The sequence below is a fragment of the Panthera tigris genome, chromosome F2 (genome assembly GCF_018350195.1).
Source record: "Panthera tigris isolate Pti1 chromosome F2, P.tigris_Pti1_mat1.1, whole genome shotgun sequence".
Taxonomy (NCBI): Eukaryota; Metazoa; Chordata; class Mammalia; order Carnivora; family Felidae; genus Panthera; species Panthera tigris.
The window spans coordinates 60,722,914-60,795,002 of NC_056676.1; the positions used below are offsets into that span (position 1 = coordinate 60,722,914).

Here is a 72,089-nt window from a genome sequence, read left to right on the forward strand (position 1 = left end):
CAACTCACTTCTATATGACACTGGTTATATGGCAGATATCATGCTAAGAACTTTTATAGACATTGTCTCTTTTACTCTTCATAAGCACCCTGTAAAGAGGGACTCCACTAGTGTACCATTCTACAGATGAGAAACTGAAAACCACAGAGGCCAGATAACTTGTTCAAAGTCACACATGTATGGAAGTGGTCAAACAGAAACTGAAACTAAGTCATTCTGATTTGAAAGCCCATGCATTAAACCACTTTACTACATTGCCTTTCCACACAAACAAGAACATGCCAAACAGAATGAAAATCCACATTATTATTTTAAAACAAGCACATTTTCATGTCTATTTTTAAAAGACAGGTACATGCGAACAATGGCAATATGAAGTGTTTCTGAAATATGAGTTCAAATTTTGGGAATGCACATCTCAAGAACTCAGTACTTTATTTATTAAATTTTTTTTCTTTAATGCTTATTTATTTTTGAGACAGAGAAGGGGGGTAGAGGGAGAGAGAGAGAGAGACAGAGAGAGAGACAGAGAATTAGCAGGGGAGAGGCAGAGACAGAGGGAGACACAGAATCCAAAGCAGGCTCCAGGCTCTGAGCTGTCAGCACAGAGCCTGACAGGGGGCTTGAACTCATCAACTGTTTGAGATCATGATGTGAGCCGAGGTCAGACGCTCAATCGACTGAGCCACCCAGGCGCCCTGAGAACTCAGTACTTTAGTGTCTAGGGATGCTCATGGTGGTTTTACATAAATACACCCTTTCTGCAGGTAAAATATCAAATGATGTGTAAGACACATGTGTAGATTATTTTTGCACAGGTATTAGCTACTATTTGTAAAATCCTATTAAGAAATTGTTGCCAACAACAGCTAGCACCGGGGAGCTGAACCAGTTCTTTAGTCATGTCAGTGATGTTCTTGTAGCTGACAGAATATTTATTCCCAGAGGTAACTGCTATAAATTGCATTTTGCCCCTTCAGTTGCTACAAGCTTGAGATGGTGAGTAGGCGGAGAGGACAACCTGTAATTCAGGATGGTTTGGAAGCTAGTTGCCTAGGAAACTGGGAAAAGTAACATCATGCACACCAAGACTGTCAACAGGAGAAAGGATTTTTTTTTTGATCCATGTTGCTTTTCAAATACATATTTTGTGACTTTTGTGAGTCTGATTAGGGCCATTGGTCCTTGGTGGGCAGTGCACGCCAAGTGGGACAAAGGTTAGTCAGAAAGGACGGGAAATTCTTTATAAATATTGTGCTGACAGAATACTGAGGGGGAAGAGATAATGGTGTAGTTCAAATGAGTTTATAAGATGACAAAGTTATCAACAGGTGAATATTTCACACAATGTGACATGCAAGCAATTCTTAGTCATAATTTACATCTAAATTTATAGCAGTGAAAACTTACTTTTTTTTAACATAAAAGTTTTATTTGCTGCAACCCACTCTTTGCTGCTTTTATGCTACTTACACCAGAAATTTTGGTTTACAAGGGAGTAGTTATTTTCAAGGGTAGCACTTGGAAATTCACAAATATTTGATGAAAATAATTTCTTAATATTTTAAAAATATGCATATTTAATTTTTTGTTTTTAAATGTATCACACATGTACACATATACATTTTATAAGTGTGTATATGTGTGCACACTATTTAAGTAAATCATATGAAATTGCTGATTTTAGCCTATATTGGGTCTATAAAAATGACAATTTTATATATTTCAACTTATAAATAAATAGCAGAGATCACAGAAGGTATTTTTTTCTTGTCCTTCTTTTCTTGGGTCCCCATTCCCTCTTTTTTCACCTCCACCTTACCCCTACCCCATATCAGTACTACCCTACCCTTCTCATATATCCTCGCCCTATTCTTGCCTCACATGAATAACCTAGTATACATCTCTGGGCTCACAGAATCATGACCAGGTGCAAATATGCCTGTGCATCTATGTATGTGTTAGTGACAAAAACTTACGGTGTAGAATCTTAGGCTTCCAGATTAATTTTTTCCCATTGATATTTATAGCTAAATATTCTCTTTCCTGTATTTGAATACTGCTTATCTTCTCTTCCTTGCACTTATTCTTAATGAATCTCAGCCTAATTTTAAGTAGTTTCTTCACTTTTGACATTCATTCACTTGAATTCTATTTCTCTCATATGTGGTAGCAACAGCTCACAAATGACTCAAGCTGCAAAATGTGGCAACGTGTCGCACAGATGGATTAGTAATTATTTTCTGGTTTCCGGCTTTGCATCCACAGAATAACCTATTACTTTGTAAAGTAAAGAGTAAGGAAAAATGAAAAAGAAATACTTTGGATTATTCTACTGACCCTAGACCCAGAATTTCTCCTGCAAGGAAAAATGTCTTCCTCCAGCCATTTATCTGGTTTCCATCTGTCAGAACCAAGTTAATGATTGGTTAGGCAATGGAGTCATATGAAAAGACCTTAGAATTTATGTTATGGATGAGACTGTTTGAAATCTTAAAGATGTACAGCTTCACTGAAGATGTGATAGGAGACCTGATGCTCTCACTGTCAGCCAAAGATGACTCTCCCTCCCTGCTACTGCAACTGCCATTGAATTCCATGTTCATCTTCAGAGACAGTATTTATTTTATTAGGCCATTGTGGCAGATTTCTGCTCGGTATGGTGGACAGATTCCCAAGATGCTGGCCAACTGGGCTATTCCATGACTACCCTACTCTGAGTTTTCTTACTAGAAAGTGAGTGTTGACAGAAGGAGAAGGAAATGAAGACTCAGTGGTTGGAGTTTTATGCCCTCTTCTCCAGTCTGCACTCACCCTCACCCCTCACATGCATCTGTTCCGGTCCAGGATGTTCTTTGGCCTCCACACAAATGCTACCACAAAGGGCTATTGCCCTTGGGCTACAGTCACTTCTCTTACTTGGAAAGGAAAGTGCTGTATAATGAAATAAAATGTGAATTCCTAGGAGTTTGGGGGTTGAAGTTCTCTTGGGATTAACTCAGAAGATGCCATTCCTGAGTTGTCATTTGTTTGCCTGATAGAGTTTCCTTGAGTGAGTCTTTTATCCTTAGCAGAGGATACCCTGGCCAGGGAGAATACGGATCATTCCAGTTCTTGTAGGTATGATTGAGGGCTGTTACGTATTTAGAAGCTGAGTCTGCCCTTTACCTGCCTGTCAAAAGGGCTTCAAAGCTGCTGCACCAGGAACTGTTTCAGATTACAGACTTCGGTAACTAATGACCCATGTCCTCCCTTCAGTCGTAAAATCCCAAAATGGTCCTAGGAGAGGAGAAGTAAATCCTGATGGCTGCTGAGAGGTCATCTTAGAACTAAATCTCAGGAGAAATGCTTTTAGGTTGAGAGAGAGAGGGCCCCCTCAAAAAAAGGAAAGGAAAAGAAAGGGGAAACATGAGACTAGTATACAGAAAGGTGTTTGCGGTTCACCCAGGTGTATCCTAAAGACCAAACCCCCACATCAGCAATTAGCAGGAAACCTTTGAGCTCTTCTACCTCTGGGGAAGCACGATGGAATCAGATAGCATGGGAAGCGTGGGCACACACACACACAAACACACACACACACTTCACCTGATTCTACCTGCCTGTCTCCATAGGAAAGGAGTTTCAGGGGGAGAGAGAATGAGAGCAGCTGACAGTCCAAGGAGGCCGTAATTTTAGCAGACCTACCAAGAACATTGATGTAGGAGGCTTGTTATTCTAAATCCCGGAAGCCTTTTTATTTTTTCTTTGGAAAGTACGTGAAGGGTTGTAATGCTGCTTTGCCCCCCAAACTGGACAGCGAGGTAAACAAGAGCAGCCACAACAACAGCAAGGAGCAGAAGCTCTCATCCTGACCACCATGGAGTTTCTTGAAAGAACTTATCTTGTGAATGACAAAGCCACTAAGATGTATGCCTTCACCCTAGACAGGTAACAGACATCTGTTTCTGCTTCACAATTTTCTGTCTTGACTAATCAGTAAACCCTTGGGTCCTACTGCTTCAAAATTGAGAACTTTTGCTGTGCAACTCAGAGGCATTTTGTAAAATTTGGTAAACTTTTGACTGACTTGTATAATTCAAATCCTGAAGAATTCATGATTTAATTCCTTAAATATCCTAAGTGCACAAAGGATACATTTTATTAATATATTTTTCATCTGTAGTTTATCTTCCAGAAAATAGGCATATATACGATCCAATGTGTTTACCTTTCTTTTCTTCAAGTTATTCCATTTTTAAAGTCCTAGGTAAATTTTACTAAATTACATTTAGAAAAAAATTAAGGCTTTTAAACTATGTGACTGAATTGTGATTATACTGATCTTTAAATTAATTGCTATTTTCTTAATCACAAAATAACATAATCAAATATATACAACTATAATAAATATAGCTGAATTTAATGTGATATATAGTTCTGGTTCCATTTAATATCTCCACATTACTACATGCAATATATTCATTCATTTTCCCCTTATTTAACTACTATTGATTAAATACACCTGGATATATAAGAGGAAGAAGATATTCCTACTCTCAGATCTCTGTCCTCTTGAAATTTTGAGTCTAATGTGGAACCTATATAGGGAATAGGCAATTACAAAACATCATGCAAGTGTCATTCTGGTGGTGTTTAATGAGAATATCTCAAAGAAAAGGTATTAGCTAGGCTTTAAGGGTCAGAGAAAGCTTTTCAGAAGTGCTAGAGTAAGAACTGAAAAATAAAAAGGAGTTAGAGAGTAAGGTTAGGAAAACTCCACAGAGAAAATAGGGTTAGAGAGAGGGAGGCAAACCATAAGAAACTTTTAACTATAGAGAACAAACTGAGGGTTACTGGAGGGGAGGTGGGTGGGGGATGGGCTAAATGGGTGATGGGTATTAAGAAAGGCACTTGTGATGAGCACTGGGTGTTATATGTATGTGATGAATCACTAAATTCTACTCCTAAGACCAGTCTTATAGTATTTGCTAACCAGCTAGAATTTAAATAAAAATTTGAAACACACACAAACACAAAAGAGAGAGAGAGAGAGAGAGAAAATAAGGTTAGGGGACATTTTCCAGACTGAGATAATTGCCTGGAAAAAAACAGAGACATATAAGAATAAGAGTTTGGTGTGTTTGAGGAGTTCAACCTGAATGAAGAGCAAAGAGAAACATGCTTAGTACATATGGATGAATGAATGGAAATATGAAATGAATTCATGTTAGGAGCAGAGCTTAAGAGAATACATACCCACTAATAATATGTATAATGTTTTTGTTTGTTTCGTGGAACCAAATTAATATTCTGAAGAGTAATAACATTGTGTTTGAGAGCATCAAATGTTTGAACAACAGTAAAGGGACTTTTTATAGGACATTTATAATTTTGGTTTAAAAATACATGATAGATTCTAGCACATCTATTATCTCACATTATAAAAATTATTTTTCTTAGAAAAATAATATTAGATGTGATTTATTAAGACCATAAATAACCAAACCTCATTTTAGGTCAGGCAGAAATTAAATTTTTTTTAACTTTATTCATTTTTGAGAGACAGAGAGAGACAGAGCATGAGCAGGGAAGGGGAAGAAAGAGAGGGAGACACAGAATCCGAAGCAGGCCCCAGGCTCCAAGCTGTCAGCACAGAGCCCAACGCAGGGCTTGAACTCATGAACTGTGAGATCATGACCTGAGCCAAAGTTGGACGCTCAACTGACTGAGCCACCCAGGCACCCAGGCAGAAATTTTAGACAACCAATTGTTAACACTATGGACACTATTAATAAAGCATCTCTATGTTATTAAAATAACACTATTTCCCTTCTCATTAAAATAGACCATTAACACTCTGTTACACAAATAAAGCCAATCATTTATAGTTACAGGGTCTCTTTCACTTCCTAAATGGGTATGATTTTCAGGATATGGTGATGATAAAAACTGTCAAACTCATTTTAATTTTGTTTTCATATAAAAACAGTTAAACCTGGGAGAGATGATTTATCCTGATTCCTGATTTATCAGTTAGGAACCTGAATGCCAAAGAGAAAAACTGCCTTTCTTAAGGTCAGATATCTAATTATGACAGAGTTGGGGTCTGGATCCATGCCTCCTGTTTGTGAATTCAGTGTCTGCTACCTCCTCCATATCTCCTGCACACACACTTTCATCTTGTGCCCTCCTGAATCCTTAATCTATTTCCTCCTGAGGTCACATAGACTTTGATTTCCTCAACAATCATTTTATTATTCGTAGTTCTGTGGGTCAGGATTTCCTCAAGGCCCCATATGAGGTCAGTGAGGTTTGCTCATGAGGGTGCATTCTGCTGGTGTCTGAACTGTGCCAAAAGATACAAGATGGCTTTGCTCACATGTCTGGGAGCTTTGTGTCAGCTTTTGGTTAGTCTTCATTCTCCTTCCTATGGCCTTAAATATTCCCTCCCTGTAAAGGAGCCTGCTGTGGACTGGATATTTGTATCTCCCCCATCCCTCAAATTCATATGTTGAAGCCTGAACTCCCATGTGACTTTCCTGGAGACAGGACTTTTAAAAGGTGATTAAGGTTAAATGAAGTCATTAGGATAGAGCCCTGATATGGTAGAACTGCTGCCCTCATAAAAGAGGAAGAGACACCAGAGATCTCTCTCTCTCTCTCCACCACGTGAGGATGTAGCAAGGCAGCTATCTATAGAATAGGAAGAGAGCTTTTGCTAGAAACTGAATTTTCCAGCACTTTAATCATGGACTTTCAGACCATGAGAAAATAAATTTCTGTTGTTTAAGCTACCCAGTCTGTGTTATTTTGTTATAGCAGCTTAAGCAGACTAACAAATGGTCCAGCTTTAATTGGATGGGATTGTGGAGAGATTTATGCCTCAGGGCATTGTTGAAAACACTAATCAATAAATGATTACATAGGTCAACTGTTAGATATGATACCCATTTAAGCAGAGTATCCAGAAGCTTAACAATGAGACCATGGAAAGAGACAGTCACAGCAAACATGATTAAAAAAGATCAGCATCCCTGGGCTGGGGTGGGGGTAGGAGGTAATGATGACTGTGTGCATCCCCAAGGCTGCACCCTTTTGCAAATGATAACAGAAGCTGTACATGTAGGGGATGTCAGAGGAAATAGATTCCACTTAAGTAGACAAGTCATTGCTAAACAAATAAAAAAGCAAACAAGTAAACAGCAGCAACAACAGGCCCACAGGAGATCAATATCCAGAATTGCTATAGTGTATTATCTAAAACATCCAATTTTAGGCAAAATATTTTAAGACCTGCAAAGAAACAGTGAAGAATAACCATAAAAGAGCAAGTAATAGAAACTGCCTTTGAAAGGGCCCAGAAATGGAACTTAGAATTCAAAGATTTCAGAGCAGTCATTATAAATATGAGTAAAGAACTAAATGAAATCATGTTTAAAGAATTAAAGAGAGGTATGATGCAATGTTTCATCAAGGAGAGAATGTCAATAAAGAGACAGAAATCATAAAAAAGCAAAAGAACCAAATGGAAATTCTGAAGTTGAAAAGACAGCATTACCAACAATAGCCAAATTATGGAAAGAGACCAAATGTCCATCAACTGGTGAATGGATAAAGAAGATGTGGTGTGTGAGTACAATAGAATACTACTCGGCAATGAGAAAGAATAAAATCTTTCCATATAAAACAACGTGGATGGAACTGGAGGGCATTATGTTAAATAGAATAAGTCAGTCAGAGACAGACAGATATCATATATTTTCACTCATTGAGAAACCTAACAGAAGACCATAGGGGAAGGGAAGGTGAAAAACTAATTTCAAACAGAGGGAGGCAAACCATAAGAGACTCTTAAATACAGAGAACAAACTGAAGATTGATGGAGGGGTGGGAGAGAGGGGAAAATGGGTGATGGGCATTGAGGGGGGCACTTGTTGGGATGTGCACTGGGTGTTGTACGTAGGCGATGAATCATGGGAATCTACTCCTGAAGCCAAGAGCACACTATATACACTGTTAGCTAACTTGACAATAAATTACATATTAAAAAAAAGAAAAGGACAGTAAGTAGAATAAAAAAATTGTTAAAGGGGCTCAGCAGTAGATATGAGCTGGCAGAAGAATGAGTGAGCTTGAGGATAGATCAATAGATATGCAATATAAAGAACACAGAGAAAAAATAAGGAAGGAAATGTAACAGAACCTCAGGGAAACGTGGAAATCATTAAGTGCCCTAACATAAGCATAATGGGAGTACCAGAAGGAGAGGGAAAAAAAAGGAGGAGAAAAATATTTGAAGAAATAGTGGCTGGAATTTCCCAAAATTTGGTGACAATATTAATCCACACATCCACAATGGTCAACAGATTCTAAGAAGAATTAAGGAAAAATGGATCTACTCTGATATATCACAGTGAAAATGCTGAAAGGAAAACACAAAGAGAAAATCTTGAAAGCAGCAAGAGAGAAGAAAAAGATTCATCATGTTCAAGAGCATCTCAGTAAGATTCACAGCTGACTTCTAGCAGAAACAAAGGAGCTGGAAGGTGGTAGAATGTCATATTTAAAGGGCTAAAAGAAAGGGCTAAAAGAAAATGACAAAAAGGGCTGTCAACCAATCATCTTATATCCAGCAAAACTATCTTCTAAAATGAAGGTGAAATGAAGACATTCCCAGGTGAACAAAAACAGATGTTTTTTTGCTTGTAGACTTACATTTCAATAAATAGTAAAGAAAATTTTTCAAGCTGAAAATAAGACACCAGACATTAACTTGAATCAACACATAAAAACCAAATAGCATCAGTAAATGTAATTATAAAAGATAGTGTATTTACTTTTCTTTCTTCTCTTAACTGATAACAAATTGCATATATAAAATGTATATAATATTAGATGAAATGGAAAATTTATACAAAGATACAAACTACCAAACTAACTCAAGAGAAAATAGAAACTCTGTGTGGATCTATAATAAATAAAAATAATGAATTAGTAATAAGGAGATTTCATGCAAAGAAAATCCCAAACCCAGCTGTCTTCACTGGTGGTTTTTACCAACATAAAAAGTAGAATTAATACCAATTCTTCACAAATTCTTCCAACAAATAAAAAAGAATGAGCATTTTCCAATTCATTTTATATTTCAATATTTCACCAATAGCAAAACACAAAACTATCACAAGAAAATAAAACTACAGGTCAATATACCTTATAAATATAGATTCAAAAATCCCTGCTCTTACTACTAACAAACTGAACACAGCAAGATATAAAAAAATTATAAACCATGGCAAAGTCAGATTTATCCCAGTAATGAATTCTTGATTTAACATTTGAAATATAATCAAAGTAATATACCATATTAATAGAATAAAGGACAAAAACCACCATATGATTATCTCATTAGATGCAGAAAAAGCATTCAACAAAATTCAACAGCCTTTCATTACAGTGTTCACCAAACAAGGAATAGAAGGTAACTTCTTCAACTTGATAAAAAGCATCTATGGAAAATCTGAAGCTAACATTATACTTAGTGGTAAGGCCTGAAAGCTTTCCCCTAATATCAGGAACAAGACAAGGATGCCCATTATCACCATTTCTACTCAGCAATTTATTGAGTGTTCTAGCCAAGGCAAACAGGCAAGACAGAAATAAAAATGAAAATAAAAGCCATCCAGATTGGAAAGGAAGACATAAAACTTAACACCACGTGCAGATAACATCAACTAGTATATAAAAATCCTAAGGGATCCACTAAAAATCTTTAGAGCTAATGAACAGGTTCAGTAAGGCTTCAGGTAGCAAGATAATATCCAAATAATAAATTGTATTTTTATATGGTAGCAATGACTAATCTGAAAATTCAATTAAGACAACAATTCAGTTTATAATAGCATGAAAAAGAATAAAATACTTAGGAACAAATTTAACAAAGTACAAAACTTGTACACTGAAAATAACAAAACACTGAAATTAAAGAAGATTTAGATCTTTATTTAGATCAATGTAAAGATATCCCATGTTTGTGTATTGAAAGACAATTTTAAGATGGCAATATTCTCCAATGTAATGTAGAGGTTCAGTGCAATCAGTACTAAAATCTCATCTGCCTTTTGAAGAAATTGACAAGATAATCCCACAATTCATATAGAAATAAAAGGGGCCTAGAAAAAGTGAAACACACTTGAAAAAAAAAATTTGAAATCATTTCCTGATTTCAAAAGTTAATATAAAGCTACAACAAATGACAGCTAAATGTAAGAGCTAAAACTATAAAACTCTTAAAAGAAAACACAGGCATAAAACCTTATGACCTTGGGTTAGGCTATGGTTTCTTAATATGGCACCAAAAGCATAAGTGATAAAAAAATAGATAAATTACAGAGCATCAAAATTAAAATCTTTTGTTCTGAAAACAATACAACGAAGAAAATGAAAATACAAGCCACAAATTGAGAGGAAATATTTGCAAATTAAATATATCAGAATATATAAAGGACAATTACAACTCAATAATAAAAAGATAAATTGGCCAATTCAAAAATAGGCTTTGGATAGACACTTCTCCAAGAAAATATACAAATGTGTAATAAACACATGAAAGATGTTTAACATCATTAGCCATCAGGGGAAATGCATGTCAAGACCACAATGAGATAGTACTTCATACCCACTAGGATGGCTATAATCAAAAAACCAAAAACAAATGTTGGTGAGGGTACAGAGAAATGATAGCTCTCAAGTATTGAATGTGGGAATGTATAATAACATAGTGTTTTGAAAAACATTCTGGCAATTTCTACAAAATGTTAAATATAGAGTTTCTTTATGACCCAGGAATTCTACTGCTAGGTATTTTTTCAATAAAAATGAAAACATACTTCCAAAAAAGCTTGTATACAAATTTTCATAGCAGCATAATTCATTATTATGAATAAAGTAAAAACCCCAAATCAAAACCACCTAAATACCCATCAAATGATTAAAGAAAATGTTGTATATCCATGCAATGGAGTGTTATTTGAAAATAAAAAGCAATAAAGTACTGATGTATTGATACTTTCTAAAACATGGATAAACCTTGAAAACATTATGCTAAGTGAAAGAAGTCATTCATAAAAACCACATGCTGTATGATTCCATTTACATGAAATGTCCAGAATGGGAAAATTTATGGAGGCAGAAAGCAAATTAGTGCTTGCCTAGGGTAAGGTTGTATGTAAGGAGATTGGGACATTGGGGAAATATTGCTAACGGGTACAAGGTTTCTTTTTGGGATGATGGAAATGTTCTAACTTATGGTGATGGTCGCACAACTCTGCAAATATGCTAAAACCCATTAAGTTGTATACATAAGTGGGTCATATGTGTGGTATATGAATTATACCTTAATAAACCTGTTTCAAAAAGGAGAGGGTAACTGAATTCCTGTTCTGGGATAAGAAATTACATCTGATGCTGCAAACATTTCTATTCTCCACTCCCTCTAGCTTTCCCCTCAAAACACTTCTTCACATCACTCATATATTTCATAAACATCGAATCAAGTATAATCTCAGCAAATATGTACTGATATTTACTGTGTTCAAGACAAGGTCCCAGGAGCTGAATACTTAGGACTCTTTCTAGTGCAGACAGAGCACAGTGGTTGATAAGGGGAAACGGGCCAGGAACAGCTAAGGGATTTATGACTGTTTTCTCCTTCTTTGACATTTATCCTCTCCTTAGGATTAGAGAATCAAGCCCCGGGGTCAATTAATACAAAACTGATGATTTGTATGATTTATTGTCATTGGAGTAGAATCTAGAATGATAGATGTGGACAAAGGGGCAACAAAAGAAAAGCCTGCTTTTTGTTTATTCAAGCTCTGTTATAAAAATGCTTAGCCTAAAAGTTATTTCACAGTAAAACTTGCTTTATTCTTTCTCAAGAACAATGACAATAATGTAGTTTGTGAAAATGGTAGACTAACTTAAAAATTCACATTTTTTGGTGCATTTACCTTGTTCCAAACACACTTTGAAATATTTATATGAATTAACTAAAATATCACAGCTGCCCTGTGAGAGAGGTGTTATCATTATCACCATTTTGCAGTGAGGAAATTGAGGCACAGAGAGGTTAAGTCATTTTCTTACAGTCATATGATTAGTGAGTGGTAAAGCTGGGAGGTGACTTAGCAATGGGATGTCAGAGCCCAAATTCGCAGCCCCCTCGCTGTGCTGCCAGTCACTCAGCCCATCTCTGCAACTGGTATTCCCTTATCCTAGCTGCTGTAACCAGAAATCCATGAGCCATCCTCCGGTCCCTCCCCTTCCTCATTCCCCCTTAACTGATGCTATTGATTAGTATGCCCTGTGGATCCTACGTCCCAAATAGCACTCAAATATGGCTACTTCTTCCCATTTACTTTGTCACCGCACTGGTCCAAATCATCAGCCTCTCTGCTTCAGCCAAACGTGGTCTCCATGTTTTGCCCCTTTATACTCAAACCTTCCAAGCATCACCCAAAGTGATCATTTTAGAAATGTGAACCACCTAATGTTACTTCCCTGCTCAAAACTTGCCAACTTCCTTCCTGTAGAATTTGAAGAAAAGTAAATCCTTTTTTATTATTTTTTAATGTTTATTTTTCAGAGAGAGAGAGAGGAGAGACAGAGACAGAGCATGAGCGGGGAAGGGGCAGAGAGAGAGGGAGACACAGAAACAAAAGCAGGCTCTTGGCTCTGAGCTGTCAGCACAGAGCCTGACATGGGGCTCGAACCCACTAACCGTGAGATCATGACCTGAGATGAAGTCTGGCGCTTAACTGACTGAGCCACCCAGGTGCCCAAGTGAATCCTTTTTTAATGGCTCAGAGTTGTGCATGAGCTAACATCTGCCTACTTCTCTGACATCATCCAATGTTACTCTTTCTTCACACCACAGTGACCACATATGTAGTTCCCTTTCCGTCAAGCCAAGCTTTTGAACAAGACAATCTCTTTCTTGCCTTTGTGCCCTTGCCCCAGCAACACCCTCCACTTGATGTTTCTCTTGCATGTAGGTCTACTCCCGGTTACCCTTGAACTCACCATGGCAGTATCTCTACAGAAGTGCACCCCCATTACCACTCTGTTTAAAGCAGCCCCACTTTCCCTCACCCAGTCACTGCCCATCATACCACACAGCCTCTGAAACTATCTGCTGGCTTACAGTTTGTGTCCCTCTGCTAGGATACAAGCTTCTTAGGTCAGGAGCTTAGTCTCAAAGACTATGGTGTCATTAGCACCTCTGATAGTGGAGGCATGCTGCAGGCATGCAGCACTTATCTGTTGAATGAATGAATGAATGAATGAATACATGAAGTGTGGGAAATGCATGGTGGGACCCAAGCTTTCATCTCCTGTTCTAACAGTCATAGTGACTGGAGGTTCTTGGGAGAAGTGATGTGAAAGTACAAAATGGGATTGATTTTATACGGTCAACATATGAAATAAGAGGGTGAAAAGTATTACCAGCTCTATTTTTAGAGACATAGAATAAAGGAGTTTAATGTCTATCATCAAGCAAAAATGAAATACAAAAGAAAAAGAGAGGCTTCCCCAAGATTACAAAACAAAGCTCCATTTTCTAATTCATATTTTAAGAAATAAACTCAAATTTGTAGGCTATTACAAGAAAAATTTGGAATATTTCCCTATTTCTCCTGTTTTTCTCCCCCATTTTTTTTCTTTGATACTACAGTAAATTTTTTTGCTCGGGTCTACTATTCCTATCCTTCTGAGCTTCAACCATCTTAGAATTTGTGGGAATCTATGGTAATTTATTCACAATTCGTTTTTTGATGCATCATAGCATTTGCTTTTTAGAGCCTTCTTAAAATTCTTAGGATTCACATCATTTTTTATATCAAGAGCCTATTCTGCATCTATAGGTACCCAGGCCATTTTGCTCTAATGAGGTGATGAGAAATGTATTTTAATTTTGGATTTCAAGTTTGGGGAGGATTATGGACCCTTTTAGGAGCCCAGAGAAGACTGTGGGATCCTGCATCCCCTCCCCCCACCATAAAACACACACAGACACACATATGAACACATTGCATCCAATTTCAATGGACCCTCTGAAGCCCACCTTTGGATCCCCTGCTTAGTACCTCGAAGAGCAATCTCAGCTCAGAGTAAATCCATATTGGTTAATCTCAGAGTCTGGGACAACAAAGCAGGGTTTAAAAGTAAGATTGGCCAGATTCCTTGTACTTTTCTTCTTGTGGCATTGCCCAGAGGCTGCACCCTTAGTGGGATTCCTGCCTTGGTCTGCCTTCTGCACTGCTCCAGAATAAGTTCTTTCTCCTGGTCACCACCTGGTTTTCTCTGACCACAAGATTCATGAAAAGTATAAAATAAAGCAAAGCTTCCTATGGCTTCAGCAAATCATATGGTCATATGAACAGTGCCAGAACAATTGGTGACCTTGTCTTGGTCATGTTGCCTTCTCTGCACAAAGGAAGGGAAACTTCTATCATGCTTCCTTTTTAGTTCTCATGCTCCTCTGAGTTGATGGCCATTGGTGACCCACACTGCTACATGACATGTTTTTTTTATTATTATTATTCTAAGGGTATGTATCACATTACAAAGGCAAAGACTTATAGATATAAATATTCTATGTGCCTATTGCCAAATGGCTCCTATTCTAAAAAAGGAGATTATTTGGAACTGTTCAAAATCCTGAATGCTATTAACATCATCAGAATCCCAGTTCTGCTGTTTGCTGGCTATTTGGCCTCGGGCAATTACTTAACCTCTCTGAACCTTAATTACTTCAGCTAACTACAAATCAAAACCACACTGAGATATCACCTCACACCAGTCAGAGTGGCTAAAATGAACAACTCAGGAAATTTCAGATGCTGGCGAGGATGTGGAGAAATGGGAACCCTCTTGCACTGTTGGTGGGAATGCAAAGTGGTGCAGCCACTCTGGAAAACAGTGTGGAGGTTCCTCAAAAAATTAAAAATAGATCTACCCTATGACCCAGCAATAGCACTGCTAGGAATTTACCCCAGGGATACAGGATGCTGATGCATAGGGGCATGTGTACCACAATGTTTATAGCAGCACTCTCAACAATAGCCAAATTATGAAAAGAGCCCAAATGTCCATCAACTGATAAATGGATAAAGAAGATGTGGTTTATATATACAACGGAATACTACTTGGCAATGAGAAAGACTGAAATCCTGCCATTTGCAGCTATGTGGATGGAACTGGAAGGTGCTGAGTGAAATAAGTCAGTCAGAGAAGGACAGATATCATATGTTTTCACTCATATGTGGATCTTGAAAAACTTAACAGAAGACCATGGGGAAGGGAAAGGGAAAAAAAAAATGATTACAGAGAGGGAGGGAGGAAAACCATAGGAGATTCTCAAATATAGAGAAGAAACTGAGGGTGGATGGGGTGTGGGGGAGAGGGGAAAATGGGTGATGGGCACTCAGGAGGGTGCTTGTTGCCCTGGGTGCAAGCGATGAGCCACGGGAATCTACCCCAAAAAGCAAGAGTCCACTTTACACACTGTATGTTAGCCAGTTTGACAATAAATTGTATATATATAAAAAAAAGAAACTATGGGATTGACTAAATGGTATCTATAATCTTTCCATCTATGAAATGCTAGAATTCTATTCCAGCCTGTAAATAATGCTTTATACTTGAGAAGAGCTGATATATACTGCCTGCTTTAGGAAGTGTAAGTAGGTTCAACTCACAATACAGCTTTGATAGACTGGTAGAGAGTGTGTGCAAAGCTGTGTTAAGAAGGATTCTGGGGGTCAACAGGAACTCAACAGGAGAAAGTGCTGTGATCTATTAACAGTGCTGGTGTGGAGAAGAAAGGAAGAGTTTGGGCATGTGATAGTATTTGAATCTTCAGACTGGCTCATACGCACATACCTAACATTGCTCTTCACCCCTGCTTTTTAAAATTTGTAACACAGGGTCCAAAATCCTTTCAAAGTGGAGTAATTTGTAAGGAAATGCATCAAAATGTATCTGCTTCCTTTCTCCTGTTCCTTTAACATCTCTTAATCACTGCTGGTATAGTTTGGCTGAATAAAAAAGCAAAACCTTTAGTAGTTGAGACTTCAGAAGGAAATTTCTTGCTTGTTCCTTACACTTGATATTTCTTATAGAAGGAGCTGTGAACTGTAACTTCCTATCTAGTTAGCAAATGTCCTTCTATCAGTTCTGAGAATGGGTAGGGCTGTCAGTGAGGTATTTGTTTGCAACCGTGTTCACTTCTTGCTTCTGTCAAACTCATCCATAGTGTGGAACTCCAGCAGAAATCCTTGAATAAAAATCAATGTCCTGGAGAGAAGCCAGAGGAGCTGGACTCAGGAGCCATCTATCACTGCCACAGCAACTCCAAGGCCACAGACAACAGAGCAAGCGAGCAAGTCTATGCCAAGTGGAAACTCTGTGCTGCTTCAGGAATATGCTTCGTTTTCATGATTGCAGAGGCCGTGGGTGAGTATTATTCAAAAAGACTTCTCTGATTAAACTAGCAAACAGACAAAACCCCACATCATTGCAGGAGGGTTACATAAGTTCTTCTTTTAAAGAAAGATTTCATATTTTCTGTAAGTATGGAGTAACAATATGCTCATTGTAGATAAGTTGGAAAATATTAAGAAACAAAATAAAATTCATTACCATCCCACATTCGAATACTAACCTCTAATAACATTGTGGAGTATTTTTTATACAATATATTTTTCTATTCAGAACTCAGTTTTTAAAATATAACTGAGGGCATACTGAATGCTTTTGACCACGCCATCAAATATCCTTCAAAAACATTTTTATGCCTGAACAATATTCTATAATATGCTCCACTGTAATTTACATAACCATGTCTCTACTGTTAGAAATTTAAGGAGTTTTTTTTTTCCCCCTGCTGTGAACAATGCTGCAATGAAAACTCGTGAATAAAACTCCACCTGCCTCTCTGGTTAATCCCTTGAAAGAGATTCCTAAAAGTGGAAAAATTGATTGAAGGATATAAATATTTTTATTACTTCTTGATTCATACTGCCAAACTGCTACCCAGAAAGCTTAAAACAATTCATATGTCTGCCTGCTGTACATGAGCATTACTGTCCAAATCTTTATCAAAACTTATTTTAATCTTTTATTTATTTTTTAAGCTTATTTATTTACTTTGAGAGAGAGAGAGAGAGAGAGAGCACAAGCTGAGGAGGAGTAGAGAGAGGGAGAGAGGGAGAGAAAGAGAGAGAGAGAGAGAGAGAGAGAGAGAGAGAGAATATGAGAGTCCCAAGCAGGCTCCACACTGCCAATGTGAAGCCCAATGTAGGGATCGAACTCACAAACTGTGAGGTCATGACCTGAGCTGAAACCAAGAGTCTGATGCTTCACTGACTGAGCCACCCAGGTGCCCCTTAATCTTTTATTTATTTATTTTTTAAAGTTTATTTATTTTGAGGTGGCGGGGGAGGAGAGAACATGCAGTAGCAGGGTTGGGGCATACAGAAAGGGAGAGAGAACCCCAAGCAGGCTCTGTGCTGTCAGCGTGGAGCCTGACATGGGGCTCAATCCTGTGAACCGTGAGATCATGACCTGAGCCAAAATGGGGTTGGATGCTTAACTGACTGAGCCACCCTGGTTCCCCATATTTTAATCTTTTAAAAATCTTTATTCATGTATAGGTGAATATGCTTTATTTTAATATTCATTTCTTTGTTACTGTTAGAATATTTTTTGCAAGCTTATTAGTAATCTGTATTTCACTTTGTTGATGCATTTCCTGCTTGCCTCTTAATGTCTCCTGATCATTTGTTTTTTAGATAATTTATAATGTTCTGTTCTGATCTCTGAGAGCTCTTTATACTGTTAGGATATTGAAATTTTTATACTTGTTATAAGTACTTTTCTAGTTTTTTGTTTACTTTTTAGTTTTTGGTTTGATGTGGGTAAGTTTTAATGTTTTATATATGTAATTGTATGAAACATTCCATTTTGAGCTGATTTCTTTCATTGCTCTCACTACTTTAGTGCTTTGGTTCCTGCCTACGGAGAAGACAAATACCATGTTGTTGTTCAATTTTTTTGCATGTAATTTCAAATTATTTTGTGAGATTAAATATTCTCTAAGGACTAAAGATTCTTTTTCTGAATAGTTAACAAAGTTTTCAGCATTATTTATAGAATAATTAATCACTCCTTCCATTGATTTTTGATGTTTTTTTCATCACTTATCAATATTTTATAAAGAACAGGGTTTGGTTCTAAGGTGGGCTTCATCAATCTGTATTGCTATTCTCTGTTAGTAGTAACATATTTAAATAATGTACATTTACATGTTATAATATCTGTTCTTTCCTTATTATTCCTTGTTTAATAGAAAAAAGGAAAAGGCTACTTATTTCTGTTTATTATTCTAATTGAACACAAGAACCATTGTATTCTGTTCCCTCCAAAATCAAATTATGATTTTACTGGTATGTAAGTTGATTTGGAAACAAAGATCTTTTAAAAATACTCAGTTTTCTCTTCTAGGAACATGGAGTTTCTCCATTTATCCAAATACTCTATGTCTCTCATCAATATCTTGCAATTTTAGTTTGCTTATTTGTTTGTTATAGTACAGGGACAGCCTGTTTCTTGCTAAGGTTATTTACATGTGTTTGTTTTATTATATTTCTCTTTTTTCAATAAAAATATGTTTCATATTTTTACCATGTTAAATAATATCTTATGCTAAATCAAATCTTATGTTCAACTAGTTAACTGTTAAGTGAAATGCTTCCTGAGAGGTTAAGTATTTTCACTATGTTAATGAAGTGGGTTTTTTTCCCCTTAGTTTTTAAACGATAAACAAATAATCAAGGATGCTTGTTGACTTTTGTCAAGTACCTTTTCTTTTAAACATATTCTGTTAAAAATTTTTTTGACACATTGCTGGTGTGTGTTATATTCAGAGATTTCCTAATACAGTACAATCTCTGCATTTCTGGCATTACGATGATAATAACTAATATTTATTTAATACTTACTATGTGCCAGAAACTGTGATGAATGCTTTCCATCGTGTTACTTTACTTAATCCTGTTGAAATCCCTGAGAGGTAGGTCTATTATTATTTGTACTATGTAGATGAGGAACCTGAAACACAGAGAGTAAAGGTCTCTACTGGAGTACCACAGCTCGTAAATAAGTGGGCAGGCAGTCTGAATTCTGGGGCTCAAGTTCATAGGCTCTCATTACAGTGCCACTCAAATGGACTGTGGTGGACCATTCTTTCAACGCATTGCTCAATCTGGGCCACTCATATTATCTTTAGGATTTTTTTTATCTTTATTGATAATTGAAATTTAACTATAGTTTTCTGTTATGGGGCTATTTTTCTAAGTTTTTGAATTAGAGTTACACATATGAAAATGAAAAGTTTAGTTTTAATGACACTTTTTATAAGAAAATGGAAACCATTTTTGTAACATTGTAACTATCTCTTCCTTTTTAAGAACTACCTGGTAAGTTGTGTAGCTTTGGAGACTTTCTTGGAAATAATTTTTAACATATGTTTGTTTGCTTCTTCCTCATTTATTGCTGTACTCAAAATTTCTACTTCATGAGTAAGTTTGGGTCATTTGTGTTTTCCAAAGTCAGCCATCTCAATGAAATTTTCCATCTTATTATCATACAATGGAACATGACAATTTAATACTAAAACTCTCTAACTTATTCTACTTTCTCATTTTAATATTGTTTAAATATTTTCTTTTCCTTGATTTAACTTGGTAGATGTCTAATTTATTGATATATCTATTTATCGAATATATTATTATCTAATTTTTTTATTTTTAATTCATAATTTTGCCTTTAAAAATATTTGTTACTTCCTCCATCTTTCTTCAATGTTGTACTCTTATTGCATGTTTTAATATCTTGAGTTATATCCTTCTCTGATTATTTTTATCCCATATTTTTATTAATAATAAAATTATGTTTAGCTATGCACTTAGTCTAAAAGTTTTGACTTTATTATTTATTTGGCTTAATATTTATTTATTTTAAATTATTTGAATTTATATATTATTTTTGAGTTTATTTTATTTTATTTTTTAATGTAAAAGGAATACCAGAAACTACCTGGCATATAGTATCATAAGCTATGACTACCCTATTACCACTATTACCGTTATACTGTTACTAATTTTTTGCCTTCATTTTCTATTACACAAGAGGCGGACCAAATTAGTAATTATTTGAGACTGGAAGAAAACAGAACTTGCTAACTTTTGTTTGTTTGTTTGTTTTTCTCATTTTTGTTTGTTTTTTGTCTTTTGCACTATCATAGATAGCAATCAGAATTAACTGGTTTCTTTTTTTCTGCTTTTTGCATTTATATTTTTTAATATTTTTTTATATGAAATTTATTGTCAAATTGGTTTCCATACAACACCCAGTGCTCATCCCAACAGGTGCCCTCCTCAATGCCCATCACCCACCCTCCCCTCCCTCCCACCCCCCATCAACCCTCAGTTTATTTTCAGTCTTTAAGAGTCACTTATGGTTTGCCTCCCTGCCTCTCTAACTTTTTTTTTCCTTGTCCCCTCCCCCATGGTCTTCTGTTAAGTTTCTTAGGAACCACATAAGAGTGAAAATATATGGTATCTGTCTTTCTCTGTATGACTTAATTCACTTAGCACAACACTCTCCAGTTCCATCCACGTTGCTACAAAAGGCCATATTTCATTCTTTCTCATTGTCAAGTAGTATTCCAGTGTATATATAAACCACAACTTCTTTATCCATTCATCAGTTGATGGACATTTAGGCTCTTTCCATAATTTGGCTATTGTTGAAAGTGCTGCTATAAACATTGGGGTACAAGTGCCCCTATGCACCAGCACTCCTGTATCCCTGGGGTAAATTCCTAGCGGTGCTATTCCTGGGTCATAGGGTAGGTCTATTTTTAATTTTTTGAGGAACCTCCACATTGTTTTCCAGAGTGGCTGCACCAGTTTGCATTCCCACCAACAGTGCAAGAGGCTTCCCCTTTCTCCACATCCTCTCCAACACCTATAGTCTCCTGATTTCTTCATTTTAGCCACTCTGGCGTGAGGTGATATCTGAGTGTGGTGTTGATTTGTATTTCTCTGATTAGGAGTGATGTTGAGCATCTTTTCATGTGCCTGTTGGTCATCTGGATGTCTTCTTTAGAGAAGTGTCTATTCATGCCTTCTGCCCATTTCTTTACTGGATTATTCGTTTTTTGGGTGTGGAGTTTGGTGAGTTGTTTATAGATTTTGGATACTACCCCTTTATCCGATATGTCATTTGCAAATATCTTTTCCCATTCTGTCAGTTGCCTTTTAGTTTTGTTGATTGTTTCCTTTGCAGTGTATAAGCTTTTTATCTTCATGAGGTCCCAATAGTTCATTTTTTGCTTTTATTCCCTTGCCTTTGGAGATGTGTCAAGTAAGAAATTGCTGTGGCTGAGGTCAGAGAGGTTTTTTCCTCCTTTCTCCTCTAAGGTTTTGATGGTTTCCTATCTCACATTCAGGTCCTTCAACCGTTTTGAGTTTATTTTTGTGAATTGTGCAAGAAAGTGGTCTGGTTTCATCCTTCTGCATGTTGCTGTCCAGTTCTCCCAGCACCATTTGTTAAAGAGGCTGTCTTTTTTCCATTGGATGTTCTTTCCTGCTTTGTCAAAGATTAGTTGGCCATACTTTTGTGGGTCTAGTTCTGGGGTTGCTATTCTATTCCATTGGTCTATGTGTCTGTTTTTGTGCCAACACCATGCTATCTTGATGATTACAGCTTTGTAGTAGAGGCTAAAGTCTGGGATTGTGATGCTTCCCACTTTGGTCTTCTTCTTCAATATTACTTTGGCTATTCGAGGTCTTTTGTGGTTCCATACAAATTTTAGGATTGCTTGTTCTAGCTTCGAGAAGAATGCTGGTGCAATTTTGATTGGGATTGCATTGAACGTGTAGATAGCTTTGGGTAGTATGGACATTTGAACCATATGTATTTTTCCAATCCATGAGCATAAAATGTTTTTCCATTTCTTTATATCTTCTTCAATTTCCTTCATAAGCTTTCTATAGTTTTCAGCATACAGATCTTTGACATCTTTGGTTAGGTTTATTCCTAGGTATTTTATGTTTCTTGGTGCAATTGTGAATGGGATCAGTTTCTTTATTTGTCTTTCTGTTGCCTCATTATTAGTGTATAAGAATGCAACTGATTTCTGCACATTGATTTTGTATCCTGCAACTTTGCTGAATTCATGTATCAGTTCTAGCAGACTTTCTGTGGAGTCTATTGGGTTTTCCATGTATAATATTATGTCATCTGCAAAAAGTGAAAGCTTGACTTCATCTTTGCCAATTTGGATGCCTTTGATTTCCTTCTGTTGTCTGACTGCTGATGCTAGAACTTCCAACACTATGCTAAACAACAGCGGTGAGAGTGGACATCCCTGTTGTATTTCTGATCTCAGGGAAAAAGCTCTCAGTGTTTCCCCATTGAGGATGATATTAGCTGTGGACTTTTCATAAATGGCTTTTATGATGTTTAAGTATGTTCCTTCTATCCCAACTTTCTTGAGGGTTCTTATTAAGAAAGGATGCTGAATTTTGTCAAATCCTTTTTCTGCATCGACTGACAGGATCATATGGTTCTTATCTTTTTTATTAATGTGATGTATCACATACATTGATTTGTGAATGTTGAACCAGCCCTGCAGCCCAGGAATGAATCCCACTTGATCATGGTGAATAATTCTTTTCATATGCTGTTGAATTCGATTTGCTAGTATCTTGTTGAGAATTTTTGCATCCATATTCATCAGGGATATTGGCCTGTAGTTCTCTTCTTTTGCTGGGTCTCTGTCTGGTTTAGGAATCAAAGTAATGCTGGCTTCATAGAATGAGTCTGGAAGTTTTCCTTCCCTTTCTATTTTTTGGAACAGCTTGAGAAGGATAGGTATTATCTCTGCTTTAAATGTCTGGTAGAATTCCCCCAGAGAAGTCATCTGGGCCTGGACTCTTATTTGTTGGGAGATTTTTGATAACTGATTCAGTTTCTTCGCTGGTTATGGGTCTGTTCAAATTTTCTATTTCTTCCTGTTTGAGTTTTGGAAGTGTGTGAGTGCTTAGGAATTTGTCCATTTCTTCCAGGTTGTCCAGTTTGTTGGCATATGATTTTTCATAGTATTCCCTGATAATTGCTTGTATTTCTGAGGGATTGGTTGTAATAATTCCCTTTTCATTCAGCACCAGGAGGGAGGCAGGCCCGTCAGAGGGATGGATCCACAGGAGCACAGTGTTGGGCGTTTGCGGGGTGCAAGCAAGTTTGGTGACAGGAACTGGTTCCCTTTGGAATTTTGGCTGGGGGATGGAAGAGGGAGATGGCACTTGCCAGTGCCTTTGTTCCCCCTTGAGCTCAGTTCTGTCTCCCGGGTCTCATCCTCTCACCCTCCCCGCTCTCCGAGAGCAGAGCTTTTGACTTGTAACATTCCAGATGTTAAGTCCTGCTGGCTGTCAGAACATACTCCGTCCAGCCCCTCAGCTTTTGCAAGCCAGACTCGTGTGCTCTGCCTTGCCAGGCGGGCTGCCCCTCCATTGCCCCAGCACCCTCCCACCAGTCCATGTAGCGCGCTCCACCTCTCTGCCCTTCCTACCCTCTTCCGTGGGCCTCTTGTCTACGTTTGGCTCCACAGAGTCCGTTCTGCTAGTCTTCTGGCAGTTTTCTGGGTTATTCAGGCAGATGTGGGTGGAATCTAAGCGATCAGCAGGACGAGGTGAGCCCAGCGTTCTCCTACGTCACCATCATCTCTCTCTCCCCCCAGAATTAGTTGGTTTCTTAAACCTATGGAGTCTAATGGCTTGTGTACTCGTATTCAGACTTTTATTTATTTTTTAAATGTTTATTTATTTTTCAGGGAGAGAGAGAGAGAGAACATGCACAGGTCAGAGAGGAGCAGAAAGACAACAGAACAGAGGATCTATGTGGGCTCTGTGTTGACAAAAGAGAGCCGACATGGGGCTTGGACTCAGGAACCATGAGATCATGACCTGAGCTGAAGTTGGACCAAATGAGCCACCCAGGCACCACTTTTTTTTTCTCTGACTTTTTTGTTTTGTTTTTTTCATTTATTTATTTTGAGAGAGAGAGAGAGAGAGAGCCCATGAGTGGGTAGGGGCAGAGAGAAAGGGAGAGAGAGAATCCCAAGCAGGTTCCATGCTGTCAGCACAGTGCACCACTCAGAGCTTGGACTCATGAACCATGAGACCATGACCTGAGCTGAAATCAAGAGTTGCGTGCTTACCCGACTGAGCCACTAAGGCACCCCTTTTTCAGACTTTTATACTTTTGAAAACTGGAAAAGAACTTCAACTCATCCAGTCCAAGACAAATCCAGGGTTGGCAAATAATTTTCTAGTCAAAGATTATAAAATTAATTGACACCACACAATTTCTAGACCCACAATAAGTCTTTTGAAGGAACCAACTTAATAGCTTGATGAGGTTGCAAAGAATTTACTTTTAGTAGTTCCAATTAGAAAATTCACTTGGAAAAGCCACTGACACACATGCCAGATGTGTATTCTTTTTTAATTATTCAAATTCATAAGATCATGGACAATACTCTGTTGCTCATATAAGAGATGGACAAAATGGAAAATCTAAAAAACAGAATCCATTCAAAATGTGATTGGAGGGGCACCTGGGTGGCTCAGTCTCAGTCGGTTGAATGAGACTCTTGATTTCGGCCTGGGTCATGATCCCAGAGTTGTGGGATTTAGCCCCACGTTGGGCTCTGTGTTGACAGTGCAGAGCCTGCTTGGGATTCTCTCTTTCCCTCTCTCTGTGCCCTCCCCAGATTGCATAGGTGCTCTCTCTCTCTCTCTCTATTTCAAAATAAATAAACTTTTGAAAGTGTGATTTTAAAAGGTGATATTCTGGAAATTCATAGCTTTCCAGATAAAATACTGACACCACCCCATGCAAACACAATTCAGTTAGATAAACTGGCTCATTTTCTCCATTACTTTCTTCCTCTGCTTTCCCCTGAATCCAGGTAGATGGTGAAAACAGATGGCATCTTCTTCCCAGTATGTCTAATCAACAGTCTGAAATGAGATGGTCTCCCATTCATAAAACTTACTTTTCTCCTCATACCTTTCCTATGCCCTGGCATTCTGCTTTAAAATGACATATTTCTAGGAGAGGAGGGAAGAAAAATTATTCACTTGGAGTGAACAAATCAATCTCCCTCTTCCCTTTCATTCTTAATAATTAATTCATCTATGAGTTCTAATCTGGATGTTGTCAGTAAAGGAATTAAATGGATACTCACAGAATCATTTGGAGTTTGAGCTGCATTGATTTTAGGTTGATTTTCCTAAAACATTGCTCTCATCATGTTAATTCTGTCTCCAAAATTCTTTAGTGGCTCCTTCTTGCCTAATTCAGTGCTTCACACCCTTCTCCCTATCCTGGCAAGCACAGGAAATTTTACTGATGACTGGGGTACACCCACAAGGGTGTTGTAGCAGGAAGAGGCTGCTTCAGAGGCTTCCTCTGTGCTAGGTCCCACTTGGCTGCCCCATGTGAAAAGAGATTGGTATGTTCGAAAGCTCTGGCACCCTGGACAAAATGAAAAATTCTTACTTTGACTTTCAAGTCATTCCACCATGTGGCTGCCAAACTGACTATTAATCCTTTACTGCTTCACTACATGACTCTTCTGTTTCAGCTGTTTATTCATTCTATGCAAAATAATCGTGGCACCTTAAAGTCTCTGTAGCTTTTGCTTATGTCTTTTTATCTGAATGGAAAAGGCCTCTCCTCATGCCCCACAATCATCAAAACTCTGCTCATCATTCAAGACCCCAACCAGACCTCACCTCCTCCCTAAAGCCATTCTCAATCAGGTCAGAGAATGCAACTGTTATTCTCAGGTTACTTTTGGGAATCTAGGATGTCCACATTCAGGATATAGGATTTGAGACAGGACTTGAAGTTTGTGTAGGAATTGAGGGGTGGCTAAAAGAGGGAGGTAAAAAGAAGGCCTTGCAGAGAGAGGTCCCTGACTATTGCTGTGGTCCAGGAGGTAGTAAATATCAGCCTTGCCTGGAAAGAGTTTAAGTGGGTAGGTCTCAAAAGGACAGGAAATCTGTATTCTTAGAAAGTAATTCAACTGAGGGGCACCTGGGTGGCTCAGTCAGTTGAGCATCCAAATTTGGCTCAGGTCATGATCTCAGGGTTCTTGGGTTTGAACCCCACATCATGCTTTGTGCTGCCAGAAAGGAGCTTGCTTCAGATTCTCTGTCTGTCTCTCCCTCTCTCTCTCTCTCTCTGCCCCTCCACTGCTCGCTTGCACACACACTCTCTCTCAAAAATTAATAATCATTTAAAACAATTAAAAGAAAAAAAAAGAAAGCAACTCAAGTGATTCTTGATGCCACTGTAGTGGTAAATATTGCCTATTCAGGAAGCTTCTTCCTACTCACTGTGCTAATTCCATTTCTGGTCCTCCTGGACCAAAAACCTCATGCTCACAGGCAAGGCTGGGTATGAGATTCCAAGCTGGATTATTCCGTCTCTGGGTCTTTTTATAGGGAGGATAGATGGGGGACTCTCTCTATCCTCTGCAAATACTATGCTGTAATGCTATAAACCTGGAGCTTCCAGAGGCCAACCTTTCTTGCTAAGGGTAAAGTAGTCTATCTTCAGTAGGACAATAAATAACAATAGTTAGTGACAGAGCAGAGTCCCTCAAACATTATTTGAACCTTAGGATTAGCCTGCACTAGATCCAACCCCACCCTAATTTGTTCTCAGTTATTTGACCCAATAAATTATCATTTGGTTGTTGTTGTTGAAGCTAGTTTGAGTTAGGCATTTATGATTTACCATTAAACCTATCTAAGAATCTATCTAAGTCAGCGATGTAAGATAAAACACAGTGAATGGAGAATAAAACTAGACTGGTAGTTGGGGGTTCAAGAAAGAGGGTGAAGCCTGGCTGGGGAATCCGGATTAATTCTATAGGCCTTGTGGAATAAGCTGGCATTTAGAACAGGGGAGAACCAGGTCATAGGGCTGTGTTTAGAGAGAGAACTGGTCATGGAGCAGATTGGAGGAAGGAATTAAGGAAGGCCATACGCATCAGCGTGTCCACTCCTAATGGGCCTTTGAGCCTGTTGAATTGGGACTCTTTCTGACTACTTGTGAAAATTACTAGTCATGGAAAGGCCCTAACATGCACATGTACGCATGTATCCCTATTTGAAAAGGCAGATGTACAGACACTGAGACCTCACAGAAATCAGCTCAAGTATGGCTATTACTGGCAGCAATTGGGAATGGTCAGAGAGAGATGCCCCGATGCAGGACTGTTTAGAGTGTAAAGAGTGATGGAGAATGCACGACATTGCTAGATTGGAAGAAAGCTGGGGGCTGGCTGGGGAAGACAGTAAGTAGCTCAGCATACAAAAATTCTCTTAGAGAAAGCTATGGCTGGGGGGGTTGATACCCACAAGGTTTACTGATAAGGGCGCTGGCTTCATACTATAGTCATGGTGTCTCAGAGCCTTAGGCTACTTATATTCTTTGAGGTTCTTGGTATTAAAAATTTAAGAAGTGTCAAAACACACCTATGTAAACTGTGGTGTGTTTTAATTACTTATTAAATAATAACTCCATGTGTTTTTGATATGCCACATTATATAGTATAATAATGCTATTCATAAGATAGTTAAAGGATTTTAGAAACATGAATTAATAGCATACAGTAGTTGTCCAGTAATAGGACACAGCCTGATGTTGTCAGAGAGACATTTGCTTCTTTCGATCCTGTCTCTGTCTCCACACAAAATGTTATGTGTACGTAATGCACACCTTCTGGAGCTGAGGTGAATATGAGACCCAGGCCCAGTGGCTCCCCTGATGACCTCCTGTCCTGAAACCCCACAGGCCCTAATAAGAAAGTGTTTCTAGAAGGTAGTCCTTAGTGCCTCTTCTATCTTGTTACCAGTGCATTGCTTTCTACATCTTGCCATATCCATAAATGAGTGCTCCTGTCTTACTTCATGACTTCATGGCATTTTCTTGGCTATCACTGTTGTGTCTTAACCTCCAGTTCCTTCTCCCTCTAGGTCAGCCTCCACACTGCTGGCAAAGATGTCTCTCTTAAATACAAATCTGAGCATGTCACAACCTTATGCCTCAATATCACATTAGATTCCCATATCCCATATCCTTATCCATAGAATAGCATTCAAATTCTTTAGCATGACATAATTTCCTATAAGGGGGTCCCCCAACCCACTTTTCAACTCTCATTTCTGGTTTTTCCTCCAACATTCCACACCTCTTGCTATTCCACAAAAGTGCCATTTTCTTTTTTTCTGTTTTTGCTCCTGTTCTTACCTCTTCCTGAAAAACCCTTCCCTTCTGGCACATTCTTACCCTTCTGTCCTCTGAAAAGCTCCTCAATGCTGCCAAGGAGGGCAGCGTTCTGATCCTCTGGCCCATTGTACATGTCTTCAATACAGAGAATGTTAACAGTGAGACCACTGAAGGGAGGGACTGTGATTTGTTTAACTTGAGCAGCACAGCAAGGGCTCAATAAATACTGGCTGGATGACTGTGTTAATTGTTGGTAATACCCCATGCTTTCAGAAGCAAACACAAGTTCAGTCAGAAACTACCTCTTGCAAACAGTTTTATCCATAAAATTCATCTCAATGGCTCACAGTTTTCTGGACTATTCTTATATATAAGCAAGGATGGTTGCAAAAGAGTTCTCACTTCCCAGACCTCCATCTAGGTATGTTTCTTCCAAAGTAAGCCCTTTTTCTCTCTCAGTTGCCTCCTCATTCAGCTGAGCCTGTTGAAGGACCCCTATAGGACTTCATTTCCTTGACTTAGGCTACAATTTGAGCCCAGCACATGGAATCATCACCACCATTCGTTGTTGAGATTGCGGCCGACTATTTATCTATATGTAGTCATTCTCTGTGTAAGAAATAATGCATTATTAACATGGCTTTATTATCAGACCCGAGTTTGGCAGATAGAACAACATTAGAGGGTAATTGGAAGAAAAGCTGATTTGTTAGCAAAATGTTGCCTTTTGGCTAATGAATCATTGTGATTTTTTGCACTGACAGCTCAGTAACAAGCTTGAAGACTACTTTGCTTCAGACCATTAAACTTTGACAAACCAGTGATTAACTACAGCTAGAGCCAGTGGTCTGTGGGGATTATTGTAATTATGAGCCATATCTATAACTTTTCAAAATCATTAGTTGAGACAAGGTGGGTTTGATGATGGAGGGGCTACTGACGGATAGGCTCCATTGCCTCATCGTACACAGGCAATAAACAGCTGCTGGAAGACAGTCAGTCAGCAACAGCTCTGTTTTGGGGGAAGCTCTAGTGAGAGCAATAAAGACTGCTTTCAGAGAATGAGCCCTGTTTGGGAAGGAAGAGACAAGAATTTCTTCTGACTTGTAGTTGGAGGCTGGAGGTCTTTTCTCTAAGGAGAACTCAAAGGCAGTAGAGAAGGCAAACCAAACAGACAGAAAAGCAAGGTGGGACCACCATGGCTTGGGTTCTCTTCCTATGCTTCATTGGATTGTTGTTACACTCAGGGGCCCCAGTGGAAGGTGCCTGCCCTTTTCTTTACTGCTCCCTACTATTCATAATAGGGATCTTGAAATAAGGTGAATAATATAAATTAGTAGGGCAGAAGGAAGTGGTAAAAGAAACTGTGGTAAAATTGCAAGTCAAATACAAACACAGCTGTGGGCTGTGACTCCTGGGTTACAGGCAAAAGTCCAAGTCCTCAGCCTTACGTGTAAGACTCTTCAAATCCAGCCCTCACGTCTCCAGCCTCATCCTTTTGTATTTTTGAACTCTTATGTCCCAGTCCAACTGTGATGTTCTCTAAATGTGATGTGACCCACACTTTCCAATCTCTGTACCTTTGATCTCCCAGGAATGGCTGCAACCTTGAAATTCATTTCTATTTGTTCAAATCCTATCCACTCTCTGGGTATCTGTTTCTTATAAAATTGGGAAGAAGAGGTGGATTAAATCAACATTAAGACCCTTTCTCTGATCAAGTTTTGTGAGTCTGTGGCATATTTCACCAACTACGGTTAATATGCATGTGAATCTACTTGCATTCTGGGGCCCTTAATCCCATGTAATGTTCTGTATCCCCCAGGTGGGCACATTGCTGGGAGTCTTGCTGTCGTCACAGATGCTGCCCACCTCTTAATTGACCTGACCAGTTTCCTGCTCAGTCTCTTCTCCTTGTGGTTGTCATCAAAGCCCCCTTCAAAGCAGCTGACGTTTGGATGGCACCGGGCAGGTATAGTTCACCCACTGAGCATTAATGTCAAGGTAGTGCTGCAAGGTCAAACCAAGGATAAAGACAGAAGAGACAAAGCAAAGCCTTGTTCAGAAATCCCTTAGAGGCACGTCTGATATTCAGGATAAAAAGGATGTGTGTTCTCAAGGGCACTTTGGCAACAAGCCAGATTAATTGCGCTACCTCTATTTCAGTGGAATAACAGGAACACAGGTATCATTTCCGCAACCGCCCTGGCCCAAGGGTAACAGCCACGATACCATTCATCAAGTTACTCTGCATCTGGGAGGGAGGATGGGATAAAGCATCTACCATTTTGCAAAGTCAGGCACAGAGAGCCCAAGAGAGCTAGAGAGATTGAAGAACTTCTCACAGGTAAGTAGAGAATAGAACGTGAAGGAGAATTTAGGGCAGAGCAAGGGTGGCCGACATGCTGACACGGTGGCCAGCCTTTACTGTTGCCTCTAGATACAGACCACAACTTACACACTGACAATTGTGGGCTGTGGTTTTTCAAGTTTAGAATGGTAGGAAGTTCTCATTTCACGCGAAACAATTTATCATAGCAAGTGTTTTGGATCGCCTTTCCTTTAACATTCGGCGGTGGGGGGAGAGAGAGAGATGAGACAATAAACATCAATAAAAAGAATTTGTGACAATGTGACCTGAAGATGCTTTTCAGTCCCTGAACAGTGCTCCACTTGGGAAACATGTATTTTTGGCTGAGCGCCTGTCATTTGTACGCATTTTTACACGTACTCTCCCCTTTCTGGTACTATTGGTCAAAGCTCTTTGGTAAACATGGGATGTTTTATAAACACAGGCACAACCCAGAATTTAGAATACTGCCTGTACTTTCTCATCTTGGTGATGGAAGCTCATGAGCATTGACGCTGTAGAAAATCAGGGCTGTTCAGTAGCATTCTCTGCTTTAAGACAAATGTTCTATGATACAGAGTATGATGTGGCCATAGAGCACTTTAAATGTGGCCACTGTTACTGAAGAACTGGATTATTTTATTCTATTCTATTTTATTTTATTATATTATATTTTAGAGAGAGCACATACCTGCATGTGAGCAGGGGAGGGGTGGAGGGGGAGAGAGAGAATTTTAAGCAGCCTCCATGTTCAGTGCAGAGACCCCGACGTGGGGCTCAATCTCATGACCACGAGATCGTGACCTGAGCTGACATCAAGAGTCAGACATTTAACTGACTGGGCTACCCAGGCACCTGGAAGAACTGGGTTTTTAATTTTTTAATTTAAATGGATACAGCCACATGTGATGATGGTTACTGTTTTAGGCAGGACTGCTTAGACACACAGGTGAAAATGAACTAGCTTGTCAAATAGGTAATTTCATGGATGACTTTGTTTAGGAAGAAGCTAAGTATAAAAAGTGAATTTATTTAAAAAAAGTGTGAAGTGGCTAATAAGACAGGTGTCATGTGGACAGGTTGCATGTAAATGATTGAAGTCTGGGATACAATAGCCCCACACTGGGAAACAATACTTTACATTGTTCTGCTTTGACAGGGGAAAGATCAAAAGTAGGGAAAGTCCCCGGCAATGGACTCTCAGAATACTTCTGTGCCCTGGAAGGCTTTTAGTACCTGCCTACTAGGTTGAGTTAAAGATCAGGGAGAGGTGTTAAGGAACTCCACAGTGAGCAAATGTGCTTTACTCAGCCTGCAGACTGAACACTATCTTATCTTTAAATATTAATATACATGTCTCTGCTCTGATACTTCTTTTCGATATAGTTGCTCTTAAAATGCAGTTAGAGTGTTGATATACCTCTGAGCTTGCCTCCGTGTTTATAATATGTTGGGTTGGCAAATGAAACTCATTTTCATCATGTACCCTCCGAAGCCCTCCCTTGTTACTATTTTATTCCACACAAGGTACCGCTACTGGCAAATTGTAAATGTTTTATGGTGAAATTAAGAGTTTCTAAATACATTTTACTCTTTGCCTCTCATTATTTCATCTCCTAATAAGTTTCAATCATTTTAGCACCTGTTTAAATTAAAATCCCCGAGGAAAATAGCAATGGCAGATAGCAATTAATATGCTTTAAAAATTTGCTAGAAATTACTTACTAATATGGAGCATAATGAACTCAGATGCTGGTGTTTAATGAATGCAACACTAAAGTGAATCATCTTAGTGCTAAAATCCATCCACACATTTGGAACTTGTTAGTTTAGAGCCTTTTTTCTCAGGGGGACAGGTTGGGGGGAAGCAAGGAACATCAATGTCTTATGACTCTCGGGAGATCAACGTGATCCACAAATTCTTTGTGTATGGGTGTCTGTGTGCTCGAATCCCTAGAGATCCTTGGTGCCCTGCTGTCCATCCTGTGCGTCTGGGTGGTGACGGCTGTGTTGGTGTACCTGGCATGTGAGCGCCTGCTGTACCCTGATTACCAGATCCAGGCGACTGTGATGATCATCATTTCAGGCTGTGCGGTGGCAGCCAATATTATGTAAGTCACCCCGCCCATAAAAGCTTGTTTTTAACCCTGTGTGGACATAGACAGTGGGGTTTTTCTTGATGTTCGTTTTTGCTTGATTTTTCCATTTGTGGAGATGGTGAATTGAATAAACTGCCAATGAGGAAGTGCAAAGGCCGGGATCTGAATCTAGACCCAAGAGGCCCAGGATTGAGCTCCTAGCCAGTCTGCGCTCTCATATGTATTGATGGTTCCATATGGGAAATGACTTACTCCTATTTATTTAAAAAATTTTTAAAAAAATGTTTTATTTATTTTTGAGAGAGAGAGAGAGAGAGAGAGAGAGAGAGAGAGAGAGAGAACATGAGTGGGGGAGGGGCAGAGAGAGAGGGAGACACAGAATCTGAAGCAGGCTCCAGGCTCTGGAGTGTCACCCCAGAGCCCGATCCAGGGCTCAAACCCACAAACCGTGAGAGATCATGACCTGAGCCGAAGTTGGACACTTAACTGAGCCACCCAGGTACCCCATCCGATTTGGTTTTTGTTACATGATCACATTATGGGTTCCCAGAGTGCTGGGTTGGAAGGGATCTTAGATTTTGTTTACTCCAGTCCCCTTTCTACTTTTGAATTCTCTTTTGCAACATCCCCATAAAATAAATAGTCATTAGTGTCATATATTTTAACAGAACTAGTAACAGGGAATTTGTTCCTCTCAAAAGCAGTCTATCTTATCTTTGTATCATTGTAAGACTGCCTGAAAACTCCTTCTTAAGCTCTATTAGCTAGTCGCTGTCTTTAGTTTCCACCTTTTGGTCCATTCTCTTATCCAGGCAGTCTTAATTCATTCTTATGAGACATGTGATGTTACTGGACATGTGATCATTTCTGTATTGGTCTGCTCTTACCCAAGTAAGCTACTTGATTGTTCATGACAAGGGTGTGGGGTGGGTGCTGTTAAGGTCAGGCCTTTGGTCTTTTTTGGTTGATTTACTCCTTCCAATCTGATAGCCTGATTCTGGGCAACCCGAATTAAAACTGCATCATCTACCTACCTACCTACCCTACCTATCAATTATCTGTGGTGAACAGAATAATGGCTCAAAGATTTCTTCAAAGATTTCCATATTCTAATCCTTGAAACTTCTGAGTATGTTAACTTACATGGTAAAGGAACTTTGCAAATGTGATTAAGTTCAGGATGGATCTTGAGATGGGGAGATTATCCTAGGTTATCTAGACAGGCCAAATGTAACCAGAAAGATCCCTGTGAGAGGGACACTTGAGGTCAGAGTAAAGGGAAGATGCTGTATTGCTGGCTTTGAGGACAGAGAAAGGATCCTGGAGCTAAGGAAAGTAAGTGACCTCTAGAAGCTGGAAAAGGTAAGATAATGAATTCTCTCCTAGAATCTCCAGAAGGAATGTAGTCCTGCATACCCATTTTAGAACTATAATACAATATATTTATATTGTTCTAAGCCACAGAAGCTTTGTAATAATTTGTTATAGCAACAAAAAGAGACTCATATACACTATCTGTGTATCATCTATCTATCTTGTGATGCAACATGATACATGCTATGAGATAGGCTTATACCTGAAAGTGAAGAAGAATCACATTTTAAACAGTGTCTTTTGGGGCGCCTGGGTGGCGCAGTCGGTTGAGCGTCCGACTTCAGCCAGGTCACGATCTCGCGGTCCGTGAGTTCGAGCCCCGCGTCAGGCTCTGGGCTGATGGCTCGGAGCCTGGAGCCTGTTTCCGATTCTGTGTCTCCCTCTCTCTCTGCCCCTCCCCCGTTCATGCTCTGTCTCTCTCTCTGTCCCAAAAATAAAAAAAAATAAAAAAAATAAAAAAAATAAAAAAAATAAACAGTGTCTTTTAAGGAAGGCACAATGCAATCTCTGATATTAGAGGAAAATCTGAATGTGTACATCTTGAAAACGCTCCTCAGGTCACTCTAATACCCATACCTTTTGCCTGTGTCAGTTCCTCACCTCTTAGTGTGCAAACTGTTGCTCGAAATATCTAAGCTAACCAATTAGAAGAGTGGTATTTGACGCTATTACTGAGTAGATCCCTATTTCCATCCAGCTAACTTGAAAATGTGTTTCATATTGGCACTGGAGAAAAAGTGTGTAGAGTTCAATGCAAATCTATCAGCACAAGGAGACAAATAAGGCAGAGCACATGTGCTGCTGACTGGGGTCAATAACATTATCTTTGCATAAAGAGAACAATATGTCCCCAAGACAGCAGGGACAATGAAAATATTAATAATTTCCCAAGAGGCATATGTCACATAGGTTGTGTCGATGCTACATGAATATGAAGGATACAGCTAGCTAACTTCCCCATAAATCTAGAACCTTGATAATCGAGTTTGACTTTCTAAATAGATGCCATCCAAATTTTCTTCCTACAGCAACTGCTTTTGAACTTTGATCTTAACATTGCAGGTGCTTTTCCTACTTAGAAAGATAAGGAAATTGAAAAGTGGTGACTTCCCTGTGCAAGTAGGTAGTTATTTATAGAAAAAGATATTGAGTGACTATAATGTTTCTCCTAGAACTGGGATTATAGTTTCAAGTGCTGCTAGATGCTGTGTTGTCTGAATACAGAAATATCAGAACCATAATTTGGGAATAAATCAAATCCTTGCAGACTCCAAATCAGGACAGAAAGTTCTAACAAAAGTTGCAAAGGGATTCTAGGATAAAGATTACTGACAGAGCCTTAAGGCTATTGCATGCTAAGTTTTCTCTGCCTGAAATATTCCCTCCTCTCCAGCCTGTAATTTAAATCTAACATAATCTTTCAAATCCAACTCAATTACTTTGTTTAACTAAATCAGACTTCCCTGTTATATTATCTATAGTACCTGTTCTTACTAGAACATTTTAATAATGAGAATTTTCCACTTATGGGTGTCTTTTTAAAATCTATGCTATCTCCATCATACTTAAAGCCACACCGGGGAAGGTTCACATCTGTTTCATTCACCTTTATACCCCAAGCATTTAACAGTGGCTGGCACACAAGAGTCCTTAAGTTGTTTTTTTTCTAATAAAATGAGTAAAAGAATGAATGACAAGGTGATGAGCACACATGGATAGATCTAGAAAGAGAGTATGTTAACTGCCAGCCATATTAAGCTGTCTGAGGATTCATAAATGGTAATTATTAATTAAGGGTGAATTTCTGTCCAAACACTGACCATCTAAAAACTGTGCATTATGTAACGATCAAATATTGCTGGATAGCAGTCATTCTACTTTGTGGATAATGACCTTGGGTTTCACAGACACTTTACCAGCAAATAGACTGGGATGTGTAGTACTAAATAATATTTTTTTAAAACTTTTGTTCCAAAATAAAATCAGGTGCATAATTTATATGCCTAATACTTATCTCTTTGACTTGGGTAGGAGATGTTAAATTTTGTAATATGTTATCTATAGAGAGAGAATGAGGCCACAGCTCATACTCTTAGGACTGTATACACATATGTGTTTAATATATATTTACACACATATATGTGATACATTAATATATTTTAGTCTCTTGTTAATAGCTAATATACACAAATGCATCATTGGCCATTAAAAATTATTCAAATTTTAAATTCTCATAGAAATAAACAAAATTAAGTAAAATACAATATTTTTAAAAATCCAAACTTGATGAAATTTTCTTATTTTGTTTTACCCCTTTCTGCTGCTTTTTGTATTTGAAACCAGTACATTTAATTAATCTCCCACCAAAGCTCAGCTTTAAGCTTAGCTCAGTGCCTCACATTCAGTAGATGCTCAATAAATATTTCCCCTCCTTATTGTCAAATAGTTTCATCTAGGAAGTGATGCTTTCCGGTTTTAACGTGAACCAGAGTAGCATTAGGTAGATGGAAGAGAAAACAGGTGAACCTTTGTTGTCTGTCCTTGTGTAAAAATTTAAAACTTGTATGATACATTTGTTTTCAAAATTAGTCCAAAATAGTACATTTTACAGCATTAATATTTCAACTATCTTCCATCTTGGATAACACATGCTCTTGTCAACTGCTTCATTATGCCGCATAGGTTTTCAATGGCTAATCTCATGTGTGCCAAGAACATCCCTTTCTCTTTCAGACTAAGTGTGATTCTGCACCAGAGACATGTTGGACACAATCACAAGGAAGTGCAAGCCAATGCCAGTGTCAGAGCAGCCTTTGTGCATGCCCTCGGAGATCTATTTCAGAGCATCAGTGTGTTAACCAGTGCACTTATTATCTACTTTAAGGTGAGTATGTTTGAGTTTACTCACTGTCATAGTAAGTTTATAGATTAGGTACTGCAGAAGCTGACCTGCCAGTATGAACCTAAATGAGGGTGGCCAGCCTCTATTTACCTATACCAACTACTTTGCAAGGTTTAAACAAACAAACAACACATATTCAAAGCCTGAAACCTTAGACTTTCCAGATTCATAAGTACTATGTCTCCAAATGTAGGGCTGCCAGTCTTCCAAGAAAGTAGTTCCTTTTGTCATGGAGTTAAGATGAACAGCAATGGAACCATGAATACCTTAGGATTCTTGGGTTGTAAGCAACAGAAAGGATGTCTAGCTTACTTAAGCAAAAATATATTTATTAGTTGAAATGTATTGGATGTACTCTTGGATAGAAATCAAGGTAGAAATAAGGACAACATTAGGTATCTTAGATTTCAGAAACTATCCAAATTCTGTCCCAGGTACCAGTGCTGAAATGACTGCGAGTCAACCAATTTTTTTCCATTTCTTGGCATTCTGCTGGAGATTCTCTTTCTCTGGGAAAGAGAGCCCACCAGACCTAGCTTAGGTCTTGTACCTGCTGCTTAGCTGGGGAGGAAGAGCACCTGATTGACTGTCCCACCAATATCACCCCCCAGTGGGGGAAAGATAATTCTCCCCCCACCCCCAACAAATCAGGGTGTTAATGGAAAGTTGAGATGGATCTTGGATGAAACTCTGACCCTAAACAAACATTTACTATAGATCTGTGTTTCTTGTACCAAGAACTAACAGAAGTGGGTTGGGGTGTAGGTGGGGGAAATGGAAAAGAAGAGCATTTGCTCTGTTGTTTGCACCTTGATTGTCCAGTTATCAAGGACTCTTTATTATTTTTACTAAAAAATGAAAACACATAAATAAAAATTATAAAGACATATCTGAATTCAATTGAGCAAATATTCACTGAAAGCTTTAAGTTTAAGGCAAAATCATTCACACTTGTCCTGGGTAGTGGAGTTTGAGAGTTTCTCAGAGGTAATGAGGCATGGACTTTTCTGTGGGACAAAACTTCATCAAAGGCAGAAGGACACGTATCTCTTCTGGAGCTAATGGCTCCAGTGGTGAGACAGGGCAAGAATGAGGCCTCAGCTCATACTCTTAGGACTTAATCAAAGATGCCTGTCTCAAACATTTCTCCAAAGAAGACATCCAAATGGTCAACCAACACATGAAAAAATGCTCAACATCATTCATCATCAGGGCAATGCAAATCAAAACCACAATGAGATACCACCTCATACCTGTCAGAATGGCTAACATTAACAACTCAGGCAACAACAGATGTTGCCAAGGATGAGGAGAAAGAGGATCTATTTGAACTGCTGGTGGGAATGCAAACTGGTGCAGCCACTTTAGAAAACAGTATGGAGGTTCCTCAAAAAATTAAAAATAGAACTACCCTACGGTCCAGCAACTGCACTATTAGGTACTTATCCAAGGGATACAGATATGCTGTTTTGAAGGGGCACATGCACCCCAATGTTTATAGCAGCACTATCGACAATAGCCAAAGTATGGAAAGAGCCCAAATGTCCATTGATGGATGAATAGATAAAGAAGATGTGGTATATATATACAATGGAGTATTATGTGGAAATCAAAAAGAATGAAATCTTGCCATTTGCAACTACGTGGATGGAACTAGAGGATATTATGCTAAGCAAAATTAGTCAGAGAAAGACAAACATCATATGACTTCATATGAGGATTTTAAGATACAAAAAATATGAACATAAGGGAAGGGAAGCAAAAATAATATAAAAACAAGGATAGGGACAAAACATAAGAGACTCTTAAATATGGAGAACAACAGAGAGATGCTGGAGGGGTTGTGGGAGGGGGGATGGGCTAAATGGGTATGGGGAATCTACTCCTGAAATCATTGTTGCACTATATGCTAACTACTTGGATGTAAATTAAAAAAAAAAAAAGATGCCTGTCTCGAATATGTGCCATCCTGAGGAGGGAAAGAAAGGAAACAACCCCAGTCTGCCATGACCAAGCTCCAGCTGGGCCTTGGTCATGTGCAACCTCTGGGCAGGTGATACCCTTTCTTCTCATCATAAGGAAGGCTGAAAAGCCATTGACTATTATATAAATGTGTGCATATTTTCATCACATACTCTGTGCTTCTATTAACAGAAAAGTCAAATCAGGCCTTTGGAAAGAACACTCAAGGCCCCTCTCCTTTATGTCTTAAATTTAATTTTTAAATTTCTTCAGCCACTGATAGTTTAAAGCTTAAAAGAAGGATTGAATCTTCAGGAAATCTTGCCTCTGAGTTGGATGTCAAGTTTCAGGGAGGTGAAAGGGTGATAAAGAGAAAAAGAAGCAGGGAGGTTTACTCATTTTATTATAAATCAGAATTTCTGCATGGAAGGCCTGAATTCAGTTAACCTAAGTCCCTATATTTTCTAGCCAGACTATAAAATGGCTGACCCAATCTGCACATTCGTCTTTTCCATCCTGGTTTTGGCCAGCACCATCACTGTTTTAAAGGACTTCTCCATCTTACTCATGGAAGGTAGGAGTGATTTCATTATTATTTCCAGGATTGGTGTTTCTCTTCCCTATAATCACAGAAGGGAATGGCATCAAGGCAAATCCACTGTTAATTTGCATTATAAGGAAAATCTAAATTTATAAGGATTTTTTGTGAAAACAAATATTATGATTTTTCTTCATATGGGAACAAAAAGAATTGCCTTCTCTTTTTTCCTCCAGCAACTATTAAATGATATGGCATACGATAAAAACAATATGTACAAATAATAAGGATAGGCACTGAGGGAGATATTGTGAAAATATAAATTTCTCCCTAGATATATGGAAAAGGCCTAAGAAAAATTGAATAAGCTATCTCTTAGGCAGCATTATAGCTACTATGAAGGGCTTGTCTAAAACCCTTGTTAGACCAGGCCAGCACTCAAACTTCAAGGCATCAGAATCACTTGGGGTCTGTTAAAACACAGATTTCTGGGCCCATCCTGATAGTTCCTGAACTGGTGGGTCTGGGGCAGCAGCTGGGAATTTGCATTTCTTTTTCTTTTTTTTTTTAAATGAAATTTATTGTCAAATTGGTTTCCATACAACACCCACTGCTCATCCCAACAGGTGCCCTCCTCAGTGCCCATCACCCACTTTCCCCTCCCCCCACCCCCCATCAACCCTCAGTTTGTTCTCAGTATTTAAGAGTCTCTTATGGTTTGTCACCTTCCCTCTCTGTAACTTTTTTTTCTCCCCTTCCCCCCGCCCCTGGTCTTCTGTTAAGTTTCTCAGGATCCACATATGAGTGAAAACATGGTATCTGTCTTTCTCTGCCTGGCTTATTTCACTTAGCATAACACTCTTCAGTTCCATCCACGTTGCTACAAATGGCCAGATTTCATTTTTCTTCATTGCCAAGTAGTATTCCATTGTATATATAAACCACATCTTCTTTATCCATTCATCAGTTGATGGACATTCAGTCTCTTCCCATCATTTGGCTATTGTTGAGAGTGCTGCTATAAACATTGGGGTACAAGTGCCCCTATGCATCAGCACTCTGGGAATTTGAATTTCTAACAAGACGCTGATGCTGCTCGTCCAGGGACCACACTTCGAGAACCACTAGAATGACCTTTTCACACTACTGAAGGATTACTACACAAAAGGCACAAGAATGGAACCTAGAAAAGTCCATCAGAATTAGAGGTTTGCATCATATCAAGCAGTTGGATGATCAAGAATATCCAGACATTGGCTTGACCTTTTCTTTTTTGTCCAGCACATTTTGACGTAAGGCAGACAGAGTCTCAGAGTGCACGTGCCTTCACAAAAGCCCACATTTCCTTAGTGTTCACTGCTGAGTACACGTTTAAGAGTTTTGTTCCTTTGGGCACTATAAATGTGGAGGATGATGATGCTGACAACGGTGAATCACAAGATGGAGTCAAGCGTCACTAACAAATGAACGTCCTCTCTCTGAAGGTGACAATATTTGGTTTGTCAAGTCACAGATGCATCCATTTCCTTTCCTGAGGGCCAAGCACTGAGCTGCAGCTGTTGTTCCTATTAAGGAACTTTGCTGACTTACAGGTGGATAAAAGGCAAATGGGTATCCATCGGAGATGAGTATTTTCCATCCGTGTCTCGCAGCATAGCTCTTCTCAGGTGATTATCTCTTCTTATTTGAGGAAAATGTAGCTAACTTAAAACAACCTTTGTAAACATTTATTTTTGAAAGAGAGTGTGAGAGCGAGTGGGGGAGGGGTAGAGAGCGGAAGACAGAGGATCTGAAGCTGGCTCAGACCTCAGGAGCTCTGAGTGCAGTATTCCAACCCACGAATTGTGTGATCATGACCTGCGCCGAAATCAAGAGTCGCTTAACTGACTGAGCCATCCAGGTGCCCCAGGAAAATGTAGCTAATTATTGAAGCTGGCAGGTAACTCCTACCTGGAAGATGCTTTTTTTTTTAATGTTTATTTATTTTTGAGACAGAGACAAAGCATGAACGGGGGAGGGTCAGAGAGAGAGGGAGACACAGAATCTGAAACAGGCTCCAGGCTCTGAGCTGTCAGCACAGAGCCCGGCGTGGGGCTGGAACCCATGAACCGTGAGATCATGACCTGATCTCAGACCTTAACCAACTAAGCCACCCAGGCGTCCCATTTTTTAAACTGGGTTTTCAAATTACATTAGCATACAATAATACTTGTACTTAATAAAGTTTTATAAAAATATAGAAAGGAATAAAATTATAAAAAGTCTTTCCATTTTTTTACCTTTGAATTTTCAGTCCCATTCTTCAGAGGTAATGCCTACTGATAAGTCATCCCAAAATATCTGTGCATTCACACACACACACACACACGCACACACACACACGTCTTTTTTTATACAAACAGAATTTTGCATTGATACATAATTTTGCTCTGCACCTTGCTTTCTTTACTTGGAGGTCTTTCCATATGAGCATATATAGAGATACACCCTATTCCTTTTCATGGTACAAAGTATTACACTGTATGCATGTACTTGCTTATTGATGATATTACAAATTATGGTATAATTACCATGTGCATATATATATATATATATATATATATATATATATATATGTATATGTATATATATAGTGTTTGTATGTCTGTGGCATAACTCCTAGAAGTGGCTTTGCTATTTCAAAAGTTATGTGCATTTAAAAATTTGATAGATGTTGCCATTTCTACCAAAAACGCCGCATCAATTTCTTTCCCACCAATAGGATTTGACATTTCCACACATCCTCACCATCACTGAGTATCATCAAAATGTTGATTCTTTTGTAATATGATAGGTGAAATACTATATCTTATTGATTCCATATGCAATTCTTTCATTATGAGAGATATTGAGTGATTTTGTATATATTTATTAACTTGGGTAATTATTTTTTAAATACTAATTAGCTATTTTCCTGGATGCATTGATATTTTGCAGGCTCTCCCTCAGGAAAAAAAGTTTCTAGTATATGATGAAGCACTGAAGCCAGTGGGAACATATCTTCTTGTTTGTTGATATTATTTTACAGAGTAAAATAAGTAACAGTGGACTTGTGTTCTCCATAAAAGTAAAGAGATAACAGAGGCAAGAGAGAAGGGGGTAGTGGAATAGTGCGATTTCATCTCAAGGGTCCTAGATGAATGACAATAGGTCTTCAAAGGGTCAAATGAAACTCCTCAGAGGTGACACATTAGGCCTATTAGTCAGCTTTGGGTTGGTATACTTAGAGTCTACTATTTGCGTAACATTTCACACTGAGAGCCTGGTCTTTAGAGTCTGACATCTCCCTTATCTATATATCTTAAGCAATGCTTCTTAACCTCTCTGATTCCCAATTTCCTCTCCCCAGTGAAATAGGAATTGTAACATTGATAATTAGCTCTTAAAGTTCTTAGAACTACTAAGTAAGATAATCACTATGAATACAGTACTTAGCACAAACCTTGACATATGGCAGTTTCTCAATAAAGGTGTGTTATTATCATTATAATATAACAATGTTACAATATAACAATGCCACCCACGAATCCATTCTATGGCTACTCTGAGAACTCTTTCAATTTGTTTCTAATGCCTGAGTTCACAGAGTAAAAGAACATGTTGACCAGCTCTTTGTTACCCCAAGAAACAATATGAAGTGGGATTAAACTAAACTCAAACTGTACAGAATTTTAATATTAGCCTCAAGGAGGAAGTCTCCATGAGCAAGGTTCTTAAATCCTGAAAAAAGAGGGTTAAGGATTCCCTATTCCTTTAGTCCTTTAAAGTTATTCTTGGGGCACCTGGGTGGCTCAGTGGGTTAACTGTCCGACTTCAGCTCAGGTCATGCTTTCATGGCTTGTGAGTTCAAGCCCCGCTTCAGGCTCTGTGCTAACAGTTCAGAGCCTGGAGCCTGCTTCGGATTCTGTGTCTCCTCTCTGCCCCTCTCCTGCTTGCACTCTGTCTCTCAAAAATTAATAAACATTAACAAAAATTTAAAGTTATTCTTGACTAGCTGCTCATTATAATCATTTGGGAAGCTTTTTAAAAATACTTGTGCCTAGGCCCCCCATACCCAGAGATTCCAATTTAATCGACTGGGGTAGGGACCGGTTTTGTGTTTTTTAACATGCAGCCAAGCTTGAGAACTACTGCAAGGCACAGCTGCCCAGTGGCTCTTAATGTTAGTGCAATGGTTCTCAACCTTGGTTGTATGTTAGAATCACCGAATGAGCTATAAAAATACTGATGCTTCATCTTATCCCCAGAGGGTCTCATTAATTGGTCTTGGGTGTAATCTGGTGATCAGGATTTCTAAAATCTCCTCTGATGATACTAATGTACATTCAAGTTGGAGAGCCATATCAACTATATCAAAAGTGTGTCGATTTCAGAGCTCATCCATAGAAATTTTCTTTAGGGGGACTGGAATGAATATATATATGTATGTATATATATATGTGTGTGTGTGTGTGTGTGTGTGTGTGTGTATATATATATATATATATATATATATATATATATAACACACCAGGTGTTTGTATTGTGTCTATATGATTGAAGTAGAAGCTAAAAGGTGGTCATCCCTAATAATCTTTTCATCCTCTTTGGGTTAGTTGGCAGGGATTTAGTTATTGCATCAAATAGCCTTATCATTGTCATTCTGGTTGAGTTGATTTAAAAAAAATAGCTTTATCATCGTTATGCTGGTTGAGTTGATTAAAAAAAAAACAACTTATGTTAAACTGATGTGTTTTCCAATCCTAACCACCCATTAACTTGCCCTCTCTCTAGGCAAGGCTAGGACCCTTAACACTTCCATATCCTCTCATCTTCCAAATGACAGTCCTTGTAATGTTTGAAGAAAGTGATCCTTCTTCCCTTAGCCTTCACTTCTTCAAGCTAGAGAAACCCCAGTTCCTTTAGTCCAAAAGAATAGCTGATTGGCTGCCAGGGTCCCTCCCTCCCTGTGTGCCCCATACTATTCCTTTAGAAGCAAGGATGGTGTCAAACTTTGATCTTATATGACCCAGACAGTAAACCCTGACTAATGTACCTAAATAAATAAGAATTCTATAAATAGATGGTATTACAATGTTAGGATCATCTATTAACTCAGTTTAGTTAGTGACCTGTCAGATAACTACTATTATGTAGCATTGCAGTATACAAAGAACAGATATTTTCCCATTTTCTCCTCAAAGAATTTAGTGTACATATTGCTCTTATCACCCCTCTTTTACTACAGATGTGCTGAGGATCAGAGAAGTTCCATGATTTGGGTAAATTCATGGTAGTTGTGGTCAGAGTGCTAACCGGGAATTATTTGATTCCAAATCCCACGTTCCCTCATTTTGCTTTTTAGAGCATATGCAAAGATAACTGGAAAAAGCTCAGTTGGTTTAATAACACACCCTGAAAACCAAGAATGATTACTATTGTTGGTTATTGCATAATAAAGTCTTTCATGTTGAACCCTTTGAAAGAGTCAGGTGAATTTAATTTGTAAACATCTGAAGTAAGAAACCAGAAAAGCGGAAGACAAGTTGATAATCCTGGGGAATATTTTGCAGCCCCACTTAGCCATGTTAATGAGCTGTATTTAGTTAAATAACAAAGAACCTCCCTCCCTTTCCCCTTGTCAGGTGTGCCAAAGAACCTGAACTATGATGATGTGAAAGAGCTCATCTTAGCAGTGGATGGAGTGGTGTCTGTGCACAGCTTGCACATCTGGTCTCTAGCAATGAACCAAGTGATTCTCTCGGCTCATGTTGCTGCAGGTCAGTGAGTTTTGTAAACACCCTGCTAAAATTCAGTCCTTGCCCTGTAAACTCAATAATTTCCCTCCTTTCTGTACAGCTGCCCTTCGTGTCTGTTGCCTGTCAAAACAACCGTGGAGTGTTTCCTATTACCAAAGCCCTTTGAAAAAAGCCCTTGTCAATGTTATCATGGCAACAGTGATACTGAGGACATCCCTTGAGGCAGACTGCAGAGGGTAGTGGGTAGAATGGATGGCTAAAATGCCACCCAAAGTTCAAGGTCTTCAACTCGGAAAATTAGATCTCACCTGTTTGACTTGGTGCCCGATGAATTAAATAATGGGATGAGCTCAACAATAAACTTCATTGAATTATTTCCTGTGTCTGAGATGCTCTGCCTATTACAGAAGATTAAAAAAATGAAGGAGACCTAGGTCCCATACTTAAGATTCTAACAGGTTAAAAGATGTGCTAGTAGGAATTAATGGTGATTCCCTCACTGGATGGTTAGAAATTCTGTAACCATGTGAGATAATTCTTAGGATTTGGGGTTTATTCTAAAAAAGTGCTTTCTCAACTAGAATGTGATTTGTGCACCATGTGTCCTAGAGCTGGGGAGACAGGCAGTGGGGGAGGGGAAGCCTCTCACTGCTTCAGGAGACAGCTCAGGCCAAATGATATGTTAGGCTGCTAAAAAAATAATTCAAGAAGTTACTTAGAGGCAAGATACAGGATCGCTGGCGACAGGCATTTGAGGACAATGCTTTCTCCGATATCCTCGGCTTTGCTGAGAGGCTCAGATGTGGCTACAGGTAATTTATAGCATCTACTACACCAATATTTCACTGCAGATGGAAGAATCTAGTAAACAATCAGGTTACTATGGAGGGAATCTTACAGCTTCCTGATATCTTTTGGGACAAGAGAGAAGATGGCAGTGAGGTTCCTGCTCAAAGAAGAGTCTGTAGGGAGCTCTAAATGCTTCCCTGTTCCTATCACTAGTCTTGGTATAAATGCTGATTAGATACAAGAGCTTCAACGCAAAGATCTCTGGGGACTGGTGGGAAGGGCTGTATAAAAAATCAGAGCTTTGTCTTGGCTTTTTTCAGGCCTTATCTCCCCTTCCATGGTCAGGTTCTAGGAGGGCCAGACCCAACAGAGAACTGTGGGCAGGAAGAGTTTCCATAGTGATGGGTACTTTGCTGCACTAGAATTTCCCCCTGTCTTGTCTGTGTAGATATAGCTGATTATCAGAGCCAGAGTGCTTCCCCTGAGTGCTCCGCCTATGGCCCTCCCCACCAGGTTAAAGACAAAGTGCTTGAGGCTGGAAGTTTAGCCGTCACCCATGTGTGTGCAATCAGTGCCCCTCTCACTGTGGTTCTTTCTCAACAGCAGCCAGCCGGGACAGCCAGGTTGTTCGAAGAGATATTGTAAAAGTCCTCAACAATAGCTTTACTGTGCACTCACTCACCATTCAGATGGAATCTCCAGCTGACCAGGACCCTGACTGTTTTTTCTGTGAAGAACCCCGGGACTAGTGCAGTCACAATGTCAACTTCCAGAGTTCAACGGCCTACTACACACTGTTCTGCAGTTTCTAGAATATAAGAAATAAAGAACCAAAGGAAGAAGTTTGAGAAATTCATGATACAGTACAGTGCACATTTTATTCTTCTTTATTTAGCTCCATCCACCATGAATGAAGATGCATATAGATTCATTAATCAATTGGATTCTCAACTCATCAGTAGCTGTGTTCAATCACAGGAATGTGTGTATGGACTATTCCTGACTGGGGCTGAAGTAACAGCTGTTTGTAACCATAGGCAATAAAAAGTTCATCTCCCTTCAGTGATGTATCCTGAGGATGAGTGGGTAAAATTGAACTTGGGAAAGTCTTATTAGGAATCAGTGCCCAGGAAAAGTCACAAAATTCTCCTCAAATGGGACAAAAAAGCAAACTAGGAAGAGCTTAAGTTAAAAGAGATGCTGGAAGCTTAACACCCCACTAGAACTTGACTCTCTGGCCAGTTTATAATAGGATTTGGAGCAGTTTCTTTTTACTCCCTATCAGCATCACCATTCCCTAAATGGGGTAGAAATGTCCTCTTTCCTTCTCACAAATTATGTTTTAACATGTCTAAAACTATTGAATGGTATTTTGCTTCTCTGTGTAAAAGCTCTGGACAAATGAAAAATTATGAAATTGCTGCTTTTTGAGTGTTTTCACTTGGTGTGACCTAATAACAAAACAAGGAGGCACAGAGCATCAGAGTTCTTATTCCAGATCATATGGAAAATAATTTAGTCAAATAATTAAGAACTCCCAGGTCTTAAATAATATTTATGGAATACCAAGTATTGTCCAGGTATTGTACTAGGCTTTTCAGATGTGTCACCTCATTTCATTTGAGTGACAACTTTGGAAAGTTGCAATTAATACCATCGTTATATAGACAAGGACATAGGCTCACAGAAGTTAAGTAATTTAACCGATATCATTATTCATTCATTCAAAAACAATTTTTCAGAGCACCTGGGTGGCTCAGTCAAACATCTGACTCTTGATCTTGGTTCAGATCATGATCTTACGGTTCATGAGATGGAGCCCTGGGTCGGGCTCTGAGCTGACATACTGGAGCCTGCTTGGGATTCTCTCTCCCTTTCTTTCTGCTCCTCCTTCTCTCTCTCTCAAAAATAAATAAATAAACTTTAAAACAATAGATAATCTTTCAATACAGGTTATGAGCTAAGCATTGGTGAACTATGTCAGTATGGCCTTTGTGTTCATGGAGCTCCTCCCCTTTTGTTGGGAAGACAGGCATTCCACCAATAAACACCAAGAATGTACTACAAATAGTGGCAAATGATGAAAGGAGAGAGGCTGATTTAGGTTGGTGGAGGTCGATGGGGAGCCTCTCTGAAGAAACAGCACCCAAGTTGAGACCTGAACAGTAGGTGGTAGCCAAACGAATTGTAAGAACATTCTAGATGAAGCAAGAGCATGAATGGATACCATGAAGAAAGTACTTGGTGTCTGGGAGGAAATGAAGATGGCCATTGTGGCTGGAGGGCAATAAGTGAGGGGTGAGTTAAAAAAACATTGAGGACATGAAGCAGGAGAGAATGACAAGTCCGGCTGGCAAGGCAAAATTCTCTCATTCTGAGTCATTGATTGTATAATACCATGCTTCTAGCCCTGATTGTAACTCAACATCACTTGTAGAGAGTAAAATAAAATAAAGATGTGCAGGCCCACATCCTGGAAATCCTGAATCAATGGATCTGATTTGGAACTTAAACTTCTGTACTTTTTTTTTTTTTTTTAACATACCCAGAGATGTTTTAAAGAACAGCCAGGGTCTAGAAGAACTTCAATCAAAAGAGGTCACTGAGTATGGGAATTCAGACACATAACCGGGATACCTACAATAATATCTTGAATTGCAAACACATGGATGGGGCACAGAAAAAGTGATGGGCATTGCCGTGTGGGCATGGCTGTTGAGGCTTCATGTCATTGAGGTGACAGTCATGTTGGACTTTGAATAGATCTGGAGTTTCTGTAGACAGATGAAGAAAAGGGCATTCTAGACAAAGGGAAGACTGTATGGAAGGCATACTCAGGGTTACCTGTTAGTTTTTAATTTGAAAAACAATATATGTGGCAAAGGAAACTTTCAACTCTGATTTTAAAACTATATACTTTTTACCACTTTACCATTATTAATATTGTAGAGAACAAGAGTTATGTCTCTGATGATTTTTATGTCACTGTCAGCATCTAGCAGGGTGCTGGAAACCTAACAGGCATTAAATAATTGTCGAGACAATGACTCTGGGGCCGTTCGTGGGTCTTGTCATTATTTTTCATTTACATTTGTATTTTTCTGGAAATTTGAGGGCCAAGAAAACATTGACTTTGACTGAGGAGGTCACATCTGTGCTATCTCTGCAAATCAATCAGCACTGCTGAAATAGCTACTTAGCATTCTGCTGACAGCTCGCCCTGCTCAGTGGAGAAAAATAGACTTGTCCCCCACCTCAGTGAGCACGTTTAGGCAACCAGAATTAGAGCCACTAAGGTTCCTAATGTCTCCTGCCTCAGCTGGCTCTCCAAATTCGAGGGATAGTTCATGCCAAATCATATCTCCTGTCTCAAAGACCATTGAATGGTTTTGCTTTTCCATATTTTGTGTAGGACAGAGCCCTTAAGACTTGGCAAACACACAAATTCTGGTGTAATTGTTCACTCTGCTTTCTTTTCAAAATCTCATTTATCTTTTATGTCAGAAACACACTGAATGCCAGGTAATCATAAGGTAGGGGGATTTGTATGTCAACCAAAGGAATTGCCCCATGGCTCCTAGCCATTTCTTCTGTCTCCCTGAAATTCTACTTCTTTTGTTGGCTAGATTGAAAACTCTGGATGGTAGATGTTTTGGGGATAAAGTGCAAGACAATCTGCAATGGGGATTTTAAGGATTTGCAGATGAAAGGGCAGATGACACCAAGGGACTTTATGCGCCATGTGTCAGTTTTGAAAGTCTGCTTCCCCCTTTGTCTCTTCCCTGCAGTTCAGGATCATGAACTCTAGGCCACTGACATTACTGGAATAGTGTAGTGGAATTCTTTACTTTATGCCATTGCATTCTCTCTGCCTGTCAAAACATCTTTCAAGTCATTCAAAGCAAGACGCTTTATTCTTCAGGCCAACTTCACCGCCATCCTCCACATCTTTAATATGCTTCTCTGTCATCCAACATCCAGTCAAGATTTATCTAGGACTCTATGGTGATGTTAGGGCCCATAAAAGAAATTGATGTGTTCCATATGTTTGGTTACAGATGGGAAATGGGAATGTCGAAGGACATGAAGGAGAGAATGTTTGCACTTTGAACATCGTGTTTGTAGTTAGATTGCCTGAATTTGAATCCTAGCTCTTCCCATTATTAGCTCTGTGGCTTCAAGCTGGTTACTTAAATGCTCTGTCCCTCTGTTTGCTGATCGGTAAAAGCTCACTATTCAGATGTGTGAGAATTTAATAAGTTAGGACACTTAAAGACATTGGACTTGTGCATAGCATGTGGCTAACACTCAGTAAATACTAACTTCTATTTATTCTTATTTACAAAGGGAGTGCATATGAATGTGTGCATGAACACAGATTTATATCATCCTGGCTTTTAAAAGGCTTTGAATCTTCAACACAACTCCCACAAGAGAGTGGCAGAATTATTGGTGAGAATTGAACAGCCCTTTCTCTCATGGAGCAATTGATGCTTGCTGAGATAAAGGTGTCTACTGAGAACATTGCCTAGTGAGGGAGGCATGGAGTCATTAAAATAAGTCCCTTTCTGACACACTCTGAAAACTTCTGCTTTTATCTTTAAAGTAAACGCCTAATTAGTCACTCAAAGTACATTTATTAATAAAATACAGCTGTCCAGTTCAAGAAGGCAGAGTCACAGATCTCCCAGCCCTCTTCCCCTGCTCCTGAGATGTATCCCTTCCTTGGTTTCTTTTTCTCTCCCAGCCACAACTTGGCTCTAGCCATGTGTGTTTCCTCCTTTTGGTTTCTAAACTGTCATTAGCATGTAGGCACCATTTCCTTACCTGTTAAGTTTGGCAGAGCCAACAAAGACCTTTAGCACTCAGGTGTCCCCAAAAAACACCTGGCACGTGCATTTTATAGATTCTTGGAGAACACGGCTCTCTAGCTATAGCTCCACCCCGTGAACTATGAGCCAGAGAATCCTACACAGAGACAAGCCTCATTTTCTGCCATTAGGTTTAAAGTACCTTCAGGAAATGATTTTCTCAGCTCATCTCCCTGAATTCCCTGTTTTGGATCACAGGGCAATCTGTTTAAATGACTAATTAGAGAAATCATTAAAGGCACCAAGCAAATGTCTTTGAATACCCACATCCCAAGTTTTACAAGTCCTGCTTGATGTGACAGTGATAAAACCACTTAACAGTCCAGCACAGGCGGATATTTAAAAAAAAAAAAGAAAAGGTGACCATATGTAGCTCAGTTTCTTAACTTTCAGATTTCACACTTAACGTTTGTCATTCTGTTATTGGGCACCTGTTTGAATTCTATTTTAAAATGTTAATGTATGTTGTTTAAAACAAAATCAGGAAAATGAGAGAGTTTGGTTAAGTCATCATCTTTTTGTCACTAAAATCATGGCATAAAATATTTCTCATAACACCAGTCAAGGCTGTAATGAGAATATATTCTTCCACTCTCAATCTTTTATTGGAGGATAGAACCCATTGAGGAAACAGATTGGTCTAAGGGAGATGGAAGATGATCTAAGAATCGTGGGCACTGTTGAAATCATCTTGGTCATTGGTATGAAACTCCAGTGGGGAAAAAGATGGTGGTCAGAGACAGTAGTAGCCCTTGACAGTTGTAAAAAACAAACATACTTGTGCTTCTTCACCCATAAAGGCCAGGAAGCGATGAGAGATGTTGAGCTGAATTGCACTCCTTTCAGGTATGTCAATCAAGCCCTAGGAGACAATGTTTCAGTATAATTGCCCTATATTTCCTTTCTTCAAAGGGATACCCATTTGCTAAAAACATAATTATCCTATTTGAAGCCATTGAAACCATGTGGTTGTTGTACACAGTCCAATGGTCCCTTCAAGTGTTATTTTCCTAGATCGTAGAGTTTAGAAGGTTTTGGGGGTATTACAGAAGAAGAAAGGGCACCAGCCGTACTGAAGAGATTATAAACCACGGTGAGTTAGCTTGTACAAAAGAATCAGGATCAGATGTGACTTTGGGATCTTGTTCAAAGTTGAACAGCATTCTTCAAATGGGAATCTGTAGGCACTTAAGAAGCTAATGCCCTGTTTCTTTTCCATCCTCTCTTTTATTTTTTCAGAGATGAAGAGTGGATTTTATCTGGCATGTACAGGAAAATGATGAACAGTAATTTCTGTTACTGTCCCATTCTCCACTCCACATTTGTCTTTGACATGAAAGAAGGCTATAGTCAAAAAATATGAGTACCCTATGTTGATATTTCTTTAGAGAAATACTTTCTATGAATAATTAATGGCCTAGACAGATTTTTCTAGTTTCCACTTTCTCATACAGTTCAGCACCTTGTATGAATTTGGATGGGGAAAGGACAGTTTAGATTTCCTCGGCTCCATGAGCTCTGAATTCATAAACAAGAAGCAGATTCTCTTTCTATTCAATCTCTAATCCTTTATAAATATAAAGACATAAAGAAGATTTTTTAAGATCTTAGATTAGGTCATCTTTAATGTTGACTAAAGGGAAAATTCTGAGGGAGGCAGTATGATCAAACGCAGTTGATGAAGACATCTCCTTCTCCTCCTCTTCTCCTCCTCTTCCTCCTTCCCCTCCTTCTGCTCCTTCTTTTCTTTCCCTTCCTCCTTTCTTCTTCCCCTCTGTTTTCTCCTCCTCTATTATAATTATTATTTTCATAGCTTTTAAACACTCTGGAATTTACCATTTATACCCCAATGATGGAGAATGTTTTACTTAAGTACAAACATTTGCACAATAGTAGAGACACTTCAATATACAGAGTTTGAAGAATATGACTAATCTCCTACCCTGAGACTTCATTTTATTAATTTTTAACTCATACAATTTATTTTCCAACTCATTTTACTAGTATTTATTGATCAACTACATGTCAGACACAAGGTCAGAGAGTACAATATTGCTTTAGATATGTTTATGTTACTCTAGAAGACTTCCATTTCTATCACGAGTTAAGAAATGACTGCATTACTAAATGCTGAAGGTCCTAAAAAAATTTATACTCAAATGCTACACATCAACTCTGAGAAGTAAACGCACCTGCATGGCTTCTCCCCTGGAAAATATATTTCATAAAGGTATTTCTCAGGTGCAGTCAAGTCATGAAATTAGTCACATTTCCTGATGAAATCTTACTGATTGTTCCAGAACTTGAAGTATTTCACTTCACTTCTTTCTCCAGTTACTGAGATATCAGTGTGTCTCATTGTATAATAGCAAATATTGGGCAATGACTTGAGGGTTAGATGAGCTTGGAATGTTAGTACTGGAACAGGTAAGATTAAATAGGAAAAAAATTAACAAGAAGGGAAATAATGTGCATGCTGAAGACAATATGGCATTGATGAAAGAAATTGAAGAAGACACACACAAATGGTAAGATACCATCTGTTCAGAGATTGCGATATTGTTAAAATGTTTATGCTACCTAAGGCGATCTACAGATTCAATGCAACCTCTACCAAAATTCTAATGACATTTTTCACAGAAACAGAAAAAACAATACTAAATTCATATGGAACCATAAAAGATCCTAAAAAGCCAAAGCTATCTCGAGCAAGAAGAACAGAGCTATAGGCATCACACTCCCTGATATCAAAATATATCACAAAGCTACAGTAATCAAAACAGTATGGTATTGGCATAACAGCAGACATATAGACCAATGGAAGAGAGATCATAAACATAAAGCCATGCATTTATAACCAAATGATCTTTGACGTGGGTGCCAAGAACACATAATTGGGAAAGGACAGTCTTTTCAACAAATTGTTTTGGGAAAACTGGATATCCACATGCAGAAGAATGAAACTGGACCCCTGTCTCACACAGTGTACAAAAATCAACTCATAATGGATTAAAGACTTAAGGGTAACACTTGGAACACTAAAACTATTTGAAGAAACCTAGGGGAAGAGTTTCTTGACCTTGGCCTGGGCAATGATTTTTTAGATATTACCCCCAAATCACAGGCAACAATAGCAAAATAGACAAGTGGGATTACATCAAACTAAAAAGCTCCTGCACAGCAAAGGAAACAATCAGCATAATGAAGAGACAACACATGGAATAAAAGAAAATATTTGCAAACCATAAATCTGATAAAGGGTTAATATCTAAAATATATATGGAACTCAAACAACTCAATAGCAAAAATCAAATAACATGATTGAAAAATGAGCAAAGGGTCTGAATAGGTATTTCTTAAAAGAAGACATGCAAATAGCCAACAGGTATTTGAAAAGGTGCTCAACTTCACTAATCACCAGGGACATGAAATCAAAACCACATGAGACATCACCTCACACCTTTTTTAATGACTATTCAAAAAGACAAAAGATAACAAATGTTGGTGAGGATGTAGAGGAAAGAGAACCCTTGTACACTGTTGGTGGGCATGAAACTGGTGCAGCCATTATGGAAAGTAGCATGGAAGATCCTCAAAAGTTAAAATAGAATAACCCTATGATCCAGGAACCCCAATCCCACTTCTGGGTATATATCCAAAGGAAATGAAATCAGTATCTTCAAGGGATATATGCACTCCCATGTTCTTTGCATCACTATCAATAGCCAAGATATGGGAACAACCTATGTTGTCTGCTGACAGATAAATGGATAAATAAAATATGGTGTGCACATGTGCACATACTCGCGTGTGCGCGCGCGCACACACACACACACACACACACTGGAATATTATTCAGCCTTAATAAAGGGAAATCCTTCCTTTTGCAACAGCGGGGATGAACCTTGAGGACATTATGCTAATGAAATAAGCCGGACACAGAAGGACAACTACTACATGGTGCCACTTATATGTGAGATCTAAAAAAGTTTAATTCATAAAAGCAGAGAGTAGAATGGTGGTTACCAGGGGCTGAGGAGTGGGGAATGGGGAGATGGTCAAAGGGTACAAAGTTCCCATTAACGCAGGATGAATAAGTTCTGGATCTGATGTACAGCATGGTGACTATGGTTAATAATACTATATTATTTATCTGTAATTTGCTAAGAGAGCAGATCTGAAGTGTTCTCATCACACGTACACACATACATGGTAACTACTAAAGTGATGTAAATGTTAATTGGCTTGATTGTAGTAATGTTTTCACATAGTCAAAAAATCAATGTGCACATCTTAAATATATACAATCGTTATTTGTCAATTATACCTCAATAAAGCTGGAAAAAAAAGAAAAAGAGAATGGGGAAAGCTGACAGGGTGGGGTGGGGTAGGACTGGGAATCTTGAATTATACAATTTATTAAACAAAAAAGTGAATGGAGCCCCTGGGTGGTTCAGTCAGTTAATTGTCTGACTTCAGTTCCAGTCATGATCTTATAGCTTGTGAATTTGAGCCCCACGTCGGGTCCATGCTGGCAGGGCAGAGCCTGGAGCCTGCTTCAGATTCTGTTTCTCCCTCTCTCTCTACCCCTCCCCTGTTCATGCTCTGTCTCTCTCAAAAGTAAACATTAAAAAATTATATAAACAAAAAAGTGAAGATGTCAAATAGGCAGTGCTTATATGAGTCTGCATTTCAGGAAATAAATCTGGGCTACAGTTACAAAAGTAGTGGTTTTCTGGCTCCACATGGTTATACAGGAGGCTATACAGGATGGCCATGAAGGCCATCTTATAATGGTGCCATGTGGAACATTTAGTCTTTGTGGTAAAGGGGGAGAGAGAGGAGAGATATGCTTGTTTTTAACCACATCTTAAACTTGTCACTTGCAGTGCCTTTAAACTGACACATCTCATTTCTGCCTTGAGTCCACTGGCCAGAATTCATCCCAACCCAACTGAAAGGAATCTGGGAAGTATAGGGAAGCACGTGGATTATTTGTACTAATGGTCACTCACTCAGAGAGAGGAGACAATTGCTAGAGTGGTATACGTGGATAAGCAGGAGAGGAAAGATTCTGTGGTGCAAGTGCTGGGACTGGCTCTAGGGGGGCACTGGCTAATTTACCTACAAACCCGAGATTGTACAAGAACAGAGCTCTGCGGGTTGGTGGGCAGATGTGGTGGAGGCAGCCTGGCATGTTCTTCTGGTTGCTTCAGTTTTCTAAGTGAAGGAGGAAGAAAGGTCATTAATAGAGTGTGACAATGGAGGAGGAGGTATTGGGGATTTAAGGCAAGAGAAGGAAGAGTGAAATAGTCACCAAGGACAGGGAACAGTGGAAGGGCAATGATGAGAGAATGACAGTGCTAACCCTTTGTCTCTCAGCTCCCAGCTGTCTACACTTGGCTTCACGATGCTGGGGTAGGGATGGCGTTAACTACACTTCTGCTTTGTGGGCTGCTTCCTGTTCAGAGGCCCTGGAGGGGGACCAGAAGCCTGCAGGGAAGAAAAGGAGACTTTCTTCTTGTTAGCTTCCTGTCTGATTTTCTCCTGATCAGTGTCAACCAGCAATGCTTCTTTAGCCTGGCTGTGGCAGTTCATTCTGGTTGCAGCGGTATTTCCAGTTTACATTTTATCCACCACTCACAGAACCAGCCTCATCACAGAAACTCAGAGCAAAGCAGCAGCTTGCTATATTCCTTCCTCAGGGGTCTAGACCCCAGCTGCACCATGGCCACCCCAGGCTAAGACACCAGCATCAACTGCTCAGTGCCTCCATCTCAAGGCACAGAGTTCTAGTTTCTTGGGGGTTTCCTTCTCTAGGTCTGAGCTCTATTAGTTTCCCAAGTCCTAAAAGTGTCAGCTGCTTATGGGGTTCTGTGTTTTATATTTTAGTGTTCTCTTTTTGCCTTCCAGTTCTTCAATACCTAGTTAATATATTTATATGAACCATAAAATAATAGAGAATAACTAATGTGGTCTCATTGGACCCTGATCGACACAATGGCTGTCTGACCACGAGAAAGCTATTCGACCTACCTAAGCCTTCATTTCATCACTGATAAATGGCTTAATAATACCCACTTTATTTTGTTAGTCATGACAATTAAATGAGTTGTGAGGATTAAAGTACTTAGCACATTGCACTACTTGGAGTAAGTTCTCAATAAGTTTTAGTTTTTTGAACTAAAATATAAAGTTTACTTTTTTGGGGGGGGAACCTACTTAGATGGTTCCTTGTCCGGAAAGCTTTCCCTGACAGTCTACCCAATGCCAATCTCCATCTTCAGTGCTATACTTCCAACTAGATACCTGCTTGTGCTTTTGCCTTTGACTCTCTGTATCGTGTCTGTGGTGTTTATATTTGTCCCCCTCCCTGTTAATCATATTTATGGTGAATAATAACACCTAGCATATGGCCTAACACAGAAAAGTCTTCAGTGAATTACCTTATTCAGAGTAACATACCCTTGTCCAGCAGACTTTAATGGTTATTAATTAAGATGGCAAAACACTTAATTCTTTCATATGTTTTCTTTTAAACACTAAATATGTGCACTTAAATTCTAGCCTTGGATTCATTCACTCCTGGTTCTAATCCAGTACATTTTTCTAGCTGTTTTGACTACATCATGAAGTAAAATTTCTCACAATAAAATGGGGATACCGACACCTATACCACAAGGTTGTTGTGATCATTAGATAACTAATGTGACATCCTCATTGTGGCCTGCACATAGTATGGACTGAGAACATAAAAAATTTCCTCTTTCTGTGAACTAGAAGCCTGCTTTAAAGATAAACTTGTTGGGGCGCCTGGGTGGCTCAGTCAGTTAAATGTCCAACTTCGGCTCAGGTCATGATCTCACAGTTCATGAGTTTGAGCCCCACGTTGGGGTCTGTGCTGACAACTCAGAGCCTGGGGCCTGCTTTGGATTCTGTGTCTGCCTCTCTCTCTGCCTCTCCCCCACTTGTGCTCTGTCTCTCTGTCTCAAAAATAAATAAACATTAAAAAAATTTTTAAATGAACTTGTAAATAAGAACCCTGATGCAGTGTCATAGAAGGTATGGGTTCTTTATTTTAGAAAAATTAATGTGGACACCTGGGTGGCTTAGTGTTGAGCATCTCACTCTTGATTTTGGCTCAGGTCATGATCCCAGAATCTTGGGATCAAGCTCTGAGCTGGGCTCCATGTTAAGCGTGGAAACTGCTTGGGATTCTCTCTCTCTCTCTCTCTCTCTCTCTCTCTCTCTCTCTCTCTCCCCCCCTGCCCCTCTCCCCCACTCGTGCTCTCATAAAATAAAATAAAATAAAATAAAATAAAATAAAATAAAATAAAAAAATGAAAGATTAATGCACTCACTTAAAGTATCATATGATCAAAATATGCCAGAAAAAAATCTCTGGCCCATATCAGGTGACCTTTAAAAATTAGATTAGTTCTGTTGAGTAAACTATTATTTTAAGGAATTGGTAGAAATAAATAGGAAGTGGAAAAATAGAAGGGAAGAAGGAGTTTCCAAACAAAAAGAGTGAGGCAGTTACAGTGCAAACTTGTGGGATCTGACAACATTTGGAAGAATAGATGGAGAGCACGGAAATATGGGGTGAAGGATGGGGTGTGGGGTAAGAGAGAAGGCTAATAGGTTGGGGATAACAAAGGAAAACTGCTTTCTAAGTTACATACAACCTGAGCAGGGGACATTGAAATAATGTGATGCAAGGAAGACGAGATGGCATTTCCCTCCATGATTACTGATGTCAAATAGATATTAGGTATTTGAAACACTAATGCTGATGTAGGGCAGAATTTAAGTCACCCTAAAATTGTCTTTGCTTTTTCATTCATTTGTTTATTTAATGACTGTTTGTTTAGTGGTTGCTGAGTACGCGCTAGGCTGTGTGGTAGGCATGGGATCCGAGAGAACCGTGACACTCACTCTCTAGTGGGGAATATGGACAACAGACCAATCAATGAAGACTTTAATGAGAAATTTTCACATAACAATAAATGGTGTGAAAATAGATAAAGAAAACTTCATTTAAAATGGAGTCAGAAAACCCTGAAGTGGGAGATCTCACACACACGTGGTCCTCACTGCAGCCTGCATCACCAACAGGAAGGAGGAAGATGAAAAATATTTCAACAAGGGAGGGCACTTCTCACATAGGAATTCATCTCCTGCCTTTACAAAAAGGCAGGAAGATCCCTCCCTGCCCCAGCAACAACACACTACTGACCACCTGCAGCCAATGAGCAGCTGCACAACCTCAAACTATTGTTCTCCAATCAACTTTTGTTCAGAATAACCCTCCCCAAGTTTCTCCTAAAACCTAATAAAAGGTGACCTTCCCCTTTCTCTTCAGACTCGCCTATGTTTCACCATAGTTTGCTTTCCCTGAATTACAATTCCTCTGTTATTCTCAAATAAACTCTTTTTTTTTTTTTTTACTTAAATAAGATTGATCTTCACTCTGTGTAAAGTTAGCAGTGGTAAGAAGAAAACCAAATCAGATGATACAGTAATGAGTGAGATGGCATAGAGGGAAGCAGTTATCTATACAGCATGGTTACATAGGTCCTTTACGTTAGATGACATATGGGATGAGCCTGAATGTCCAGAAGGAGCCAGTCTTCCAAAGGAGCAGAGGAAAAGGGAGGCCAGCTTGAGCAAAGGCCTGAGGTAGTAAGAGCTTGACAGGCTTGAGGAAAAGAAGGGCAGTCACTGTGCCTGAGCCTTGTGAGCAAGGCTGGGGGAAGAGGGACAAGTGGGGCTGGAATGGGTAAGGTCTCTGAAGGCCATGGCAAGGAACTGAAATTTTAGTAAATGCGAAGCTCTCCACTGGATAGAAGGGGAAACTGCAGAAGCTTGGCAGGCTGCAGTTGGGTAGGTTTGTATTGTTTTGGCAAAACACATTTTCAAATAAATTGATCAAAGATTGACCAAGTACCCTAAAATCCCTTATAAAGAAAGTCTTTGTTTTTAACACATACTCAGACTGACACACACACACACAGTAAAGCACCACTCTCGGGGAAATATAACCCATGATCAGTGTCAGGAGAATCACCAGGTGGAGGTGGGGGGTGACATAAGTAGTCAATCACATCTCCATGCTCCTGAGATGCGTCTCTTGTTTGGAGTCCCCACCATTTAAACAAGATAATTATAAATAAACCCGTACTTGGCTATCTTTCCTTTTTGGCTATGATGCCCTGGCTTCCTCCTCTGGGTCTGCAGAAGCTGTCCCTTTTCCTTCATACAGACACCAGGGAAAAGCTGTGGTACCCAGTTGATCCTTACCATGGACTTTAAAACCCATATCCTATCCACACCTGATCTGGGACAATCTTGGCCTCCCTCCAGAGAAGGAATTTTAAAATTTATTAACCAAGTACATAGGTACAACACTTATTTACAAATCTTGTGCCTTTTTAAAAATTAAGTTCTGACAATATACATTACACACAGGATTAAAACCTAGACTTCTCATCTGACATGATTTCATTTTCCAGTTTCATCCACTATCACTCTTCCCAAGCATCCTATACCTGTGGCTCACTGAGCGTCTCAAACCTGTTCCCAAGTAGGCCATTCTTGTTCATGACCCTGCACTCTGGCTCACTTCCCGTACCTAAAATACCCTCTCTTCTCTCCTCCTCCTCCTCCTCCAAATCTCGTATTCCGCAAACTTCAAGTTCTAAGATAAATACATTTCAGGGATGTAATGTACAGCATGGTGACTATAGTTAACAATACTGTATTGTATATTTGAAAGCTGCTAAGACAGATCTTAAAAGTTCTCACCATAAGAAAAACAATTTTGTCAGAGTAATGGATATTAACTAAACTTACTGTGACAATCATTTCACAATATATACATCTATCAGTTCATTATGTTATACCTTAAATTTATACAATATTATATGTCAGTTATATCACCATAAAACTAGAAGAAAATAAAAACTCCTATTCATCCTCTCAGCCCTCGCCAAAGATCACATCTTTCCGAAGCTTCTCTGACTTCCACCCTCAGAAGACAGCTCCTCCACCTTCTTTACTTATTCAACACTTTGTAGGCGTTTATTATATTCCACAAAAAATATTTCTTTACAAATCTGATTTTCCCAGTTAGGCTTCGAGTCCCTCAAAAGCAGTGATCTTTATCTTGTTTAGCTTTTTGTCCTCCCCTAGAACCCACTCTTGTGCCTGACATCCAAGTAATCACAGGATTGCTTGTTGAACAAATAATTATTATAATAATTATACCATATTATATTATATTACATTATATATCCTACATTAAAATATAGGAGTGGGTCATGAATCCCTGCTTGAGCCTCTAAGGAAGTGGGGTGCAGGTAGCAGATGAGAATAAGGGGTGGCAAAAATAACAAGACAGGTGTTGACAGAGCCAATTCTATCATTATAAGTCATTCATAGATAACTCTGGAGCTGTGTAACTACAAGTAAAATGAGGATAAGCATCTTCTTGACCCTTTTTACCCCTGCACTTGTTGTGGAGATCAAATGGGAAATCATAGGAAAAAGCACTTGTAGACTGTAAACTATCATATAATCAGCAGTTGTTTTTATTATTATTATTATTATTATTATTATTACCAACTGCCATGAATTCTGCATGGTATTACCTTGTAGAAATTGTATTTTGTAGATTTACCTCTTTTCATGGGAGTATAGCTGCCCCTTCTCCCCTCAGTGTTCAACACATCTAAAACACACACAGTCATATACACACTGACTATTTGCTTCTCTGAATTGTGGAGAATTGCTTATTGAGGTCTTCCTGTAAGACCACTTAACCATGAGGTTGCAAATACATATCCATTTAAGCTGCAAAATAATTCTTTTGGTAGTAACAATTGTTCTCTGTTCAGCAAACATTGACTGAGCAGCTCTTATATGCCTGACATTATATCTGAGAAACTTAAAGTAATTTATGGAAAATGAGGCAGAGGTTCTGATCTGAATTTTCCCCCAGCACTGTAAGTCAAATTTATAAGACAAGGTTTTAATAGGAAGGTCTTGCTTAGCTTATTGGGGAGTGTGGACACAGTTAGCCTTCTTGGAATGCCATTTACCTGGCTTAAGCAGATGATAAAGTAAAGAAAGCAAATGCAGGATGCATTTTATGACTTAGAATTAATATGTTGGAGGAGACAGCTTCTGTACTGGTGTTATGTTGGAATTAAGGACACCCTTGACCTTCCAACAATTTTTGGAAAGGTTGGAGATCAAGGACTGCATGGTTCTAGAAGGCACTATTGGCCTGGAAAAAAGCCTGCCCATTTTCCTAACAAGAAAGGGAATCTGTCATCTATTCCAGAAGAAGTATTATTAGAGTGGCAAAGCCATAAACTCCCAAATGTGTTTAGACCTCTTAAAGTGAGGGTTTGGCAGTGGTGTTTATTCAAATTAGGGATTTGATTTATTATAAGGGAAAAGTCTCTGTTTTCCAGTGGATCAATCCAGCTGACAAAAGTGAGATGGGGCAGAAGAAAAAAGCAGCAGGCTGATTGATACGGGCTCCTATACATCACACGCCTCTTTATGAGAAATTAGCATCTTAGACAGGAGGGCTTGGAGAATTTTAATGTTAAGTTGATTAGAAGCCAAATAATTTGGTTTAGTCAGAGGCCCCACAGGTTTCTTGGGAGCCCTGACTGCTCTGGTCCAGATGGTCTTTTTTGGCTGTGCTATTCCCAGCCACACACCCCGCCAGCTCTATGCTCCCAGCTCTTCTCAGAGCCAGAGAGGCTGTCCCCACAAATGCTGTAACTTCTCAGTGCTCAGTGAATACTAAATAATAAAAATAGCATTAATAGCTCAAGCTGGCATATCCCTTCAAAAGTCAGACAGAGGTAAGGTACCATCTTGAACTGGCTGCTAGAGGGAGAGAATAGGGTCCAAAGTGTTCCTCATTATAAATGATTATCATGATAGCAATATATTATTTAAAATTTTTTTTTAATGTTTATTTATTTTTCAGAGAGAGAGAGAGCAAGCTGGGGAGGGGCAGAGAGAGAGAGGGAGACATAGAATCTGAAGCAGGCTCCAGGCTCCAAGCTGTCAGCACAGAGCCTGATATAGGGGTCGAACTCATGAACCATGAGATCATGACCTCAGCCAAAGCCGGACGCTCAACCGACTGAGCCACCCTGGTGCCTCTCGATAGCAATATATTATTGATATAATATCAGTAATAATGGTAATAGTAGCTGGCCAGATGTCAGGCACTGGATGAGAAATTAAACACATTTTCTTATTTAACCCTTAAAAAACTTCATGATGTACATATGATATCCTTCACATTACAAATGGGAAACAGCTCAGAGAGGTGAAGTGATTTGCCCAAAGCTAGTTAAGTAATAGAGAATGACAATTCAAACCCAGGTTTCTGTCATTCCCAAACACATGCTCTAAAACTTTATTCTATACTCCTTATTTCTCATTGTGGCTACATGCATAATGTGAAAAAATAACTTGGGGGGTCAAAGGTCAATTCCCTCATTTGGCACCAAAGGGGCAAAAGAAGTTGAGATGACAAGGCGGGGGCTGGAGAAAGCCGACTCAAGGTGAAGTGATGCCATTCTTGCTCATTCTGACTCCTGAACCCCCTACTTTAAGGAGAAATGAATCTTACCTATTTGAGAAAGCCAATTGTACTAAAAATGGTGATGGTAATGGCCACATAGCTTCAGTGAAAATTCTCCTGTTGGATAATACCCAAAATGTTATCAAAGTTCATTAGCTGTAGAACTGTAAATGCAACCCACACATGCTATGTCCTGAAAACATTGAATGTCCCAGGAAACTCATTGGTTTTAAATATGCCTCAATTTATTCTACTTAAAGAATGGGAAGTAGACTTTTATACGTATATAAATATTTATGTATTTTTATATGTATATAAATATTTTTTACTGGGATGGATGGAAAATTGTGTTTGTGTTGTGAATATATTACTTATTTTAAAAATAAATTTTGGGGGCACCTGGATGGCTCAGCCAGTTAAGTATCTGACTTCGGCTTAAGTCGTGATCCCCCAGTTTGTGGGTCGTGAGCCCCACGTGGGTCTCTGTGCTGACAGCTTGGAGCCTGGAGTCTGCTTTGGATTCTGTGTCTCCCTGTCTCTCTGCGCCTCCCCCACTTTCACTCTGTCTCTCTCTCTCAAAAATAAGTAAATGCTTAAAAAAAATTGATGAAAATAAATTTTGAAAAACAATCACCTTCAACAGCTTAAAATAATTAATACACACTTAATGTAGCGTTCTACATCTATAGTCTCTGAATTTTCCATATGCAATAATACACAAAACAATTAAATGATTGGCTGTTTCTACTGTATTCCCCTTGTTTCTCACACTCAGGATTTGGGTGGGGCAGAGTTTTATTTAGAACTTAAAAAAAGACACCTTTGCATACGAGGGTGACCACTGCTCTCTTGTACAAGTCTTTTGAGGGAAAGAGAAAGTCAAAACTTTCACCACGTTCTAGCCATCATTAAAGGTTGGTTGTAGTTGGTAAATGATTCACAACCACCCAAGAGCCCAGGATATGGGTTTGACCTTGTGCATCTCACATTAAAGTAATTAGACTGTGCTATCAGGAGCAGACTACAGGATGGCTGGGCAGGTGAAGGGGGAAAGTTCCACTAAGTAAAGAAGATATTAATCCAAGGCTTGCTATAAGGCAGGAAATGCAGGGAAGGTATATGACAGCTTAATGGAAGTTGCTGAAATATGGACTGCTTCCCATTTTTGCAGAGCCTCTTAAGTGCAAAATGTCTTATAGGTGCAGAAAGTACTTCTGCCAGTGATGTTCACATTTGTCAAAAGGCCTCCTCCTGCAGTACCTACCCAAGGTAGATAGATGACTAGTGATTTCTTCTTGAAATCTTACTCTACTTTCATTCACTCATGAATCCGACTGATATAATTGATGTTTGAAACACGCTTATCAATCCACTCTCCTCTGAAACACAAAGCTAATCATTAGAGGCAATGTCAGGTAACAGTTCCGGGGAACTGGAGCCAGATTGCCCAGGTGTGAATCCCAGGTCAGCTTTTTGCTGGTTGTCTAACATCAGTTATTAAAACTTTGTATGGCTGAACTTCCCTGTGTATAAAAGAGGGATGCTCAAACTATCTGCCTGGTAGGGTTGTAGAGTTAACACATATAAAGTACTCAGAAGAATTCCTGGCTTGTTATTATTATGTCACACCCCAGCTTGACATCCTTCCGGTAGCTTCTCAGTGCCCTTAGAATAAAATCTGAAATACCAACTACAATTGACAAGGTCTTCCATGACCCATCTCTACAGTCTCATCTGGCAGCTCTCTTCCTTCTGTGCTTATTCCAGCCACATTCCCATTCATCGGATGTCCCAACTTTCTCCTTCAGGCACTTGGCATATTCTAATCCTCTACTCGGAAGAGTCCCACCTTCTGCTTTACAGAATAAGGGCTAAATTCTCATTCAAGTCTTGATTTAAATGACACACAGTTAGGCCTGGTTTAGATCCCCTATTTTGCTCTCCCATAGCATCCTGGACTTCTCCTTTGTGGCACTAATCAGATTTATAATTAAACACAGATTTTCTGCATTTTTAAAATACCTGTTCCTCCACCCTATATTGACATAAGTATTTGCCAGTGATGAACACAGTCACTGCCATTTAATAAGAGGCTCGAGAAATATTGGATAAATAAACTGAATGAAAAAAATGCAAGCCTACCATGGGTAATGTTTGGTACCTTGTGTTACCTAATAATAAACATGGTTTGCAGTTTATCAATGTGGGCCTGATTTCACAAGTCTTCGTAGAAACATTTTGAGGTAACAGGTAGGTTTACGGCATAGATTGTGGCCGTGGTTTCATGGGTGTGTACTTATCTCCAAACTCATCAAGTTGTATCCATTAAATATATAGAGCTATTTGCACGTCAATCATAACTCAGCAATGTAGTTTTTAAAAAATACTCAACTATGATAATTCTAGACTGGTTTTTAAATAGATTCCACTAGCTGTTCATGTGCCTATCTCCCCATGAAATTCTATAATCCTCAAAGATAGAAACCAGTGGCTGAAACATACTGAATCTAACATAAAGCATGTAGATATTACTTAACTAAAAGTAATAAAACAAGATTGGCTATTCTGTACAACAACAAGTATTCACTATTACAAATGTACGTGTAATATGTATGAACTCAACTGGAAGTTGACACTTTAGGGGTGTTGTTACTTATAATGATCTAAGCGCTGATGATACCCAAGGCTAGGAGTACAGCACCTGACCTCTCTGTGCCACATTCCAGATAAGCAGCTATGCCTTGCTGTGTGTCCCCTGTCACTCTGTTCTCTGCTCCTTTGCCCTGGCGGCTGTCAAATGCTCTCTTCTGAGAGTCGGCGTATCTCAAGTTACCACATACTCCAGTTTGTGTCTCTGCCAAGAGAGGGTTTAGGCTGCATTATGTTGCTTCAAGTCGGCTGTACGGATCTCCCTCACCGGTGTTTTGGCCTGTACTGTATACTGTGGCTTCTTTACGAGCTAGGCTTGAGCATCTGTAGGTAAAGTACCAAAAATCTTGGCCCAGTGCTTTCAGCCTAGTGCTTGTGCAACAGGCAAGCCAGCATGTTTTAGCTTCTCTAGGAACGATACAGAGAATTAGTTAAGAGCATGAACTTTGGAGTCAGATGGACCTCTGTTCAATCCTGCCTCTGCGATGTATTAGGCGTGTGGTTTTTGAAAACTGGATCCAGTTTCTTCAGCTTTAAAAAAAAAATGATCTCACAGGTTATCATAGGACTTAGTGAGACAATATCTATAAAATGATCAACATGGTGGCTACTATTATTACTAGTATTACTAGTATTAGTATTATTACTAGTATTACTCATGGTACCATGATTATTTTTTCAAGCTAACCGTGAGGCTGAATTGAATTTCACCAATCCATGTGGCATAGGGCAGGTGTCCAGAGACCACTGTTCTACAATTAAAAGTGCATTAACATATCTGAATGGATGGTTCTATACCCCTTTAGGGAAGACTCCAGGCGCTTCTTTAGCATCTTCATGCTGATGGAACCGCTGTGGTTCAAATAATGTTGAAGGGAAGAAGGACCGATAAAAAGTGAGGACAGATGAAAGACGTGTAAATTGAAAGTTATACTTGAGAATCACATAGAAGCCCTTGCTATCTATTTTGCAAATTAGTTTTCTTCCTAACTTCCAAAAAGCTCAGCTTCCGCAACTAGCAAGTCAGCAGGAAGCAAAATTTTGGTGAGTTTCTTATTTTACACTGCATGTTCTCACTAATTCATTTCATAAAGTATATAAACACACATATAGTATATCTTTATGAACAAATGTTAAGGCTCCTGTTTGGAGTTTACTTTTAAAATCACCATTTGTTTAAAACAAAAAAGCGGGGGGGGGGGGGCGCGCGGTGGCACCTGAGTGCCTCAGTCGGTTGGTTAAGCATCTGACTCTTGATTTCAGCTCAGGTCATAATCTCAGAATTGTGAGATTGAGTCCCTTGATGGGCCCCGTGCTGGGCACGGAGCCTGCTTAAGATTTTTTTTCTCCCGCTCTCTCTCTGCCCCTCCCCCCACTTGCACGTGCTCTCTCTCACTGCCTCTCTCCATTTGTTGGCAGCAGGCAATTTTGTCCTGGGGCTATTGGGGTTGGGGGGGAAACAACCACAGAGGTATGATGAATTTCTTTAGACATGGGTGTTATCCCTGCCCTCTGAGAAACTTCCTGTAGCTATCAAATGGAGGCCCTTCCTTCTGGTGACAAGGCAGGTCCAAGCAGCAGTTCAGGCTGTTGGAAAATGAGTAAAAAAAAAACCCAAAAAACAAACAAACAAACAAAAACAAAAACAAAAACAAGGGGGCTCTTTCTTATGGAATATCCAGGAAGGGGGACATAGACATGTTTTTCATCTTGGATGGCTTTTTTGGAATTTTATTTTATTTTGTTGTTGTTGCTTAGAATTTTAATCTATGCTGATGGGCATGGGTATGATGATAATGTAATCGACCCAAGTCTTTAATACCTATTCCAGGTGCTAGATTCAGGGTAGGGTCAGATTTACCGAATTTGCCTGTGGGGCTTTTCTGCTTACCTTCTCAGGACTTGGGACCCACTGCCATGCTGACTTTTACTTCATCTTACAGGTAGCTTTTATCTCAGCAGAATTTCAGCCTAAAACTTATAACATATTTAGAAGTATCTGCAATCATTGCAGGTAATTTATGGAGGTGTATTTATGACACATGTAAATACATATGTGCATGGATATACACACACACACGTATATGCAAGTATAACATATATATATACAAACAAAAGATGCATACATATACATACATAAATGTGTTATGTGTGTGTATATATATATATGATGTCTAATATAAATATGTTGATATAGTTTTTATAAATTTACTTTATATATTTTATAACTCACAAATAATATTTCTATAGCTCTTTTCAACCAGATCAGAGATGGGAAGCAGCCTTCCACAAACACCCCTTTATACTGTACCTAAACATTCAAATTTACATATGTATGTATTTATTGCAAATATTTATTTATAATGTAAATATATTTTATATTTATTTATATAAAAATACATTCAAATATATATAATTAAGTATATTTAAGTACACTGTATATTTTATATATATAAAAGATTGAAAGAGAAGACCAAGAGCAAAGAAAGGGCCCAGTTAGGTTGTATTGTTTCTTTAAATCACTAGGAGCACTCTCGTGCTCAAATGTAGGAGTTGAAAGCTACAAGCTATTGGTTGGGTTAGAAATTATTTCTCTTAACACCCTGGCAATCTGATCCATTGTACATAATCTGAATCTTATTTAGTGGTATCAAGATGCTCTACTCTGAAGTCTAACAAACCGTGAGCCTTGGGAATTTGTAAGTCCCATTCTTGAAAGTCACCTTGAAAGTCAAAATAAGCTAAAGTTCAGTAATGAAAAATATTTTCAACCTGATAATTGTAAAGGTTTCCAGTGCACAAAAGACTAACTTTAGGGATACAGGAGTGCTGATGCATAGGGGCACTTGTACCCCAATGCTTATAGCAGCACTTTCAACAATAGCCAAATTATGGCAAGAGCCTAAATGTCCATCAACTGATGAATGGATAAAGAAATTGTGGTTTATATACACAATGGAATACTACGTGTCAATGAGAAAGAATGAAATATGGCCCTTTGTAGCAACGTGGATGGAACTGGAGAGTGTGATGCTAAGTGAAATAAGCCATACAGAGAAAGACAGATACCATATGTTTTCACTCTTATGTGGTTCCTGAGAAACTTAACAGAAGACCATGGGGGAGGGGAAAGGGAAAAAAAAGTTAGAGAGAGGGAAGGAGGCAAACCGTAAGAAACTCTTAAAAACTGAGAATAAACTGAGGGTTGATGGGGGGTGGGTGAGGGGTATTGAGGAGGGCACCTGCTGGGATGAGCACTGGGTGTTGTATGGAAACCAATTTGACAATAAATTTCATATTAAAAAAAGAATAACTTTACCAATAGTAGCACATATCAATGGTTTATGGTAACCATATCCTCTACAATGAATTTGTTCCCTACCTTCTATGAAGAGGTGGAGTATTTCCCCACAAGCCTTGAAATCAAACTGATCTGTGACTTGTCTTAGTCAACAGAATGTAGTGGAAGTGAAGGAAAGCTAGTTCCAAGTTTAGGCCTTAAATGGTCTTGTGAGCCTCTGTTCTCTTTCTCCCTCCTGTTTTTAGACTAATCTTCTAGAGGATGAGACACACGGTGCAGAATAGTCAACCAGTCATCTCAGTTGAAGCACTCACGAGTCATGTGAGAGAGACTATTCTAGGCCAGTGGTCCCCAGTCAATGCACCAGCTAACTGCTGACTCCAGCCAAGGTCATCCAAACCCAGACAGGAAAATTTCCCAGATAACCCATAGACTTGTGGGAACAACAATGTTTTGGAATGGTTTTTTACATCGCATTATTGTGGCAATCTTAATTGATATAGCCAGTGTACAGAAATTAAGAGAAGGACCTATAGATAAGACAGAGATAAAATTGTCAGTAGGGTAGCTGATCATCAAAACTTGGTTATTTCCTACTATGCTGAATGTCAGGCAAGAGAGGAATGTGGTTACCAATAGCTAAAATTACCTTTCAGTCCCAACCCCTTTAAAGATGAGCAACTTGGGGGAGCAATGTTTAATATAAAATCTTCATCTAAGATTTGCCTATGATTTGATGTACATTTCTGCCCATTGCATAAAAGTCGGACACTCTCAAAAATGTTAATGATGGAGCACAGGTCATCAAGGGAAGTTAAATGGGGAAGTTCATGCATGTTTGGCCTACTGCTCAGAGTGATACGTGATTCTGATGATTCAAAAGTTAAGTTCTTGGAAGTCAAAGATTTCTTATGCCAAAATGGGACACTATGCACTTACAAAATAAACACCAGAAGAGGTTATGTATTAAAAATTCAATGAAATAATGTTTGAAGCCATTTCAACAACCCACCCAAAATAGGGAAACAGAAGCTGCTATAGACTGCATTAAGGCTAGTGGGGCTTGGAGATGTTATAGCCTGACCATAATCCCAATGTAAATTCTAAAGTCCTCATACTTAACTATGGAGATTAAAGCCCCCACTTAGCTCCATGTGGTACAAATTCCACCTGGGGGCTGTCTGTGCAAAGGGTCAGAGGAGAGATGCAGCTTTCCTCCTTCTCACCTATTGGGAAGTGATGTCTCCTGAGGCTGCCAGCTGTGTTCTCTTTCATTTCTTAGGCTTCCCAGACAATCCTGGGTCTGTGAGTGATTTGTGATTATGTTAGGATTCTGCTTTCTCAACCTCAGCAGCCTTCTGTGGATTGACACTTAGAAGTTTCCAGCACACTAAATATGACTTCTGCTGTCTTTGCTCTTTTGACATCAGGCAAAGATAACTTGTTTCAGACCAGATGGTGTCAGTTTAATCATTGGCACCTAATGTAGCATAATACACTAGTGTTGACCCAAAGTACATTATGGGTAATTTTCTGAGATTTTGCTTTGGAAAGGAGAATGGAGAGAGTTTAGAGGGAAAAAAAAACATTTGTAGTAGTATGAAAACCTGATCTAAGATTTTTTTTCTAAACTAACATAAAATACACATAATTAACAATTTAACAGTAGTATTAATCTTCTATTAAAAATCTAAATGTGCTATTGAATATAACTGGTTGTTTTATTTCTTTTTAATTAAAATTTTTTTCTTACAGGGGCTCAGTCAGTTGAGTGTCTGACTTCGGCTCAGGTCATGATCTCACAGCTCATGAGTTCAAGCTCTGTGTCTGGTGCTGACAGCTTAGAGCCTGGAGCCTGTTTCGGATTCTGTGTCTCCCTCTCTCTCTGCCCCTCCCCTGCTCATACTCTGTCTCTCTCTCAAAAGTAAATAAACATCAAAAAAATTTTTTTAATTACTTATTTTCTTTTTTCAGTCTCATTGATTTTACTTAATATACAAAATTTGCACTATTTAATGTTTCATTTTGATGTATATTTGGACATGCACATACACTTATGATACCATTATCACAATGAAGGTATTAAAGATATTCATCATCTTCAAAAGATTTATTGTGTACTCTTGCTTTTTTTTTTTTTTAAACCAGGGGTCCAGGGGCAAGCACACTTAACATGAGATCTACCCTCTTAACACGTTTTTAAATGCACACCATATTGTTAACTACAGGCAGTGTGTTATACAACAGATCTATATAATTTATGTATCTTTTAAAATGTTTTATTTATTTGTTTTGAGAGAGAGAGAGAGAGAGAGAGAGAGAGAGAGAGAGAGAGAGCACAAGCAGGGAAGGGGCCAAGAAGGAGGAAGAGAGAGTATCTCAACATAGGGCTCAATCTCGCGAACCATGAGATCATGACCTGAGCCAAAATCAAGTCGGAGGCTC

The 72,089-nt window shown here is 38.9% G+C and overlaps 1 protein-coding gene across 2 annotated transcripts; it reads left to right on the forward strand.

Moving 5' to 3' along the window:
* Window positions 1-3,859: 3,859 nt before the first annotated feature.
* SLC30A8 (solute carrier family 30 member 8) lies at window positions 3,860-47,119 on the forward strand. Of its 2 annotated transcripts, XM_042973144.1 has the most exons (9): window positions 9,491-9,520; window positions 10,361-10,402; window positions 16,296-16,497; window positions 30,242-30,388; window positions 32,724-32,877; window positions 36,973-37,123; window positions 39,572-39,677; window positions 45,305-45,439; window positions 46,811-47,119. In XM_042973144.1, exons 1-9 carry the CDS (start codon window positions 9,491-9,493, stop codon window positions 46,954-46,956), a joined length of 1,113 nt encoding a protein of 370 aa, XP_042829078.1. In that variant the 3' UTR covers window positions 46,957-47,119. The 2 variants fall into 2 exon arrangements, with proteins under 2 accessions (XP_007075665.1, XP_042829078.1); XM_007075603.2 differs by lacking the exons at window positions 9,491-9,520; window positions 10,361-10,402 and adding an exon at window positions 3,860-3,930 and having other exon boundaries at window positions 16,298-16,497.
* Window positions 47,120-72,089: the final 24,970 nt, after the last annotated feature.

Excerpts from the sequence above, each read along its gene's own strand:
- SLC30A8 (XM_042973144.1), top strand. The coding sequence starts at position 9,491 with ATGGAAAATCTGAAGCTAACATTATACTTA. Across the intron at positions 9,521-10,360 it reads TGAAGCTAACATTATACTTA|ATAAATTACAGAGCATCAAA; the intron begins GTGGTAAGGCCT and ends ATAAAAAAATAG. Across the intron at positions 37,124-39,571 it reads CACTTATTATCTACTTTAAG|CCAGACTATAAAATGGCTGA; the intron begins GTGAGTATGTTT and ends TATATTTTCTAG.